The 60,948-nt window shown below is 39.0% G+C and overlaps 1 protein-coding gene across 3 annotated transcripts; it reads right to left on the bottom strand.

Moving 5' to 3' along the window:
- Positions 1–8,510: 8,510 nt before the first annotated feature.
- VPS26A (VPS26 retromer complex component A) lies at positions 8,511–41,618 on the bottom strand. 3 transcript variants are annotated; one of them, XM_019444373.2, is made up of 9 exons: positions 41,488–41,618; positions 34,305–34,454; positions 23,810–23,885; positions 22,490–22,646; positions 21,735–21,899; positions 18,693–18,799; positions 16,320–16,388; positions 13,409–13,551; positions 8,511–10,529 (listed from the first exon to the last, which is right to left on the bottom strand). In XM_019444373.2, exons 1-9 carry the CDS (start codon positions 41,488–41,490, stop codon positions 10,416–10,418), a joined length of 984 nt encoding a protein of 327 aa, XP_019299918.1. In that variant the 5' UTR covers positions 41,491–41,618; the 3' UTR covers positions 8,511–10,415. The 3 variants fall into 3 exon arrangements, with proteins under 3 accessions (XP_019299918.1, XP_019299920.1, XP_019299919.1); XM_019444375.2 differs by lacking the exon at positions 41,488–41,618 and adding an exon at positions 41,138–41,282; XM_019444374.2 differs by lacking the exons at positions 23,810–23,885; positions 41,488–41,618 and having other exon boundaries at positions 34,305–34,407.
- Positions 41,619–60,948: the final 19,330 nt, after the last annotated feature.

The following is a 60,948-nucleotide window of genomic DNA, read 5'->3' as shown; positions in this document are numbered from 1 at the left end:
TGCTGACAGCTTGGAGCCTGGAGCCGGTTTCAGATTCTGTGTCTCCCTCTCTCTGACCCTCCCCTGTTCATGCTCTGTCTCTCTCTGTCTCAAAAATAAATAAACATTAAAAAAAATTTTTTTTTAAATCCTTCAGTGTATTCTGAATAAGTGTTCAGATAAAGCCCATACTCCATTAATTTGTATGGCATCCAAGGCCCATCCTAAATTAACTCTCCTTATACTGTCTCTCTACTTCCTGTATCTATCATTCCATTCATGCCAGAACTACATACCAGCTATGATGTCATCATTTCACATTGGGTGCCTCTCTTGTATGCCGTAGGACCCAGTACAACTACCGTCCAGCACTAAAATTGTGTCATAATTGTGTCTCTAGAGTAGTACAGTTGAACAAGACAGGTTTGAACTTGGTGGGTCTACCAATATGTGGATCCTCTTTTGATAAGTACAGTATTTTTTTTTTTAGTTTTTTTTTAATATTTTATTTTTAAGAGAGCGAGAACGTGAGCGGGGAAGGAGCAGAGAGAGAGGGAGAATCAGAATCCGAAGCAGGCTCCAGGCTCTGAGCTGTCAGCACAGAGGCCAACGTGGAGCTCAAACCCGTGAACTGTGAGATCATGACCTGAGCCAAAGTCAGACGCTTAACCAACTGAGCCACCCAGGCACTTCTGAGAAGTACAGTATTATACAAATATTTTTTCTTATGATTGTTTTTAACATTTTCTGTAGCTTACTTTATGAATAGGGTAATACATATAACATTCAAAATATGTGTTTATGTTATTAGGCTTTTAGTCATCAGTTAAGTTTTGAGGAAGTCAGAAGTGACGCACAGGGGTGCCTGGGTGACTCGGTTGGGCGTCCAACTTCGGCTCAGGTCATAACATTGCTGTTCATGAGTTCGAGCCCCGCATCGGGCTCTGTGCTGACCGCTCGGAGCCTGGAGCCTGCTTCGGATTTTGTGTCTCCCTCTCTCTTTCTGCCCCTACCCCACTCACACTCTGTCTCAAAAATAAATAAAACACTAAAAAAAATTTTTTTAATATAAAAAAAAGTTTTAACTTGAAGTAATCAAAGACCTGATACAGACAAAACATAGAAGCTTTGGTTTTCTGAGCAGATAAAGAAAAAAACTTTCACGTTTTATCAAAAGCAGACCTGCAATCCAAGAAAACTTTGTCTTCTTAGCGTACAGAAAAGCAGAATTTCAGTCTTATACCAGCGTACTTTTTTTTTTTTTTTTTTGGAGTTTATTTTGAGAGAGAGCACAGGCAGGGAGGGGCAGAGAGAAAGAGGGAGAGAGAGAACCCCAAGCAGGCTCCTCACTGTCAGTGCAAAGCCCAACGCAGGGCGCAAACTCCTGTACCTTGAAATCATGGCCTGAGCCAAAATCAAGTCAGATGCTCAACTGACTGAGCCACCCAGGTGTCCCATCAGTCTTGTACCAATGTACTTTTAAAATCCATCCATTTCAACCTTAGTCCTGATCACACATAAAATTCTTTTCCTCAGGGCACCTGGGTGGCTCAGTCAGTTGAGCGTTTGACTTTGGCTCAGGTCATGATCTCTCATGATCTCATGAGTTCAAGCCTCATGTGGGGCTCTGTGCTGACAGCTCAGAGCCTGCAGCCTGCTTCGGACTCTGTGTCTCCCTCTCTCTCTCTGCCGCTCCTCACTTGCGCTCTGTCTCTCTCAAAAATAAACATTTAAAAAAATTTTTTTAAATTCTTTTCCAAAGATTTACCTTCACAAGCATACAATTTTTTTTTTCATTCTGATTGTGTCCTAAGCCTTTTTTCTCTAAACAACCCATCTCAAAATTACCTTTTTTTCTCTCAACAAAAGGTATTCCCATTCCTTATATTTTTCTCATGCATATCCTACTTCCCTACCTACAGAATTATTTCCTTATTTCCATCAGTCTTATTTACATTTAGCAGAATTTTAACTTTTAGAAACCTTCCTCTCCAATGAAAATTAAGTAGTAGCCAATTGTGAACTGTTACACCAGAATTCTTTTAGAGCTGAAATTCATGAATACATTTCATAATTTCTAAAAACATAGATTTTTCCATAGCACAATCTTTCAGTAAAGCACAAAGCACATTTGCCAACAGAAGGTACCCACAGTTTCTCTGCAATAAGAAGCCAAAAGCAGAGAAACCTACATTCAATAATCAATGTTGTATGATTTTATTTGGAAAAGACTCAGATATCCAATGAATTCAATTTATCATTAACTTAGCAAAACTTCAAAGTTGCAGGTTACCAAAGATTTTGAAAGCTACTTAAAAGTTTTACCTATAAACCTTTTTTATTTAGTCTACTTGTTTTTGTCTTTTTAATGTTTGTTTATTTTTGAGAGAGAGAGGGAGACAGAAGATCTGAAGCAGGCTCTGCAATGAGAACACACAGCCCAATGCAGGGCTTGAACTCATGAACTGTGAGATCATGACCTGAGCCAAAGTTGGACACCAAACCAACTTAGCCACTCAGGTGTCACTGTGCATCTGACTCGATATCAGTTCAGGTCATGATCTCATGGTCGTGGGATCAAGCCCCACATCGGGCTACCCACTGAGCATGAAGCCTGCTTGGGAGTCTTCTCTCTCTCTCTCTCTCTCTCTCTCTCTCTCTCTCTCTCTCTCCCTGCCTCTCCCCTGCACGCACCTCTCTCTCTCTCTCAAAATAAACTTTTTTAAAAATACTTATTTAAAAAAACATTTAAATTCACTTAAATACTGAATAAGTTGCAGCTGGGTCCACTAGAAGTCAATCAGTTTGTTCTCCAGTGCCGATTTTTACCTGGGGCACCGGTGGGGAAATCTGAAGTGGGTGTTTTAAGTCCAGGGAGGGGTGATCTTTGCTCCTTTGATAGTGAGGGTAGGAGGAGCAGGAGCCAATGGTGCTGGAGGCATGGAGGATGGTATAGGAGCCGGTTACGTAAGTCGGCCTGGCCCAGCCCACCAGTGATGGTGTGAAAACAGGAGGAGGGGAGGAGGAGAAGGGTGGAGGCAGAGTAGGTGGCATTCGGCCAGCAAGACTGGAGGCTGGTAAAAGCCCAGAGGGCAGTAGAGAGGACTCCTGGTCCCAAAACTCCTCCGCTCTGACAAATGAGCAGATGCACGCTTTCTTTTTTCCACCAACAAAAAGGGAAAATAGGCATTCCATGTTGGGCCGGAGAAGACAGGGAACTTCCCCCAAACAAAAGGAGTTTTGGCAGCTGCTTTGGGAATATTCCTTAAAGTCCCTGTCCTGAGGTAAACTAACCAGACAATTGGCTCAAATTAACCCAGGAAATGAATGATGGAGAACACCCCACATACAGTAAGAGTCAGGCAACGTTCATCCAGTCTTTTTAAGATACATCCCAGATCTGGGGCACCTGGGTGGCTCAGTCAGTTAAGCGTCTAACTTCAGCTCAAGTCATGATCTTGGCATGAGTTCGAGCCCCACATGGGGGTCTGTGCTGGCAGCTCAGAGCCTGGAACCTGCTTTGGATTCTCTATCTTTCTCTCTCTCTCTCTCTCTCTCTCTCTCTCTCTCTCTCTCTGACCCTCCCCTGCTCATATCCTCTCTGTCTCTCTCACTCACTCTCAAATATGAATAAACAAACAAAAAAGATACATTCCAGACCTGACACACAAAAAGCAAAGAGTGACTTCAGAAAAAGAGGGAGGTATGTATAGCATCTGGACAGCCACCTGTTTTGTTTGATTTATTTTTGAGACCGAAACAAAGCATGAGCGGGGGAGGGGCAGAGAGCGAGGGAGACAGAATCTGAAGCAGGATCCAGGCTCTGAGCTGTCAGCATTAGAGCCCCACGTGGGGCTCGAACCCACCAACCATGAGGTCGTGACCTGAGCCGAAGTCAGACGTCCAACCGACTGAGCCACCCAGGCGCCCCTGGACAGCCACCTGTTTACAAGAGAGCTGTGCACCTTGGGGACTGGGTTTCTATCTCTTATAGTCCAACAGCTTGGGGTGCTTTTTATTTGACTCCAATTTAGTGGGAGATAGCCTAAGAGGGAATCCTTTGGGATTGAGGAAGCTGATCCCATAGTCAATTCCCACAGAACGAGGAGAGTACATTAATTACCTAGGAGTCCATTACCAAAATTCCCTTTTGCTTCTGAATGGCATCCCATCAGGAATACTGGCTCTAAGATTCCTGGGATTCAGAGTGGAGGTAGGCATCCCTCTTTCTCAACTGCTCTGATTCCTTTGTACTCCCTGAGAAGGGATGTCAACCTCCCTCTGCTTCCCCGTTGCATTCTGGACTACAGCGGGTGCTGGTGCCGGTGAATGGACTGAAATGCCACAAAGATTGGGGCTGCCTCTTTCCATTTTGAAGGAACTGATGTATTCAGTGACCAATAATAATACCCTTTGTAAGTCTCTAGATCTAGTATTAATGGGTGGAGTAGAGGTCCTGGCCTTTAAGAAGGGGCAGCTATTCTCTATCAAGCATAACAAAACTAAGCTAGAACTACTTTTCAATCTGAGAGCAGGACTGGGAATGCCAAACAACCCCTGGGTAAGGGCAAATGAGAGACATGAGAAAATGAAAGTATAGAATTCCTATCTAATCCAGGCAATTTTCTTGTGAGTTTTACCCATGATCCAGTCCCAAGGGAGTGGTCCCCTGTTGGGTGAGTGCCCCAAGTAATAGTTCTGACCAGTCCCTTTCAGGAAGCACACAGACAGACATATCTTGGATTTTATGCTCATGGAGGGATCACGCTGCGTTATTTAGGAAGAAACCTGATACAGGAGTCTTAAGGTAAGCACCTTCCTAATGACATGTATGGCCTTCCTGTGCCTGAGGAGAATACAAGTTTTAACAGGTAAAACAGGGAGAGCCTGATGTTTCTGAGCCCAACACCATTACGGCCAAGGTACTGGGATCCAGCCAGGTGGCAGGAGTTTGTCCCTCCCCGTAGTGTCGCCATGGGCAAAAGGTTCTGTCCTGAGCATTCGGGAAAGACACGTTCCGAAAGGTTATACTATTCAGTACATCCCCAAAAAGGAACAAGTAAGAAACAAAGATTGGGGATAAAGATGACTTATCAAGCCACATCAAGGCACTTGGATTCATTCCATAATCCCCATATGGGCTCCCAAAACTGTGGGATCACTGAGCTCAGTCAGGAAGGAATTCTTGAGATGTTTTACAAAGCAACTTAGTAAGTTTAAGCAGCACAGGGACAGGCCCCTGGGCAGGAGCTGCACTTTTGTTGTATGAAGCTGGTGGTTATATGCTTAGTGTTCAACGAGGAGGGAATGTACATAGGTTATAAATGTTTTCTTCAAGTTTCTACTCCTAAAATACTTTCACAAGATGTCTCTGGTGCTTATCATTCAGCTCGATATTAACTGGGTGAGATGTACAGACAGTCATGAGACCAGAATGTAGCAACCAGCATGTATTTGATCCTTATCAAAACTATGCAGGCGAGAGGTCAGTCATCTGGGGTAACGGTGAACATTTTTCCATTCCCGTCCCTCATCAGACTCACTTTTTCCTAAAGGAGGACGCCTAATTTTATAATCACTAGGAAAATAAGGTTCACTCATTTACTCAGATACTGAGTGTATTATATAATACGCACAAAGTACACCAAAACAGGACTGAGCCAAGAGGCTTAAAATCCATAAAATTAAAAAGTCTTTTATAAAAGTGTGGCAAGCACAGTCCTGGAGGTGTGCACAGCATGTCTTGGCAACATAGCAAGGAAACATCTAGCGCTTTGACTTGAAGATGGAAATCGTGTTTGGCAAGACTGGACAGGAGAGCCTTACTATAAAGCTAGGGGAGTGCTGGCAGGGGAGCAGGCATTCTCCAGAGTCTCGAATAACTGGAACTGTTTTACAGTATTTAAGCTTTCTCCTGCAACTGAGTCACTAAAAGATTTTTGACAGGGGAGTGACATAAGAATTACGCTCATCGAAGGCCCCAAGCCTAAAAAAGGATGTACTTAAGGGGGCACATTTTCCTCATTATGCCTTTATTTGAAACTTAAAATATGTTACATTCCAATCCAGGCTAGTATAAGCCCCTGGAGAATGCCTTTATGCAAGTTTGACAGATTCAGTTAAATATAAAAGGAATGAAATTAAAGACTTGACTGACTCACCTGGTACTTAAGACTTGAGTATTCCAACTACTTGATCCATATTGATGAAGGGGTCTGGAATATGCCACTGTGGCATAAACATTCTGAGTAGAAGACATTTGAGTTCCTGAAATCCTCTGCCTAAAAAGCAAAGCCTCCCAAAAGAACTCAATTGTCATAAATCCCCTCTCAGGGAGCAACCAGGGAAGATTATCTCCTCACTAGTGAAGACATGGTTGGCATGACACCTAGAGACTTTTCTCACAAAATGATTATAGTTACCATCCTTTTTAAGTCACGTGCTTCCACATAACTGCCCTTTCTACCCCCAACTTCTGCTATTAAGAAGTCATTTGTAAGTGTCTTTTACCCCTTTCCCCTCTCAAGATGATCTATAAGGCCCCGAATTCTAACTATCGCTTTAAGTCGCATTTTTGTGAACTCCCTCATACTAAGTCCATCTTTTTTTTGCCTGTCTTTTGTCAATCAGCAGGCTCCCAAACACAGAATCCAAGAGGGTAGATGAAGTTTTTCCTCCCCAGCAATTCAAAACACTGCCAGCCACTTGTTCTTTTTCTAATTATGTACTTTCCCCCTTTTATGATTTCAAAATAATAATAAAACTCCTTTGGGAGCTACTTCTCAAATTCAATAGAGCCTAAGTTAGAATTGGTTAAGTGTTCTAATTAAAAAAATAACTTTTTTTAATGCTTATTTTTGAGAGAGAGTGTGAGCGGGGGAGGAGGAGAGAGAGAGAGGGAGACAGAATCCGAAGCAGGCTCCAGGCTCCAAGCTGTCAGCACAGAGCCCGACACGGGCTTAAACCCTCGGACCACACAGATCATGACCTGAACCAAAGTCGGATACCCAACCGACTGGCCACCCAGGCACCCCAAGTGTTCTAGTTTTTAATCTAATGATTGCATTTAAAAAGAACTGTAATGCTTGATTTCCAGAATTTCTCACTGTGGTCTCTTTAAAAGCCCAGGGTGCTGGTTTTACAAATTCTGAAAACCTTAGTTTGGGTGCTTTTTGTTTAGAATTAACATCTTTTAGATGTTAACATCCATGTTTATGTGTAACTGAAAAACCGTGAATGTGACAAATTAATGCTTTTCGATCTTTATAATTGAGAATTGCATGGTAGATAGGAAATGTGTGAGTAGGGGAAGTAGATAATTTACCAATAATTCTTTAAAGAAAACTTTGTTAGTGTGTGTAAACTGAACATGACTGCCTAATCAGAGGGCTGTTTAAGAATTGTTAAAATTCTAGTTTTTCTTTTTTAAAAAAATTTTTTTTAATGTTTATTTTTTTAGACAGAGAGAGACAGAGCATGAACAGGGGAGGGTCAGAGAGAGAGGGAGACACAGAATCCGAAGCAGGTTCCAGGATCTGAGCTGTCAGCACAGAGCCCGACGCGGGGCTCGAACTCACAGACCGTGAGATCATGACCTGAGCCGAAGTTGGACTCTCAACTGACTGAGCCACCCAGGCGCCCCAAAATTCTAGTTTTTCTAAAAACTGATGTGACTTTTAATTCATGATGTTCTTGCTATCAGAAATTCAAAATGATTAAGCTTTGACCCTCTTGTATTTTTTTTTTTAGTTCTGCTGAAAAAAAAAAGTTCAAAACTACAAAAAAAATTCTTCACTAGTGATGGAAACAACTATTAACATGGTTTAGACAGTGGTTCTCAACCCTGGATAGGTTTTTCAATGCTGATATCCTGGCCCCTGAAATTCTGATTTTATTAGTTTGGGTAGGACCTGGCATGGTTATTTTAAAAATATAAAGTGATTTGAACATGCAGCCAAGGTCGAGAACCACTATAGTAGATATTGTACTTTCAGCATGGAGCCTGACACAGGACTCGATCTCACCACCCTGAGATCATGGAGCTGAAATCAGGAGTCGGTCACTTAACTGACTGAGCCACCCAGTCACCCCTGTACTTTTTAAAAATTACTTAAGTAATCTCTACACCCAACACAGCGCTCCAACTCACAGCTCTGACAAGAGGCACATGCTGTACTCACTGAGCCTGCCAGGTGCCCCTGTACTTTTTACTAAAGACACAAATTTCCTTTTCAGTTTATTTCTAATTGGCCAAGTTTTTACTCAGTTCACTAAATACTGATTTCAAATGTTTATTCTCCAAATTGGTTGTGCAACAAAGTCTCAAGCAAAGTGAATAAGCATCTTATTTATGACAGTGTTTTCAGCCACCTAATTAAAAGTATTATATAACTATTTGAAATTGAAACCGACAATATTTATAAAAACTTATCACAATTATAGCTTCCTAAACCATGAGCAATTGTGGCTTCAACAATAAACCTGACAATGAGATTTGAGAATAGAACTCTTTCAATGATTCAATTAGCAAGTTCTGTATCATTTCAAATTCTTTATTATACATCATGGTTGCACAATTTGAGGCTGGTTAAATACAATTGGTTTTCAAAATTTCTTCAAATATTCCCTAATTACTACATGCAAGTGACCATGAAAATATTTGGCATTTTTAAATTTTGAAACTCTGAACAGGCACTTACATGAAGGAAAACATTACCATTCACAGAGAGCCACATTTAAAATAGATGCTCCAGCACATGGTACGTGGAACCTTTTGCCAGTAAAGAAGTTGGTTACTGACCATTTTATCAACAAAGTGCCACAGTAGTAAACAGGTTTAAAGAAATGTAATTTAGGTTACTTAGCTTACTCATAAGGTAAGGTTAACTGACAAGACTTGCGCTGAAGTGTATAAAAAAATATTGGTACAAAAACCAGTGAACCCTATGTGAAAGTAGTTTCACACAGCAGGCTTCATTTTAGTTCCTACGCCCCACATTTAGTGTATCTGAGCTCAGACCCCATGCATATGAACAGATGACTGAAACCTTCTTTTTGGAGACTTCGAACTAATGACTTGAATTTAGTGTTAACAAAATTTAAACAGAGTGGGTGAAGTTTAAATCTGAGATTGAACTAGCCAAAGTCCCAGCTTACCGAATATGAAATTGTCCAGATCTAGATAACTACATGCTTCACAGGTCCTCCTGAGTTCCCTATCCTCAAATTTTCCCCTAGCAAGGGAAGAGAATATTTGTGAAGGCAAGAATATTCTATTTGTATATATGTGGTAAAAAGATGCCTTAAAAAAAAAATTCAGAGTATTTACGGAAAAATTATATAGTTCTAACAAACTTTAAAATGCCAACACAGAGTCAACTCAACATTGCAGAAAACATACAGTGGTAGCTGCTGGATGGCAGAGGCAAAAATAGTTACTTAATATGGCGAAAGAGAAAGAGAAAGAGAATGAGAAAGGGAAAGAGAAAGAGAAAGAGAAAAAGAGAAAGAGAAAGAGAAAGAAAGAGAAAAGAAAAAGAAAAGAAAAAGAGGAAAAAAAGAAAGCGAAAGGAAGAAGGAAGGGAGGAAGGCGGGGGAGGGGGATAAGGTGGGGAGAGAAATAGGAAGAAAGGGAGGAAGGGCGGACGGTGAAGGAAGGAAGGAAGGAAGGAAGGAAGGAAGGAAGGAAGGAAGGAAGGAAGGAAGGAAGGAGGGGAAGGAAGGAAGGAGGCAGGCAAGCAGGCTTCGGGGAGATGCCACATAATCTCTTGGGAAATAAGTTTAACATTCACACCACAGAAGGCTTCAAAGAGGATACAATTCAGGAAGCCATGGAATAGTAGACTAAGAAGCACCTATGGTGAAACACTCCATATGCCTTTCCCAAACACACATGTAGAAACATAAATGTAGTTCTCAAAAATACTGAGACGCCATGTTTTAAATCTTTGCAGGATGTAAGGTCCACTCAATTTTTCTATTTTTATTTGAACACAAAATATTTAATTTTTTGCATGTAGAGAGTAAGAGGTAATTATTAGCATGAAAAAGGAGAAAGAATTTATAATCAACATTACGAAGAAAGCAAATTACAAATACCAGCCTACTCACGTGAAAATATTTAATGTTTATGTTGATGCATATCTGAGTGCTTATAATCAAATCAAAGTGTGCAGTAAAAAAAAAAAGAAAAAGAAAAAAAATGGCAGCTTAAGAAAGTTCCAGTGTTTCAAAGAAAGCGCTTCTTTTTAATGTATATACATGAAGAAAATTTAGTTGTATCATAAAATAAATGCAGCACTGTAAGATAAAGGAAGACTATTATAAATGGAGTTTTGGCCTTTCCCCCCCTACAAGCTGCAACCATCTTTAACCTGCTGAACGTAACCTCAATGGATATAGGAGTTTTTTGTTTTTCTTTTTTTCTCCTATTCAGTTCACATTTCAGGCTGTTCAGCAGATGCCTGGGAGTCTGGTGATTCAAATCGCTGGTGAAAGTTTGTTCTCTGTTTCCTCAATTTTTCAGGAGCTTTTCTCCATAAAATGATCTCCTAGTAAAACAAATGCAAGACATCGACAAATTAATATTCTCATATTATGCCTTAAGTTTTCACAATGGAAATAATGCCATTTCAATATTTACTGTAACAAAATTAATTTTTCTCCCAACAAAAGCTGTTCTCTTTGCTGAGTGACCTACTTTCTTCCAATTCTAATCTCAGACCACTCCTTCTGCCAATCCTCCCCCCCCCCCCACCATCAGCACCTATGCACACCACCACCCCCAATCCAGAGCACCACAGCACAAAGTTCTAGCTATTACTGCTTTAAATAATTCCTAAAATCTACCCTTTGGTTTGCTATCACTTGCCTTTATCCAAGTTCAAACCCTGTCACTTCAACCTTAGACACTTAAAAGAGCTTCTGGGTAGATGGCTCTGCCTCCAGTGCCTGAGGCCCCTTTCTAGCCCATCCTTCCAATCACGACTAGATTCGTCTAAAACACTGCTTGGATTGCACTTCAGGAGTTCTCAGCACCTCTAGGATAAATCTCCAACCAGCATTCAAGGTCCTTCTTAACCTTTATCCAACCTTTGCCAACATCACTCCCCCCACCAGCCAAAATGAGTTAGCTCTCTGCTCCCAATGCACTCCAAATAAACCTGCCCTACAACTTCTATATGTTTTTCAAATACTCATTCCTCTGCCTATTTAATCTTACCCTAACCAATACATCCTGAGTCTCTTTTAAATTCCTAAAATTCAAAAAAATCCTATAATTATTTGCTTCATAAAGTCATGACAGGCTGTTTATGTTGGTTACCAAACATCCAAGTGAATGCCCAAGGGAAGCAAGGTACTTATTCCATAGGGCTACACATGCAACATTTTGGAAACTGTAAAGTTTATATAATCCATCTTGACTTACAAATTACCTATGTTTAATTATACAGCATTACGGCAGTATCAATGCAAAAGGTTTTCTCTCTTCTAAATTATTGTCAAACTATTATTTAAGTTTTTTGTTAGTTAATTTAGGGGTATATCTAGGTGGCTCAGTCGGTTAAAAGCTGACTCTTGGTTTCATTTCAGGTCATAATCTCACAGTTTCTTGAGTTCAAGCCCCACATCGGGCTCTGCACTGACAGTGTGGAGCCTGCTTGGGATTCTCTCTCTGTCCCTCCCCTGCTCATGCTGTCTCTGCCTCTCAAAATAAATAAGTAAATAAACTGTAAAAAAATTTTTAATTATATAATTTTTCTTTTTCTGCACATATGCAATGTGAGGACCTTGAAGACAAAGTATAAAAAGTAGTTTTTGTATTCTTCACCATACTCAGCCAGAATGATTTCCTTTTTAACTTTATTTATTTTGAGAGAGAACGCGCATGCACACACATGTTCAAGGTAGGGAAGGGCAGAGAGAGAGGGAGACAGAATCCCAAGCAGGCTCCATGCTGTCAGTACAGAGCCCAACTCAGAGCTTGATCCCAAAAACTGTGAAACTACGACCTCAGCTGAAATCAAGAGTCAGAGGCTTAACCGACTGAGCCACCCAGGCGCCCCAGCACAGAATAATTTCTAATTTAGTTTTGAATGCTCAACTGACACTCAAGTATTTATTAATCTCATTCAGAATACAAAAGACCATTCCAATCACAATCTTCACTGAAAATTCACCAAAGGCTTGCAATTGATCTTCAAATGAGAACAAGTTTTATGGTAAACATTATATATAAAAAAAATTATTAGATTTGGGCCATCTCAAGTACATTTACAACAAAATGGAAACCCAGAATCCATCAAGTTAATGCAATCATTCAAAGTGATAATGGAAATCTACATTTTTTGATAAAGGAAAGATATTCAAGACACTATTCAGTGAAAAAGCAAATTAAAGAACAACACACATAATATGGTCTAAATACACATATACAAATTTATCTGGAAAACTTTGTTGACCTTTACTTCATTCTGTTCTTTACTGCCTGACTTTTTTTGTTTAACAAACAATAGGTCTTTTATAAGAAAGTTATAAGAAAATACAAAACCTTGGGAATGCAAGCTTGTGCAGCCACTCTGGAAAACAGTATGGAGGTTCCTCAAAAAACTAAAAATAGAACTACCCTACGACCCAGCAATTGCACTACTAGGCATTTATCCATGGAACACAGGTGTGCTGTTTCGAAGGGACACATGCACTCTCATGTTTATAGACGCGCTATCAACAATAGCCAAAGTATGGAAAGAGCCCAAATGTCCATCGATGGATGAATGGATAAAGAAGATGTGGTATATATATATACAATGGAGTAGTACTCGGCAATCAAAAAGAATGAAATCTTGCCATTTGCAACTATGTGGATGGAACTGGAGGGTATTATGCTAAGTGAAATTAGTCAGAGAAAGACAAAAATCCTATGACTTCACTCATATGAGGACTTTAAGAGACAAAACAGATGAACATAAGGGAAGGGAAACAAAAATATAAAAACAGGGAGGGGGACAAAACAGAAGAGACTCAAAAATATGGAGAACAAACTGAGGGTTACAGGAGGGATTGTGGGAGGGGGGAAGGGCTAAATGGGCAAGAGGCACTAAGGAATCTACTCCTGAAATCAGTGTTGCACTATATGCTAACTAATTTGGATATAAATTTAAAAAAATAAAAAATAAAACAAGTTAAAACAAAAAAAATACAAAACTTCCAAGAGAAAAATAAAAACGCTGCCAAATGATAGCCCATTCTGGTGTTCTGCAGAATGACAGGGAACAAATCTATCCCAACACTATTCCACTCACACTTGCTTTCCTAGCATATTCACAGAAACCCCCACTTGCTCAGTACTATAAAGCATAGAAAAGTGAGTACTTTCCAGGTGTTTCTAGAACTGCCATAGAACAAAACATCAGCCTGGGTTGTGCCATACCTGCTGCTTGAAATACCTTCTGTCTTCCTCATCAACAAGGACTAGATTCAAGAAGTACCTTACTGAAAATTTTTTGTTCACATCTCTCATTGTTGGAGTTGGGTCATATCCCGCTAAAAATAATCTTATTGGAATTGATTCACCTGAAAGAAAAGCAATTTCCATTTAATTCTAAAGAAGCATTATAAAGAAGACACTAACACTTTAGCTCTTCATGAGACGGCAGCATAACAGAAAACTTTAAACCAGGGTTTCTCAGACTTAGCACTACTGACATTTTGGGCCCAATTATTCCCTGTTGTGGGTGAGGTCCTGTGCACCATAGGAGTTTAAGCATCATCCCTGGCCTCCACTCACTAGATGTCAGCAGCACTCCCCAAGTGTGGCAACCAAAAATAACTCCGGACAACAGCAAATGTCCTAAGAGTGGGGGGCGGGGGGCGGGGGGAGCAAAACTATGCAAGATGAGAACCACTGCTCTGCAGTTGGAATACTGGATTCAGATCCCAGTTCTACAACCTACTGGCTGTGGGACGTTGGCCAGTCACTTAACCATTCTGTTTCAAGTTCCTCATCTGTGAAATGTAGAATACCAGTAATACCCATCTTGTAGAGACTTTGTAAGGACCATATGAGTTAATATATGTAAAAAGCTTAGAATGGTACCAACAGATATGTCCTATTTTAGTAGTTTTGTTATTCTTTCATGAAGTTTACCATAATTTCTAACCACGTGTATAATTTCTTTAATACGTATTAACTAATTCATCCAAAACAACAAATGCGTTCAGAATGAGGATTGGTCATTCATTACCAAAAAGACTACTATTCGGATTCTCAAAGTTTCTCCTTTCCTAAGGGTAACTATTTGCATATTCTGTTAAGTCCTTTTTATGTAATACTTTTCTTGTGCACATCTATTTCCTGAAAGATATATGACCTATTACTTTACATAAAAATTTGTGGCTGCTGAAATTTTACAAAATAATGTTGCATCACAGAAGTGCACACACACAGGTCTTGAAGCTAGAAAGGCCTGGGCTCTAACTCCAACTCTGCAATAATTAGCTATTGAAGGAAACCAAATTATTGCACCACAAAATCTACCTCTTGGACATAAAATTATTTTGAACTGCAGGCAATTAGGAAGCAGCAAAAAGCAGAAAAGGCTCCCCATTTTCTGCCTAAAGGCAGGATATAAATTCTCCTTTTAATGAAGACAGAGTCTTACCAGCCCAGGGATGGCTGATAAAGAATCCACAAACAAACCTTACTCCATTAGTTTCCTCCCATATATTTACCTTCCCACAGTCTGCCCTACCTTTGGAAGCCTAAAATTGCTCTGCTTTCCTTTGTCTGGTCATCTCTCCAAATTTATTGTTCTTTTGAAGATGTTATATAAGCTGAAATTTTAAGCCACTGTTTGTTTGTTTTTTTAATTTTTTTTTAGTGTTTATTTTATTTTTGAAAGAGAGAGAGAAAGAATGCAAGCAGGGGAGGGGCAGAGAGAGAGACACACACAGAATCCGAAGCAGGCTCCAGGCTCTGAGCTGTCAGCACAGAGCCCCATGCAGGGATCACGAACTCACGAACCATGAGATCATGACCTGAGCCAAAGTTGGACGCTTAACCAACTGAGCCACCCAGGCGCCCTGCCACTGTTTTGAGCTATTTGTGTTGAGGTTTCTCCTTTATGATGTCCACTGCATCCATTAGTAAACTTTTTTTTTTTCCGTTATTTATCTGTCTCTCTGCTAAAGGGTCCCAGCTGAAAATCTAAGATGGGTAAAGTTCTGCTTCCCCTACACTATATCACCTTTAACAAGTTTTTTAAAGCTCTTTGCATCTCAGCTTCATCTGTGGAATAAGGAATACCATCACCTAACTTAAAGGAAACATTATACCATCACCTAACTTAAAGGAAACATTAGAGCACCTCAGAGTATAATGCCTCATTTACAGTTGGCACTCAGTAAATGAAAGCTACTTTTTTTTAAGTAATTACTAGCAGAGTGAGAAAAAAACAAAGACATAAATTTAAAATGATAAATCCTAGGGCGCCTGGCTGGCTCGGTTGGTGGAGCATGCTACTCTTGATCCTGGGGCTGGTAAGTAAGTTCAAGCCCCATGTTGGGTGTAGAGATTACTTTAAAAAATAAAAATCTTGGGGCGCCTGGGTGGCTCAGTCGGTTAAGCGGCCGACTTCGGCTCAGGTCATGATCTCGTGGTCCATGAGTTCAAGCCCCGCTTCAGGCTCTGTGCTGACAGCTCAGAGCCTGGAGCCTGTTTCAGATTCTGTGTCTCCCTCTCTCTGACCCTCCCCAGTTCATGCTCTGTCTCTCTCTGTCTCAAAAATAAAATAAACGTTAAAAAAATTTAAAAAAAAAATTAAAAAAAAAATAAATAAATAAAAAAAAAATAAAAATCTTAAAAAAATAAAATGATAAATACTGGCTTCATTATCTTGGATACTGAAGATAATAATGGAACTGCTAGTTTTCTTGGATACTATAAGGACTACAAAATCCCACAGAAAACCCCACAGAAATTAATGCTCAGCTATACTGTAACTTGTATTTAATGAGTAAAAAAAAGACAAACTACTCTAATAGAAGACAATCAAAATATTACAAATTCAGAACTAGAGAATATATAAATGTCTCTTCTAAATACTAAATTTAAACTTAGTAAAAAAAATCAAACCTTATTTCGGACCAGGAAATATCATTACAGTCATTCAGTATCTATACAAAGATGACCTTAAAAACAGTATTTTAAGAATCGTTTTAAAAATTCATAAATACTTCTATACTAAAAATTTTCAAACTAAATACTTTCAAACTAAACTTCCATGAACACTATCTGCACTACCTATCACAAAAAGTAGTACATGGAAAGTATGTTATCTTACCTTTTACTGGTGCACCATCCATTATTTCGTATTTAGCAATTGTTTCTGTTTCTGTGGTGGTACTGGGTCCTAGCACAATAATGTAAATGACATTACGTTAACTATTTCCAGAATATAATTTCCAGCCTTATAACTTCTTATTTTCCAGCTACATTGAGTATTAATTTATCTTCCCATTTTGTGAAAATGTAATTCATTCTTTTCTATTTCTCCACGTACATTTATTTAATCTACTTATCACTCAACTGAATGATTCACTCCCTTCTTCCCAAACACATAGTTCAGAAAGAATATTCTTCATAGAGTTCCTTCAATCACTTCTAGTATCTACCAAAATAGAAACTAACAATGCACATCAGAAATAACCACTGACATGCTAGTTTTCTCTGCAACATCCAAATTGTTTTCTTTCATAACACAGAGAAAACATCAAACTGAGTACCTGATTGACATAGTTCTTTTAAATTTGGGTATTTATCTTCTAAGAGATTATTTGATCCCAGAGATTTTTAAAAAGTCAACGATACGGTAAGTGAAAAAAGTATACGAAAGCATATATTAATGATCCCATTGTTCTAAAATACCCACAATATGCAGGCTACATCTTCTGAATAATGAGTACAGATTATTTTTTATTTAAACTTTTATAGAATCAGACAATTTTTATAACCAGAAAAAGTATTTAAATAATTTCTTTTTAAACAAAAAGGAACCCAACACTTTATTTTAATATCTTTAAATCACTTAAACTTTTATTAGTAGGTGAAAATGGAGATTAAGATATCACAGATGTTTCTAATTATGACTACAATTATAAATTCTTAAAAAGTGTCGCCTAGGGGCACCTGGGTGGCTCAGGTGATTAAGCATCCGACTCTGGATTTCAGCTCAGGTCATGATCTCACAGTTCTGGGAATCGAGCCACATGTCAGGCTCTGCGCTGACAGCACAGAGCCTGCTTGGGGTTTTCTCTCTCTCCCTCTCTCTGCCCCTCCTCTTCCCACATGCTCTCTCTCTCAAAATAAATAAATAAACTTACAAAACAAAGTGCTGCCTAAAATTATTTTCAGCAAAAATCCAACAAAGGAGACAAATCTATACACTAATTAAAATTAAAGAGCAGTTATAAATAATTCTGGGGCAACTGGTCAGCCATCTGGAAAAAACTAAAGTTGGATCCATACCTCGTATCTTAATCAAGACAAATTCCAAAGAAATTAAAAATTTAAACAAAATGCCCAAACTACATTATTTTAAGAGAATCAAACACAATTATTTTCAGAACCTCAGTGTGAAAAAGGCCTTTCTGTGGCATAAAACCTAGAGTCTATAAAAGGAAAAACTGGTAAATCTGACTACACAAACATCAAAAATCTCTACATGGCAAAAACCATCATAACCAAGACAAACTGGGAAAAGTTTTGCTGCTTTTAATACAGAAAAAAAAAAAAGCTGATTTCCCTAATATATACAGAGTTTCTACAAATCAGTAAGAGACTAATAATAATAGAGGTGGAGCAAAGGATATGGATAGGCAGTGTATATAGAAAAGAAATAGCTTTTACACACAGGAAAAGATGCTCACCTTCATTCAGAATGACAAAACTAAAACTACAATGGGGAACCTTCTTCCCCTACCCATTATATCAGCTAAAAATTTTACAATGTTGTGTTGGTAAGAACAGGAGGAAAGAGGCACTTTTCTACATTCCTTGCTGGAATGTAGAACCCCTAAGGAAGACAAACTGGTAATATGTATCAAAATCACAAATGAATACACCCTCTGAAATAACAATTCGACTTTTAAGATTTTTATCTTGCACACACACTTGCACACATGTAAAATGACATTATTAAGTAAAGGAAATGACTGGAAACAACCTGTAGCAGACCAATTAAGTTCTATATATCCATAGAAAGAATACTATAAAAAAGATGAGGAAATATTCTATCCAGTGATATGGAGAGATCTCTAAAATATACTGTCAGGTGAAAAAGCAAAGCATGTATTGTACATAAACATTTAACTAAAAGCAGGGGGAGGGTATAATATAGAGGCACTTATTGTATATGTATAAATATCTAGAAGCATTTTAAAACTTATATGACCTATGAGCTGAAGTACACAGACACTTTTTACTGTATAGTAAAACTTTTTACACTTTATTTTTGAAATGTGTGAATTTATAACCTAATTTTGATGCTTTTTAAAATATTTATAAAAATTAATTTCTAAAAGGCATGATTATTAAACAATACTAAGAATCAAAATTTGTATCCAATGTGTATATTTACTGTGTTTAAACAATATTTTAAGATTTTTAAATTTCAACTAAAACAGGAATTTTAATTCAAATATTTTTTTTGACTTACCAATTCCTGTGATCTCTTTTTTGATCAGTTGCAACTCCATATGTTGGATTTTTATTCTTACTAATAAAAAGTAAATTTTCCCAACAATCACATCCTTTAAATGATACCTTTGGGGAAAGAATATACCTCATTTACTAAATATCAGTTTAAAAAACAAACAAAAAGAATGAAACATGTCCTGAAAGGCTTTAGCAGACATCTTTAGGATAGTAACTATTTAAGAATACCATTTTGGGGGCGCCTGGGTGGCTCAGTCGGTTGAGTGTCCGATTTCAGCTCCATGAGTTCAAGCCCGGCATCGGGCTCTGTGCTGACATCTCAGAGCCTGGAGCCTGCTTCAGATTCTGTGTCTCCCCCTTTCTCTGCCCCTCCCCTGCTCATGCTCTCTCTCTCAAAAGCAAAAAAAAAAAAATAAAATAATTTTTAAAAAAATAAAAAAAGAATACCATTTTGACTCTTCATATTATTTAATGTTCCTTTTTTACAAAAAAGTATTCATTATTTTACTATAAAATTAGGAATCGGGGTGCCTGGGTGGCTCAGTCGGTTAAGTGTCTGATTTCGGCTCAGGTCACGATCTCACAGTTCATGAGTTCAAGCCCCGCGTCAGGCTCTGTGCTGACAGCTCAGAGCCTGGAGCCTGCTTCAGATTCTGTGATTCCTTCTCTCTCTGCCCTTCCCTGACTGACGCTCTGTCTCTCAAAAAATAAATGTTAAAACAAAAAACAAAAAACAAAACAAAACAAAAAAACAGGAATCAAGCTTTTACTTGACTATCAATATACCTCAAAGGAAGAATTAGCCTGATTAACTGCAGTTCCTTTACTTAAGAGCTTAGTTTCCAAAGAACTTAAGCGCAAAAAATTAAAATTTTCATGCTTGCAATATTTATTTGGTGTATAATGATGTTTCTGAACATCAAAACTCTGCACAAGAGTTTAGTGTCCTTACTCTAAGTGCTAGAATAGCACAGTTAACAAAGCACTTGGCCATAAAGAGACTCCACAGGTTGAGTCTGCTGCTGTGATATCTAGTCATCAAAGACCTTTCCCAAGTATTCTGAAATAATGTGGTAATAAACCTAGAAATTACTACAATACCCAGAGGGCTTTTTAACCTTCCCCCAGGTATGGATCTCAAAATAATTTCCCAGGAATTGATCAACGTAATTATGTCAGGCTGAAGGGAGGCTTCCAGTGACAAGCTTTTAGGTCCTAAACAATTTGATAATTTTATTAATAATATGATTTGAGACCCTGAAGGCATGTCTATATCACATTTTTAGTGATATACACTGGCGAGGGACAAGTAATAAAAGTCATTTAACAGAAGAGTACACAGGAAGGGGATAAAAGTATACATCCATTTCTTCAACAAATAAATTTTAGTGGAAAAAAAACCAAAAGAAATTTAAGAGTCAAACTACCAAATGAAATGTGTTTGGATACACTGGATTTGAACAAATCTTGTGTGGATACTGATTTGAACAAACCATGTGGGGGGAAAAGATATTTTATGAGACAATCAGGGAAATGTGAACACTGACTGGATATGGTATGGGTATTAGGAAACTATTAATATTTTTAGATATAACAGAATTACCGTTCTATTAAAAATGATACATTTTTATGGATGAAATTCCATGTCTGGAACTGGCTTTAATATAATCTATGAGGAGTGTGAGGGCTGGATACAGATAAAACAGACCTGACCATGTGTTCATAACTACTGGAGCTGGGCAATGGGTACCTGAGAATTCACTGCAGTGTCCATATACTCTGGTCTATGCTTAAATTATTCCATATTAGTTTAAAAAGGCATTCAACAAGAAACAAAACAGAAGCCCATTTCTGTAAAAATGCAACATTATATAAATGTGCTATATACCTTCCCCTCCCCCATGGAAAGGTACACAAGAGAATATTAAATGTGATTAAGTGGGAAAAATAATAGGAGCTCCTGGGTGGCACAGTTGATTAAGCTTCCAACTCTTGATGTCAGCTCAGGTCATGATCTCACAGTTCGTGAGTTCAAGCCCCACATCAAGCTCTGCGCTGATGGTGCAGAGCTTGCTTGGGATTCTGTCTCTCCTTCTCTTCTGCCCCTCCCCAACTTGTGGTCGTTCTCGCATGTGTTCTCTCTCTCTCTCTCTCAAAAATAAACTTAAAAAAATATTTTTAAATAATAAAATAATGAGAAAAACATGATTGTTTTTTTACTTTTCTAACATTGCCAAAATTTTCAGTAATGAAAATGTATTGCTTAGGTGGACAGAAAAAGCATTTTTGTTTAGTTTTAAAAAGATAACTAGGGGGGCGCCTGGGTGGCTCAGTCGGTTAAGCGTCCAACTTCGGCTCGGGTCATGATCTCACGGTCCATGGGTTTGAGCCCCGCGTCGGGCTCTGGGCTGATGGCTCAGAGCCTGGAGCCTGCTTCCGATTCTGTGTCTCCCTCTCTCTCTGCCCCTCCCCCATTCATGCTCTGTCTCTCTGTGTCTCAAAAATAAATAAAAACATTAAAAAAAAAAAAAAAGATAACTAGGCTAAAGTTATATCAGCCCAGTCAGGTAAATTTTTACAGACATAAGGTATTAGTTGCCCTCTGAGATGGTAAGATCCTCTACAAAAATTGACGGGGGCACCTGGGTGGCTCAGTCAGTTGAGGATCCGACTGTTGATTTCAGCTCACATCAAGATCCCAGGGTCATGGGACTGAGCCCTGCATCAGGCTCCGCACTGAGTGTGGGATCTGCTTGAGATTCTCTCTCTCTCCCTCTGCCCGCCTCCCCAACTTGTGCGCTCTCTCTCTCTCTCTCTCTCTCACAAAACAAAAAACAAGCAGAGACCTATTAGGAATAGAATACAAAAGACACCTGCACTGAGTTAGAAGACGCCAAAAGTTTCTTTCTGTTCAGAGATTCTACTGGGCTGTTAACATCCGATTAATGTCAATTCTATCCTTACCCTGACCAATTTACAAAGACCTGAAAGGCTTGTTAATTTTCCCTGAACATTTAAGTTATCTGTTGTCAAAGGTACTTACTTTGATTTATTATACTCAAATTCTATGTGTAGACAATCTTCAATGCCCACTTCCATCTTAATAGAGTTGTTAACATCAGGATATGTGGCAAGCTGGTGAACAATAAGATCATATTCTTTTACCAAGTCCGTGAGTCTTCTTACTATTGTCACTTTAAGAAAATACCTATGAAGTTAAAGGAGAGGGTAAGTTAAATCTCCTACCATAAATTTCAGTGTCTTCAATAAGCAAACATTAACTGCAACTCAGCTTTCCTCCTTGCTGATCCTTTGGGATCAACTTCATTTACGAATTCAAATTTTTAAATGCCCCCATCAAAAAAATACAAACAACAATTTTAAGAATAGTGTACATACTTTTTTACACGCATTTGAAGTGCTATGGTCACACCTACTTGGGGAAATCTCTCTTCAGCACTTCTTAACCATATACTAAATGGGATTTGTTGGGAAACTAATGGATTTTGAGGTAATTCTGTTTACCAGACAAAGAAAGTACCTAGGGGATGATTCATACAAAAAAAGTATATGACTAAACCAAACTTCTCGTGACGGGGTTCTCTAAATCTATGATAGAAGACTATCGTTACCTCAGATGAGCATTAGCTAGACAAAACAAAATATTTGGCAGAATTCCTAAAAATCTAAAGCCTTTCAGTCCAGAATTGTAATGAGAAGTTCTAAGGAGTCATTCAACAGTAGCCATTACTTTCTGTTTTTGACACTATCTATACCGTTGCTAATACACATTCATACCTCAAGCGGACATTGGCACCGATGTAAGATTCATATGGCTTTTCAACTTGCATAAATTCAAAATCATAACTTCTGCTCTGAGTCAATTCTCCAGGCAAGGCTAGTTCTTTCACTAGGTTTACAAATTCGTGAGTATTACTCTTGTCATTGAAAAGTTCTAAGAAATTTGAAAAAGCAAAAACGACCAATTACATTTAATATGTTTCATTAAAACTCAAACTTCTACCTCCAAAGCAAATCATTTTTACCAAAATAATTAGTTGGATCTGTCTCTAATACAGTAGAGCTATGATATAAATTCCATTATTCCCTTCATTATGCTCCACCTAGGCATAAAAAAATTCAAGCAGCACGGCACAATGAAAATTTCTATTATTAATAACGTATTCATCCCTTTAATGTAGTTAGAGTTTGCCCAATATGAAGCTGTTTTAATAGACACATTTCCGGCAATTATTTGAACCTCCTCCCCTCAAGGCAGAAAGCATTTATTGTTTTGCTTTAGTTAGGCAAATATATTACCTTGATAAAACTACAATATACAAATACAAAAAACGTTTCAACTATCAGTGAATTACTAAAATTTGCCCCCTCAAATATAATCTCATCTGGAATAGATACAGAAACAAGTATCTACCCATTCCAATTTTGACACTTTAAAAATGTATAGTAAAAGTTAGAAAGCTAGATTTAAAACCCAGCTATGTATACTGTATTAGAAAGACCCATTTTCTTTTCTCTTTTCTGAATCTGTAGTAGCAAAAGATTTATAGAGTTTAACTCCTACTAAATCAAGAATGCCTCTGAAATACATATATGGAAATATTTATGGAAGCTGATCTAAGTCAAGAAGAAATTACATCCCTCCTTTTCACATGGAATCTTCTGACAGGTGAGTCTGGCTACAGGCACACACTAGGTTAGGAAGACAAATGGCATGGGTAATTAGAAAGTGAAGGATGAAAGTGACACTGGAAATTGTAAAGCTGGTGAAAGATGCAGGCAGATGGAAATTCCAGTGAGTCAACTAATTTTACTTGAATTATTTCTCAAGGCTGGTAGCTCACATAACTCCTTTCATTTTTAGTAACTAAGTTTAATAACAAATAAAGGCAGGTTGAGTCAAGTATCATTTAATACAATACAAAGAAACCTGTTTTAATGTTTACAAAATAAATCCTCTTTTATTATGCAAAATCAATTCCTTCCTTCCACAAAGCTAAGCTCTAATTCACGCATGTAAGTGCCAAATCCAACCCTCTTCAAACTCAGTTATCATTTAAAAAAAAAAAAAAAAAGTAATACTATTTTAAAACTCACCAATTTGACCTACAAATTCAATTCTAATTCCTTGGTGCTCTAGCCTCTTTCCAGGTTGCTTAAAGGCTAGGTTTACCTGCCAAAACATGAAATTATAAAAGATGTTAACAATCCTTTGAGTGGGCCTACCAATAGATTCCTTCCAGATGAATGCAATATATAAGCCCTTCAGGTATTCATTTCTGAAGTTTGAGACACCACCACATACCTAGATCATGATGACTTTATAGCAGTAGAGAAGGTATAACTTATACAATCACTTAGACATAAATTTAAAAGCACCTGCTTTGTTAGGAAGGAATCCTTTATAAGCTGGAGAACTATACTCAAATCAAAAAAAGGGAAAACTTTCAACTATTCAAATGCGTTTTCCAGTCAAATAGTTAAACAATTCTACACAATAGCATTTTAATGTAAGGTAATCACTAATTCCAAGAATTTACTTAAAAAGATCATTTTCAGCTCTTAGTAACCAAAAATATAGTTATAATTCCTAACCTTAAAAGCCATGTTTATTGCCCCTGAATCTGCTACTCACCCTAAAAACAGAATTTCTAAAGATTTAAATTTTGAGTATGATTTATCTCACATATTTTTTAAGTAAAATATATAATCTTTAAATTCCTAAATTCACATCTGCCAAATGGAAAACTTAATTTTATAAATTTTTAATTTGAATTGACAAAATATCTGTAAAGTACATACATATTAAGAAAATTTTTTCCAAACATTAAAGGATTAGCTAACATATAAAAAAGCCTACTTCCAGATGTATTCTTTACTATAAAAAATATTAATATGACTCAAAAAAGCATTTTTAATAATGCTTCTCAAAAGATAACAGTAATCAAGGGTCAATAAAAGCAGAGGTCCAATTACTTCTGTTTGAAAACTATATTAACTAAAATATTCATTTTTCTGTATCTTCCATATCTGTAACCAGAATGAGTTAGTTACTTGCCTTCCAAATTAATATCTCAGAGAAAGAATAAACAAATTGTGGTACATCATATGATGGAATATTATTAAAGTTTAAAAATAATAAGATCAAAGAATTTTTAATGATGTGGGAAGATGTGCATGGTTATGTTACATGAAGGAAGCATGGTCAAATTGTATACAAGCATAATGCCAATTGTATTTCTTAAACTACACAAAAGAAATACTCTTAACAACAGTTACTTCTGGAATGTATGAGTAATTTTGTTTTCTTCTTTGTAGTTTTCAAGATTTCTTTTGTTGCTCTTTTACAATAGGCAAATAACACCTTCAAAGTCAGAAAAATACTTCTTGAAGGAAAAAAAATTAGTACTTAGAGGCTCCACATACACTAACAAGTTGAATTTTAGGCTTGAACCACAAATAAAACAAGCATAAAACTAGCATAAAACAAGCATACTCCCAGCTGTTTCTCAAGCCAAGCAGGAATTAGAGCTCTTCTCTAATTTATACTAATAAAACACGTAAGAAGAACATACTTTTTAAAATGTCTATTTGGCAACAGGTTTTGGGAATGCCTTCATTTGAACGTGGCTGTGTCTGGTATTTTTTAAATGTACAGACCTTCAAAAAACATTCTGAAACCCTATTATTAAGGTAGAAATGCAAAGTTATTTCATTTTCCTACCAAATTACCTAAACTCTGAAATTGTCCTTGGTCTCCTACTGATGTCAAAAACAGTTGCTTTGTAAGCCTGATGCAAGATATTCTGGAATCTAAAGGATCCCAGAGTTAGAAAACATAATTGAGCATATTTAAAAGCTGTTCTAAAAGGGAGCATAGAAACATAAATTAAACTAGGATAGTGAACTGGGTTAAAAAGTTTTAATACTAACTGTTACAATTTTGTAACTTTTATTACAATTTCAAATTTACAAAACAGTTTTAATAACAGCACAAGGAAATTCCATATAATCTGTATTCAAATTCATCATGTTTATATTCTGTCCCATATGCTTTACCACCTTTTCTCTCTCTATATATGTGCATGCATAGATACACAACTTTTTTTTCACAGTTGAGAATAATCTGGAAGCATCATGCTCCTCTATAATCTCTTACATAATCACAGTGCAATTATCAAAATCAGGAAAGTTAAAACTCCACAGTTTATATTCGAATTCCAACAACTGTCCCAATAATGTACTTTATACCTTTTTCCTTCTGTCCAGGCTCTAATCTAGAATCGTATGTTACATACAGTTATGTCTTTTTAGTCTCCTTTAATCTCAAACATTCCTCAGTCATTGCCTTTCTTGACCTGGATGTTTTTAAGAATATAGGTCACTTACTTTGTAGAATATCCCTCAATTTGGGTTTTGTTTGACGTTTTACCACAGTTAGACTCAGTTTATGCATTTTTGCCAAGAATATCGCAGAAAATGAAGTTGTATCCTTCTCAGTGTATCTTATTAGGAAGTACATGATGCCAATTGGTGATGTTAACTTTGATCATCTGGTCAAGGTGATCTGCCAGGTTTCTCCAATTTGAAGTTACTATTTTTCCCCTTTACTATTAATAAGTAATTTGGATATGTGAGACTATGTGTATATGTATAAAAGGCCATGAAAACAAAACATAAGGAAACAATCCATATATAAAACATACACAGGGGCAACTGGGTGGCTGAGTCAGTTAAGCATCTCTTGATTTCGGCTCAGGTCATGATCTCACAGTTAGTGAGTTCAAGCCCCGTGTTGAGCTCTGCACTGACAGTGCAGGGCCTGCTTGGGATTCTCTCTCCTCTCTCTCTCTCTCTCTGCCCCTCTCCCCGCTCATGCATTCTCTCTCTCTCCTCTTTCTCTCTCAAAATAAATAAACGTAAAAAAAAGACATATTCATCGCTCTAACAGGCCAATCTCAAAGCTCATTCTTCAGCATATAATATCCTGTAGATGTCTCAAATAATGCTGTCTTCAGGAGCTATGTAAGTGAAATTCATCTACACTGTGTTTAAGACAAACATGTATTAATTTCCACACCATTTATAGTATAATTTACAGTTAATTACCAAGATATCTGTACTCTGTTGTTGCTGGATATTGTGGTTTCCCAAAATTAGTTTCAACTGCTGCCAGAAGAATAAAGTCCATATTCTTGAAAGATACTTCAGTAATATTCTTTGTTTAAAAAATTAAACTATAAAGCCCTTAACCTCAGAATAAACCTCTGTTCACTTTTGTAACAAGGAATTCAGAATTCACTATGGGTGGCTTGGTAGACAAGCTTGAATTGCTTCAAGACAATTTACTTATCACTGATCAATCTAAAAGAATGTTAAGGAATTATACCTTATGAACCCACCAAAAATATTCCCAGAAAAATCACTATCAAATCTTTCACAATTCACAATTTTCTACAATTACTGTACCTAGTAATTTCAATTAATAATAAACAATAATTAAACAATCAATAAGACTCTCAGAATTACTCAGAAGGCCTAGTGATACAAGTTGAAATTAATTTTATTTATTTTTCACTTAATTTTTTCAATGTTTATTTTTAAGAGCACATGTGCGTGCAAGTAGGGAAGGGGCAGAGAGAGGGGGCAGAGGATCCAAAGTGGGCTCTGGGCTGACAGCAGATAACCTGATGCAGGGCTCAAACTCACGAACTGTGAGATCATGACCTGAGCCAAAGCTGGACACTTAACCAACTGAGCACTCTTCCTCTCTCTCTCACAGTAAATAAACTTAAAAAAAAATGAATACAATTCAGAGAACAGGAGAAAATATTTGTGAAACATAACTGATGATGGACTTGTATCCAGCATATAAAGGAACTCTTGTAACTCAATAAAAAGCAACACAATAAAAAGAAAAAAAATGGGTATGAATAGACTTTTCCCCAAAGATATACAAATGGCAATCAGCACATGAAAAGATGTTCAGTACTAGTCATTAGGGAAATGCAGACCAAAACCATGAGATGTGATAGCACTTTATACCCACTAAGATGGCCATAATAAAAAATACAATATTAAGTAGTGCCAAAAAAGTGAAGAAACTGGAACCCTCATACATTGCTGGAAAGAATGCAAAATGGTGCAGCTGCTTGGAAAAGACTGGCAGTTTTTCCAAAACTTAACACAGAATTAACATGATTGAGCAATTCTACTCTAATGTATATACATCTAAGAGAAATGAAAACATATATTCACACAGAAACTTGTACACAAATGTACAGCATTATTATTCAGAACAGCCAAAAAGTAGAAACCCAAATGTCCTCAACTGATGAACCGGATAAAGGAAATGTGGTATATCCCTCCATATTCCACACGGATATATATTGGAATATTAACCATAAAAAATGATGTTTTGATACATGCTACATGAACAAACCTTGAAAACATTATGCTAAAGGAAATAAGGCAGACGTGAAAGGGCAAATTTTGTATGACCACCTTTAAGAAATAACTAGAGGGATGCCTGGGTGGCTCAGTCAGTTGAGCGTCTGACCTCAGCTCAGGTCATGATCTTGCAGTTCGTGAGTTTGAGTCCTGCATTGGCCTTGCTGCCCTCAGCACATAGGCCACTTTGAATCTTCTGTCCCCCACCACGCCATCCCTTCCCTGCTCACACTCTCTCTCTCTCAAAAATAAATAAAACATTTTAAAAAAATAACTAGAACAGGTAAATTTACAGACAACAAAGTGGACCAGAGGTATCCAGGGACTGGGAGAAAAAGGAAATGGCTAGTTATTGTTTGATGGGTACAAAGTTTCTCTTTGGGGTGATGAACAAATTTTGTAATGGTTGTACAACTCTGGGAATGTAATTAATGCCACTGAATTGTACTTAAAAAAATGGATAAAATGGCAAATTTAGTATATATATATATTTTTTACTAACTTCTTAAGAAGGAATGAACCCTGAAAACATCACATTAAGGAGCTAGACACCAGAGGCTATATATTGTACGAGTCCATATATATAAAATATCCAGTAAAGGCCAATCCATAGAGAAAGAAAGATTTGTAGATTAGCGACTGCTAGGTGTCTCAGTCCATTCGGGCTGCTATTACAAAATACTGTCGACAGGATGGCTTGTAAACAACAGAAATTCATTGCTCACAGTTCTGGAGGCTAGGAAGTTCAAGATCAGATCAAGTGCCACCAGACTTGGTTGAGAGCACTCTTTCTGGTTCACAGATGGCCATCTATTTTACTGTGTTCTCACATGGCAGAAGGTATAAGGGATTTCTCTGGGGTTTCTTTTATAAGAGCACTAATCCCATTCATAAGGGTTCTGCCCTCATAACCTAATCATGTCCCAAAGGCCCCATCTCCAAATACCATCACGTTGACAATTAGGTTTCAACACGTGAATTTTAAGAAGGCACAAATATTCAGTGTATAGCACTAAGGAAGCGATTGCTAATGGTATGGTGTTTCTTTTGGGGTGATGAAAATGTTAGGGAATTAGTGGCGGTGGCAGTACAATTCTGCAAATATAGTAAAAACACTGACTTGTACACTTTAAAAGGGTGAATTTCATGGTATGTGAATTATACTCAATAGGTTATTTTTTAAAAAAGAAAAGAAAGCAAATGTCACAAATAGACCAACGGAACACAACAGAAGTTGGAATAAAATCATACAACCTCTAAACTATGACAAAGGTGATATTGCAGTGCAATGAAGGAAACGATAAGTGTTCTGGGTTCACCAGATATCCATGTGGGGGGTGGGGGGAAACTAGCCTTGACTCCTATGTCACACAGACAAAATCAACTCCAAGCAAACTGAGGCTCTAAATGTGAAGTGTAGGGGCACCTGGGTGGCTCAGTCCATTAAGCATCCGACTTCGGCTTAGGTCATGATCTCATGGTTCGTGAGTTCGAGCCCCAAGTCAGGCTCTGTGCTGACAGCTCAGAGCCTGGAGTCTGCTTCAGATTCTGTCTCCATCTCTCTCTGCCTCTCCCCTACTCATGCACTCTCTCTCTTTCAAATATAAGTAAATATTAAAAAATTTTTTTAATGTGAAGTGTGTAAAATAAACAAATTTACAGGAGAAAGGTAACAGGAGAATATCTTCATGCCCATAACGTAGGCAAAGATTCCTTAAATAGGATACAAAACATACTAACAAAAAGGAAACTGGGGCACCTGGATTGGCTCAGTCATTAAGACTCTTGATTTTGACACAGGTCATTATCTCACGGTTTGAGAGATCAAGCCCCATGTCGGGCTCTGCACTGATAGTGCAGAGCCTGCTTGGGATTCTCTCTTTCTCTCTCTCTCTCTCTCTCTCTCTGCCTCTCCCCGGCTCGTGCTCTCTCAAAATAAATAAACTTAAAAAAATAATAATAAGGAAACGGAACATTTGTAATGTATTAAAATTAAGAGCTATTCATCAAAAGACAGCCACAAGGGGGCGCCTGGGTAGCTCAGTCAATTGAGCGGCCAACTTTGGCCACGTTATGATCTCAATAGTTTTGGTTGGCTGCTGTCAGCACGGAGCCCGCTTCAGATCCTCTGTCCACCTCCGCCCCGCCACCCCCCCCCCCCCGCTCCTCCCCCACTCTCATGCACTGTCTCTCCAATATTATACATCAATAAGAAAAAAGTCAACTGAGTAGAGAAATGAGCTCTCCCCACTCCCCAAAAAACGTGAATAGACACTTCATAAAAGATATCAAATGGCCAATACATCTATAAAAAGTAGTTCAACTTCACTGAACATCAGGGAAATCAAAATTAATACCATGTAACAATCAAGGGAATGAGACTATGAGAAGACAAGCCATAGAATGAGAAAAAATATCTGCAGGAGACACATCTGGTAAAGGACTGTTATCCAGAACATAAAAAGATCTCTTAAAACTCAACAAGAAGAAAACAAACAATTTAAAAATCTGCCAATTAAAAATTAGGCAGATCATGTGAACAGGAGCCTCACCAAAGAAGATACACACTTGGCAAATAAACATAAAAAAGATATTCAACATCCCATTACCACTACACACCTATTAAAATGGACCAAATCCAGGGGCGCCTGGGTGGCTCAGTCGGTTGAGCATCCGACTTCGGCTCAGGTCATGATCTCACAGTTTGTGAGTTCGAGCCCCGCATCAAGCTCTGTGCTGACCGCTTGCTCAGAGCCTGCTTCAGATTCTGTCTCTCCTTCTCTCTCTGCCCCTCCCCCACTCACGCTTTGTCTCACTCTGTTTCTCAAAAATAAATGTTAAAAAAAAATTTTTTTTTAAAATAATAATAAAATAAATAAAATGGACCAAATCCAGAACGCTGACAACACCAAATGCTGACAAAGATGTGGAGCAACAGGCGCTCTCACATGTTGCTGAAGGAATGCAAAATGGTAGCACTACAATGAAAGACAATTTAGCAGCTTCTTACAGAGCTAAAGATAGGCTTACCACACAATCCAACAAGCACACTTCTAGGTATTCATCCAAATGGGCTTAAAACTTATACCTATACAAAACTTGCACAAAGATGTTTGTAGCAGCCTCACTCATAAATTGCCAAAACTTGGAAGCGACCAAGATGTGCTTCAGTAGGTGAGTGGATAAATAAACTGTGGCACATCTGGGGCGTCTGGGTGGCACAATCAGGCATCTGACTCTTGATTTCAGCTCAGGTCACGATCTCACAGTTTGTGAATTTGGGCCCCACACAGCACAGAGCCTGCTTGGGATTCTCTCTCCCCCTCTTTCTCTGCCCCCCTCCTGCTTGCCCACCCACTCTTTCTCTCTGTCTCTCTCCTCCTCTCAAAATAAATAAGTTAAAAAAAAAAACTTTAGAAATTTTTTTTTTTTTTAAATGAGAGAAAGAGAGCGAGCAAGCAGGGGAGGGTCAGAGAGAGACGGAGACACAGAATCTGAAGCAGGCTCGACTCTGAGCCGTCAGCACAGAGCCCAACACAGGGCTCAAATTCATAGGCTTCGAGATCATGACCTACACGTATAAGGGCAGGAGGTATACAGGAAATAACTGTACTTCCCTCTCAATTTTTCTGTAAACCTAAAACTGCTTAAAAAATAATTCTTAAAAAAAAGTTCTGGAAAAAAAAAAAGTATGCAGACAGAAATTCACATGTCAGGAATACCATAAAAAGAATTTATTCTTGCTTTGGATGGGATATCAGACCTCTTAGAACTTCAAAACTAGATCTAATATATGCAGGATTTTTATGCAGAGTCCCTACAATGCAAAGCCAAGTTTGGAAACCAATTATTCAGTCCAACCTCCCTAATTTTAAGGTGAAATCCATAAGGTTAAATGACTGCCCCGAATTATCTACCAAGATTGGTAAAGTCATGGCTAGATCTCCCACCTCTAATCCAACAATCTTTTTTATTATATTCAGATATTTCAGAAAACCTAGACTTGTTCTTAGTGAACATGCTGGGTCACAGATAATCAATGCTTGTTTTCTTCTCTTTTAAGCTATCTTTTCAAAATACTCATAAATCATCTATTTAATAACGTGTTCTAAAGGTATGTCAGGAATCAATATTAACAGCAGTTACAACATTTGCAAAATAGATACAAAAAGCAAATATCATGTACCCCTCTGATAAAAACAACAACAAAAACACTACCCACATATACTCTTGCCAATGGAATTTAACTTGTGTCTCATCAAGTCTCTAAATTCAGCTACCAATTTACAAGGCAAAAACTCTGTCATGAGTATCCAATCACAAAGAACTCTGCAGTTCAAGTGTCCCAAGTTCTTCAGAGTTTAAAGAAAAGATAGTCATAAAGAGGGAACCAGAGATTGAAAGAGATTTAAAAGCGATATCAATCTTTTTAAAGGAACAAGAAACGATTAAGAAACACAAGGGATTTTATTATTATAGAAAGCATAGTGGCTGGCTTCTTTTGAGAAGAGACTATAAGTGACTGAGATGAGACACAGGGACTACTGGCAAAGTTCTCCTTCTTGACATCAATGGTAATCACAAGAAAACATGCCTTATATTTATTTTGTGGTTTTTCTCTACGTGTTTTATTTTACAATAAAAATAGATTTTACAATAAAAATTTATTTTACAATAAAAATACAAAAAAATATTTTAAATAAAAATTTAACCTTTTATTTTACAATAAAAAGGTTAAAAATGAAAAAAAAAATCTCAGGTCAATAAATAATCAGATTCCAGATACGGTATCTTTTGAGCAACAGAAAACATTTATCTACAAAAGGTTTTATCATTTTTAAAAATGTAGTCTATAGTTATTGATTAGGTCTACATATGATCTCTAGCAATTCCAAAAATATAATCTGAAGGCCTACTGTTTTTTAAAAACCACACTGAAGTAGCTTTATTTCCTTAAATTTGTCCTCTTCCTTTATTTGTCCTATAACATCAGCCATGAACTCCTAATTGGCCCAGATGACATAAGATTATGTTAAACCAGACAATAAATGTTCCCTTCTAGACTTAAAAACAAACGGGGCACCTGGGTGGCTCAGTCGGTTCAGCGTCCTATTTTGGCTCAGGCCATGATCTCACGGTTCCTGAGTTCGGGTCCCGCATCGGGCTCTGTGCTGACTGCTGACAACTCAGAGCCTGGAGCCTGCTTCCGATTCTGTGTCTCCCTCTCTCTCTGCCCCTCCCCCACAAGCACTCTGTCTCTCTCTGCCTCTCAAAAATAAAGAAAACTAATAAAAAAAATCAAAAAACAAACAAACAAAAGTTATGATTAATGGGTATCAATCATATTTGCTAAGGTGTAAGATTATTCTTCTACAAAAAAAGATTATTCTTCTACATTGCTTGATAAGGAAAAGGGGCAAAAGTGAAACCTTACGTAAGGTATCATAAACGTATCTGACTATGCATAGATACATTCCAAATGTACATTAAATCCTCTACAGGGTACCAAGAAATGAGATCAACAGACACCACAGTAGTAGTGTAGAGAGATAAGCTACAAAGAATGAGAAAGAAATTTTTAGAAAGGTATACTAAAGAATTATCCCCAATCTCTACAACTCAACTTAATGTAAAAGGAGAAACAAACTTTTGAGTGGATCACAGCCCCAGTGAAGAAGCTAAAGCGAAACATGCATAGTCACAAACACAAAATTCTGCATACAATTTTAGACTCTGTCCCTGTAATCCCTCCAGTAAGAATCTCTCTTGTAGGGGAACCTGGGTGGCTCAGTCAGTCAAGTGACTCTTGACTTCAGCTCAGGTCATGATCTCCCAGTTCGTGAGTTTGAGCCCCAAGTCAGGCTCTGCGCTAATAGTGTGGAACCTGCTTGGGATTCTTTCCCCCTCTTCATGTACCCCTCCCCTGCCCCATTCTCTCTCTCTCTCTCAAAATAAATAAGTAAACTTTAAAAAAAAAAATCTTTCCTATAAATGCTCTAATGGAATCAAGGATTTTAGCTGACCTTCCAAAAAAACCTTCCATCTCCAACAAAATCATTCAAATTTAGAAACAGCGCAGACAACTTTGATGACTAATTCTAATATCCTACAACTAGATAGTTCTCCCAAACACAAGATTTACCTTTCCTGAAACAGATTCTCCATCATAGAAAAGATAGTGTTTTTCTACTTTGCCATCTTCAGTTTTCATCTCGGCCATTTTCCTGGTTTCCCCATCATTAAGGACAACATCGATCTCACAAATGGGTCCAAAAAAGCCTCCAAGAAAACTCTGAAATAAAAGGAAAATGCCCATAATTATGTGTTGTCAGACAGTACATTTTGTAATTCAAGTAAAATTACCTATGACCTACAGTTAAACAGACTGCAAATCTGTTGAGTACAACAAGGAAATAAGAACTTAAATTCCACATCAAAACTAAACAAATTTAGGAGCACCCGAGCTGGGTCAGACCTTGCAACTCTTGACCTCGGGGTTGTGAGCTTGGGCGCTACATTGGGTATAGAGATTACTTAAAAATAAAATCCTAAAAAAAACAAAAAACCTAAACAAATTTAGTATAACAATGCACATACAACTAATATTGTACTGTACATTAAAATGTTAAGAGGACAAATTTATATGTTTTTTACCACAATTTCTTAAAAGACAAAAAGAAAACTAAAATTTAAACATGCTATAATTTCAATCATTGCCATAGGTAAATGCTATAAATAATTACTAACATATACCAGAAATCTAAAAAAATTTTTTTTTATTTATTGATTTGAGAGAGAGTGCACAGGGGAGGGGCAGAGAGAATCCCAAGAAGGTTCCATGTTGTTAGTGTGGAGCCCAATGTGGGGTTCAAACCCACAAACTGTGAGATCATTACCTGGGCAAAAATCAAGGGACAGACACTCAACAAACAGACTGTACCACCTAGGCACCCCTAAAAATTAATTCTTAATATATGGTTTGAAAAGTCCCCTTTATTCGTGGATCTTTCATATAGCAGAACTCATAAAATCCAAATTATGCGTATAGATCCAAATGAATTATTACTATGTAATACTTACTATAAAATGCACTGCGATATGGGTCTGAACAGGATGCGTTACATTGTGTAAGCCCTTGGAATAAATAAAACTGGCTCTAGTAGAGGAGACTGACTAAATTTCTGTGAATTTTTCCAAAGAAAATGTATAAGCTGGGGTGTCTCGATTGCTCAGTCGGTTAAGCATCCAACTTCGGCTCAGGTTATGATCTCAGGGTTGTGGGATGAGCCCCGCATCAGGCTCTGTGTTGGGGACACAGCCTGCTTAAGATTCACTCTCTCCCCCTCTCCCTCTGCCCCTCTGACTCTAAAATATAAATAAATAATAAAATTTACATGAAGAACCATCTCCTATCCTGTCATCCTACATCCTTTCTTAGTCTGCCCTACACAACCATAGTAATCTCTCAAAAACATAAACCTGATCATATGCTGTTTAAAATCCTTCAACAGGCTGGTGAGAGTACAAATGGGAACAACTACTTTAGAAAACAGGTGGCATTATCTGGTAAAGCTAAAGATATACATACCCCATGACCCAGCAATTACACCCCTAGTTATCTACCCTGAAGAGAACTCTTACACATGAACCAGGAAATGTAAATGTAATGTAAATGTAAGAATGTTAATAACATCATTGTTCACAATAGCTCCAAATAGGAAACAATTCAAATATCCATCAACAAGAGAATGGGTACATAAATTTTAGTCTATTCATAAATAGGCAAAGGAATGAGACACAACTATACACACAGATGACTCACACACACACACATACCCACTAATACTGAAAGAGGTCAGACACAAAAAGAATACACATGCAATATTATTCCGTTTATTAAAAAGTCAAAAACATGTAACATACACTCTAGTATTAGAAATCAGGAAGTGGCTAGAAGAGAGCACAGAGGGAGCTTCTAGAGGGCTAGTTATGCTGTTGTGTTTTTAAATTTTTTTTTAATGTTTATTTATTCTTTGAGAGAGACAGCGCATGAGTGGGGAAGGGGCAGAGAGAGAGAGGGAGACACAGAATCTGAAGCAGGCTCCAGGCTCTGAGCTGTCAACAGAGCTTGATGCGGGGCCCAAACACACGGACCATGAGATCATGACCCGAGCTGAAGTGGGTCACTCAACCAACTGAACCACCCAGGCGCCCCCCTATGCTGTTTGTTTTTATCAGAGCACTTCCTACACAGGTTCATTCACTTTGTGAAGATACATCAAGCTGTATATTTGTGCACTCTTCTGTACTTCACTGTTACACACACACACACACACACACACACACACACACACACACATATTCCCTAACGTGGCCTACATGTAACTGGCTCTACCCATTACCTCCAACCACACCAGCCTCAAATTATCCAAGTTAATCAAATTTGCCAGTTTCTTTCTCATCCTAGACCAAGTATCCTTAACCTAACTAATTCATCCTCTGAGTCTCAGTCTGACTCATTTCCATAAAGAGGCCTTCCTTTCCTTCCTAATTGAAACTAGAGTCTCCAAATTTAGGCCTCACAACACCATGTAGTTTTTACTTCATCATTTATTATACTGTGTGCTTATTCAATACCTGAATCCCTAACTGAACCGTAAATTCCCTGACGACAAATACTTTATCCTTTGCTCATCACTAAAGACACAGTAGCTATGGGTAGTATGTGGAATTTAGTAGAAAGCATTAAAATATATATTGAATGTTAAATTAATATTGAATAAAACACATACTGTTCTGGGGACCCTGGGTGGCTCAGTCGGTTGAGTGCCCGACTTCGGCTCAGGTCATGGTCTCACAGTTTGAGTTCAAGCCCCACACTGGGCTCTGGGCTGACAGCGTGAAGCCTGCTTCAGACCCTCTATCTCCTTCTCTCTCTGTCCCTCCCTCTCTCTCTCTCTCTCTTCTCTCTCTCTCTCTCTGTCAAAAAAAACATTAAAGAAAACTTAAAAAAATTAAATATAAAAAAGTTAAAAACACATGCTGTCCTCATAATAAAAAATAGATACAAAAGAAAGGAGTTAAATCTGGAATATTTGATGAAACTAGCCCTCCCCCCAAAAGTTAGCATCGGTGCAGTAGATAAGTCTAGAGCAAGGAACTTGCATCAAATCTCAATTCTGTCCTTAGGTAGCAGAGTAACAGCAAGCAAGCTAATGATCCTCTTAAAACTCAGTAGGTCACAGGATGATACCATGATCAAAGAAGACAGTGTTTTCCTAAATTCTGAGCCTGCTGGGTTTTATTAATCCTATATTAACAAAAAGATTGTGATTTCAGGGATGCCTGGGTGGCTCAGTCGGTTAAACGTCTGACTCTTGGTTTCCACTCAGGTCCTGATCTCACGGTCTGTGGGTTTGAGCCCCGCATCCAGCTCAACACTGATTGTGCAGAGCCTGCTTGGAATTCTCCTTCTCCCCTCTCTCTCTGCCTTCATCCGAGTTGTGCTCTCTCTCTCTCAAAATAAATAAACTTAAAAAAAAATGGGCAAGTTTAAAAATAAATATATCGTAATTTCAAGAAATCAACTCAAAAAATTGCCAGATTTGTATTTTTGACATACTACAAAAACACAAGCAGCATGTTTTCCTTTCAGCAATGTTTTAATCTTTCCTGGCAACATTACAAATAACAAAGTCAATTTTAACCAGAAAACTAATTTTAATCAGAAAATGATTCTGAACTTAGAATGAAAAACATCAGTGATAGGTCATGTGCACTGTCCCTTCCTAGTTAGCTTTCACACTCCCAAGTTTTAAATTCAAAACTTGCTCAAGATGGTTTATGTTCTCCTAAGGGCTACAGATATGACAATGTACAGCAGCTCAAAATCAGGCTGCTGATATTTACTAATTATCAACTATGTGCAAACTACTGAGCAGCCAAGGTGGCAGGGAAGGGTGGGAAGGTGGGAACTGCTATGGGAGGAGCAATTATGAAAGGGTAGAAGACAACAACCTCATTTAAGATATAAAATAGAAGCAGGAAAATAAAATTCAATTTTTTCATTCCCCTTTAATACTTCCCAGAGCTGCTTCCAGGAAAAATGAGATTCGAAAACTACAAAAATTCTTTTACAAATAAAAGCAAATATTATGGTAACTTTTCCCACATATGGATACTTAACGCACAGAGAACTTAGGATTTGAAAGCTGACACTAAAAGATCAAAATCAAAATTGCCACTAATTAAAGTGGTGTAAAAGAGGGGCACCTTGGTGGCTCAGTCAGGCTAGGCGACCAACTCTTCATTTCAGCTCAGGTCATGATCTTGCAGTTCAGGAGATCGAGCCCACATGGGGGTTCTACACTGACAGCACAGAGCCTGCTTGGGATTCTCTCTCTCCCTCTCTCTTGCCTCTCTCCCGCTCACACTTGCTAGTCTTATAAAACTTCACAATTAACTAATAACATAATTATATAGTTAAATAGTCTTATTTTGACATGATAGGTAAAAATCAAAAATTCCTACGCATTAAAAATATGTGAAAGCTATGTTATCCTTTATTACTTTCTGTATGCCTGTAGTATTTCACAACTAAAACTTTAAAAAGTAGGCTTACTTTTCAACATAAATTGTCAAAACACTAAGATGGGGACAGATTAGATTTTTTTTAAAAGCCCAGTTATAATACATACAGAAGCATAATAGATTAATAAACTGTAACATTTTAACAAGATTAAGTTAACAAACACCATGAGAATTCAGCACCAGGTTAACATCCAGTTTTTCACATTAGGACACATCAAAAACAAACTAGTCTTATCAAAGGCCTCCAGAAAACTGTCAAGGTCTTACAATTAACAAGTAGACAACGGAGAGAAAAAGACATCTGAGGTAAAAGTTTGGCTTTTCTCTTTTCCTTCTTTTTGTTTTTTGTTGCTTATGTATTTTTGAGAGAGAGAGCAAGCAAGTGGAAAGGAGGGCAGAGAGAAAGAGAGGGAGAGACACAATCCGATGCAGGCCCTAGGCTGTCAATACAGAGCCCAACAAGGGGGGCTTAAACCCATGAACCTTGAGATCATGACCCCAGCCAAAGTCAGATGCTTAAGCGACCAGACCGACAGAGCCACCCAGGCGCCCCTTTGTTTTCCTTCTAAAAGGAGTTGAAAGAAAAAAGATTTGTCTACCCAAAGTCTTGCTTTTGAAGTTTTTACTACAAGATATGCATCTTCCGTCATTTCAAACAAAAGTCATAAAATTAAAATCTTTTTTAATTATTCACTTCAAATTTTAATAATTTTCCTGTTATGTAAAGAAATCAAAATACATAATTGACAGGATGGTGAAGACTAGGAGGTAGAAAGTGAGTGAAAATTGTAAAGAAGGTTAGAATACATTAACATAGGCTTTTGCTGAAATTACAGAAGACATGTATTAAACTGAAAGATTACTCATATCTTCAAGTGAGCATTTAAAATATGAGATTTTCAGGAGCAATATTAGACAATAATATACAAGTCAAAACTCTTAGGTAGCCTTTAAATAGCTAACCTGCAATATATATGACTATTAAAAGATTACAGCATTGTTTTTACAGTTTTCTAATTGTGGCCTAACCCTCCTATCACCTTTAGGTTAACTTAAGATTTTCCATATAATTCATAAACCCATACTGGGCATTACCACCCAGCAAAATTACATGTGAATATGTTAAAAGCCAACAAACTCTTTAGCCCTCACTGAAGAAATTTCACTACCTCCAGTGGATGTAAAGAAATGCAACTCAAGGTGAGTGGATAGGGAGGCTCTCAAAATTTACACAAGCAATGAAACAGCAAATTTTCTTGCATAGGTTACATTTATGTCCATTTGTGTTATAAAGCTTTACAATTCAGTTTATGTTTGATGAGTAACTTGAAAATAAATTGCTCTTAAACTATTCAAAAGCTTATTAAAAGTAATAATTTTAAAAATAAGCAATAAATAGGAGGGCCTTTTAGGTCTTCTTGGCAAATTATATTCAATTAAAAAAGACTTCCCTAACTCCCTCACTAGGCAAGGTCTCCTTTTTAGATTTATCACAACTGTAATTTCCACGTTAAATAAATAATTTGTACAAACAGATCAAACAGATGTTTACCTCCCTCTAGACTGTAAGCTACAAGAGAGCAAGGCCTGTTTCAGTCTTGCTCGTGGCCCCTGGCCAACCTAAGTAATTATTTGTTGCATGAAAAAAAGGGCCCCCAGTTTAAGAATGAATAGGTCTGTCTTTTACTTTTCTGATTTTAATTAAATCAACACGATTTCTGAGTTTAAGATGTATTTATTCAAAACAATTTATTTTTAATTTTTTTTAAATAAACCTAGCTTCTGCTTCAGCCAAAACTCTCAGTTTACTCAACCAGGGAGCTTTGGTAAAGCTAACAGTATCAAGAGAGCACACAGTAGGCACTCAACGTACACTTGTTAAAATCAAACGAATACCACAAAGTGAGCCAAATGAGATCCAATCTAGAGACGGCCAACGCACACAAAGTTAAACGCCTTGTGCTTCCCACGAACCGGTTGGAGTACTCCGATTTCCCTCCCTTCTCTGTTCCCTAGGCCATTTCAACATCCCGAAGCGTTAAGTTTCTAGAAAATGGCTTGGGGAAGGAAATGAGAGCCAAAGCTTAAACTAGCGGGCACAAAACCAGTGTCTGAATTAAAATCATCCCACTTCAACGTCCTTTCCTTTTTTTCTCCCATTCTACAAGTGTCAAAATCAAGGCTGAACTGGGGTCAGGATACGGCAGAATGTCACCACAAAGAGATTAAAACAACAACAACAACCCGGAGTTTATCAAGCTCGTGACACTGAAAGAGAGTGACCCAGTACCCCCCCCCCCCCACCAGCCCGGAACTGGGGGACTCCCGGGTCACTCCACCTGAAGGGAAGCTAGGCTGTCCGGAAGGAGCGGAGGGACTAGCTACCTTGGAAGGGGAGGCGGCGCTGAGCCCCCGCAGAGGCGGGGTCCGAGTACCCAGCCAGGGCCCCCACAGCCGGTCGAGGAAGGCGGGCAGAGGCTCCGACATGGCCAGGAGAGCGCGCAGCCGCCCGCAGGTGCTCGGGCCTCTGCGAGACCGGGAAAAGGCGGCCCCGCCCGCCCTTCCCCGCTCCCGGGGTGGCTAGACAGGCCTAACCCGGTTCCCCGCCCTGCTCGCCGCCCCCCTCCTGCCGCTCCCCTCCGCCCCACCCGGGATACCCGGCCCGCCGTTGGCGGGCCCGCCGCGCGCTGTAGGGCCAGGACTGGAGGCGAGCGCGCGGGCCGCCGCGCACTCACCATTGTCAGCGCCGCCGCCGCGTCCCCCCCACTTCACTCCGCTTCCCTCAGGAGAACTCCCAGCCCAGATTCCCTCCGCCCCAGCGCCCGTCACGTGACCTGGAGCCGCTGGCCGCACGTGACCCCTCCCTTCCTTTCCTCCTCTCCCCCTGCTCAGGTCCCCTCCCGGCCTCTTGCCCCGCCCCACTGGCCAGCCAGGCCCTCGAGGACTGGCAGTTTGGAGGCGGGGCCTCGTGCTCCACCCTACGGCTGAGGAGGCGGGGCCACTGAGATGACGTAAAGTGGGAGGGGCCTGGGCGGACGCAGGCACCACAGGCCCTCCTCTCCCTCCCTTCCGTCACGTGAGGGGCGGTCGGCTGACGGGCTTTGCCACGCCCAGTTCCTCTTCCCTGTGGAAGTTTGAGTAACTGGAAAAGGACGGGGGGGTGGTTTATCTCCCTGGGTGGGTTACTAGGGCCCCTCCGAGGTGAAGGGGCGCTGTTACCCGAGGCCCTGCTTCCCTAGGCCTCGCAGGGTACGTGCTCTCTTCATCCAGGGATTATGCATTTTTCCATCTTTCTGGAACTCTGCCCAGCTCCCGCTCCTTCTGAGAGGTTCTGGGTTTTGAGAAACTTGTTAGCTTTGTAGCCTCTGAAGAGCCGACCAATAGAAAAAACGTGAGGGTGCTACATCCGTTGCTTTGTAAAGTACGCGGATAGCTTGCGATCTAGCCCCGCCTCCCCCAGGCCCTGCAGCCCAGCCAGTGCGTGAGGTGGGGGAAGCCTTCCTAAAACAGGTGATGCTACTAGCCACTACTCTGGCTTTAACCGCATCCTGACGCTGTGGTGTAGCCTAGAGGCCCTCCAGTTGAATGGGAGGCTGTTATAGTTTTTAAAAGCAGTGTTGAACCACCACGGTGTATTCTGTACCTGACCAAAGCAGGAAAAGAATGATAATCTGAACGCGCCATCGTTATCCCATCGTAAAACAAAATCCAGTTGGTGCCGCAGGGCCATAAAGCAAGCACAAAATTAGAGTATGGTCTCTAGCCACAAAAAAATTCAACTAGAAATATCAAAAAGATAGTCAGAAAATCCACAAACATATGGAAACTAAGCAACATAATTCTAAGCCTCTATGTCAAAGAAGACGTTAGTGGAAACTTAAAAATAGTTTGAACTAAAAGAAAATGAACATACAACATAGAATTTATGGTACGAAGTATATACAGGGAGGTCTGTAGCTTTAAATGTATATATTTGAAAAGAAGAGTTTAAAAATCAGCAATGTAAGTTCACATCTGGAAGTAAAAGCATATGAACATGTGGAGGGGAGCAGGGGGTATATGAGAGCTATACTTTGCACTCTACTTTTCTGTGAACTTAAAGCTTATCTAAAATTAAATATATATATAGTAAGTCCTCACAGGGATGGTTAAATTATCTTCAATAAGGATGCCACGACAACTCAATGAGGAAAGGACAGTCTCTTCAACAAATGGTGTTGGGAAAACTGGATTTCCACTTACAAGAGTAAAGTTGGACCCTTATTTTACACCGTATAGAGAAATTCACTCAAAATGGACTTAAGACTTAAAACTATAAAGCTGGTAGGAGAAAACATAGGGGAAGATCTTTGGACTTGGCAATGATTTCTTGAATATGACACCAAAAGCAACAGAAATGACAGGCATAGGACTGGCAACAAAAGCAAAGATAGACAAATGACTGTATCAAACTTAAAAGCTTTTATGCATCAAAGGACACAACAGAGTGGAAGGGAAACCTATGGAATGGGAGAAAATAGTTGCAAATCATATATCTGATAAGATATTAAGACTATATAAATTACTCCTACAGCTAAACATATTCTTAGTATTAGACTATAGGAAGAATACTATAACTCAATAACAAAAAATCAAATAACGCGATTAAACAATGGGCAAAAGACTTGAGCAAATATTTCTCCAAAGACGATATACAAATGCCCAATAAGCATATGAAAAGTTGCTCAACAGCACTAATCAGAGAAATGCAAATTAAAACTACAAGATAGCATCTCACAGCCATGAGGGCAGCTACTTTTTTTTTTAAGTTTATTTATTTTGAGAGAGAAAGAGAGAGAGAGGGAGAGTGTGTGTGCACTGGAGGGGCAGAGAGAGAGAGAATCCCAAGCAGGCTTCACACTGTCAGTATGGAACCCACCTCAGGGCTTGAGCTCACAGTGAGATCATGACCTGAGCTGAAACCAAGAGTCAGCCCTTAACCGACTGAGCCACCAAGGCACCCCAGGGTGGCTACTATTTTTTTTTTTTAATGTTTTTATTTATTTTTGAGACAGAGCATTAGCAGGGGAGGGGCAGAGAGAGAGGGAGACACAGAATCCAAAGCAGGCTCCCGGTCTGAGCTGTCAGCATAGAGCCCGACGAGGGGCTCAAACTCACGGACTGTAAGATCATGGCCTGAGCTGAAGTCAGACGCTTAACCAACTGAGCCACCCAGGCGCCCCAAGGGTGGCTACCATTAAAAATAATAATAACAAGTATGGGTGAGGATGTGGAGAAATTGGAACTTTGTGCACTGCTGGTGGAATTACAAAATGTCAAGGCCCCTTATGGAAAACAGCATGGGGGTTCTTTAAAAAATTGAGAATAGAACTGTCATGATCTGGCCATCCCACTCCTGGCTATGTATCCAAAAGAATTGAAAGTAGGGTCTCAAAGAGGTATTTGCACATACATGTTCATAGCACATATGAGCACTCATATTCATTCATAATAGCCAAGAGGTAGAAGCAACCCAGATGCTCACAGACAGATAAATGGAATATTAATCAGTCTTGAAAAGGAAGGAAATCCTATCACACCCCACAACATAGAGGAAACTTGAGGACACTATGCTAAGTGAAATAGGCCGTACACAAAAAGATAAATACAGGATGATTCCACTTATATGAAGTATCTAGTCAAATCCATAGACACAAAAGGTTCCCAGAAGCTGAGGGAAGGGGGAAAGAGGAGTTACTATTTAATGAGTATAGAGTTTCAGATTTGCCAGATGAGAATGTTCTGGAGATCTCTTTCACAATGTGAATATACTTAACATTACCACACTGTACACTTAAAAATGGTTAAGTTGGTAAATTTTGTGTGTTTTTTTACCACAACAAAAAAATTAAACTCTGAGAGTAGAAGGAAGGAAAACAAAGATAAGAACGGATCAATGGAATAGATATAGGCAAGCAGTAGAGAAGATCAAGAAACCCAATAGTTGGTTCTTTGAAAAGACTAATGAAGTTGATAAGCAATACTGATCAAGAAAATAAGAGAAAACACAAATTAACAATATTTGGAATGGAAAAGAAGGCATCGCTTCAGATCCTACAGACATCAAAAGGATAACAGGGAAATATGTGAACAACTTTTATGCCAATAAGTTTGACAACTTAGGGGAATGGACATGTTCCATTAAAACAACTTTCTGAAACGAACATAAGAGGAAATACAAAATCTGAACAGTCTTACATCACTGAAATTGAACACAAAATTTAATATCTTCCCACCCTAAAATTCATCTAGGCTGCAGACTTCACTGGTGAGTTCTACAAAACTGTAACAAAGAAACAATACCAAGCTTTCTACACAAACTTTTTAAGAGAATACAGGAGGAGAGAATGCCTCCCAACTCCTTTTCTGAGGCCAGCGTAACCCTGATATCAAAATCCAACAAGGACATTACAGGAAAGAAAACTGCACATCAACATCCTTCATAACCTTAGCTGCAGAAAATCCTAAACCAAGTTTATAAAGTAGAAATTTCTGTAAAAACCATGATCTGTGGGTTAGCCCTACACTGTGGTTAAATGTGTTCCTTTGTGTGCCTCTAAAATTCCTATTTAGTGGAGTGGGACAACATCTTTGTACATGTTTTAAAGTTTGTCTCTGTTATTGTTGATGCTCAAATCAGCATTAAAATATAGGTAAAGGGGTGCCTGGGTGGCTCACTCGGTTAAGCATCTGACCCTTGGTTTCAGCTCAGGTCAAGATCTCACGGATGTGAGGGCGATCTGGCTGCGACATCTGTCACCCCATTGATCGCCAGGGTTGATTCGGCTGATCTGGCTGGCTAGGCGGGTGTCCCCTTCCTCCCTCACCGCTCCATGTGCGTCCCTCCCGAAGCTGCGCGCTCGGTCGAAGAGGACGACCTTCCCCGATAGAGGAGGACCGTTCTTCGGTCAAGGGTATACGAGTAGCTGTGCTCCCCTGCTAGAACCTCCAAACAAGCTCTCAAGGTCCATTTGTAGGAGAACGTAGGGTAGTCAAGCTTCCAAGACTCCAGACACATCCAAATGAGGCGCTGCACGTGGCAGTCTGCCTTTCTAAAAAAAAAAAAAAAAAAAAAAAAAAAGATCTCACAGTTTGTGGGATTAAGGCCCCTGTGGAGCTCTGCCCTGACAGCAAGGAGCCTGCTTGGGATTCTTCCCTTCTCTCTCGGCCTCGCCCCTCTGCCACACTCTTTTCCAAAATAAATAAGTAAACTTTAATAAAATATAGATAATAATGAAACAAAAACAAATGAAACTTTAAGGCTGCAAAGAAAGTAAAGCTAAATCTAAGAAGAGGGAATGTGTTCTATGTTTTCCCCTTCTAGATAGTTTTGTTGTTGTTGTTGTTGTTGTTGTTGTTGTTGTTGTTGTTTTTTAAATAGGAATCTCCATCAAATAACTATTTCCTGAAGCCAGATATTTGGATTCTGGGATGCAGACATTTGTTCATTAAACATATAGTTATTGAGTGCTTACTAAATGACAGGTGTTGTTTTAGGCTGTGGAGATAGAACCAATTAGAAAGTAATAATAATAATAATGAATGATAATAATAAGCTTCTTGTCCCCAAGCACTTATGTTCTAGTGTAGAAAGTGGTCAATAAACAAGTAATTAAATATAATATTTTTAATTAGAAGAAAGCACTAAAAAGAAATAAACATGGTGACATGAGTGGAAAAGAGCTATTTTTAAATTTTTCTTTTATTAACGTTTATTATTTTTTGAGAGACAGAGACACAGCATGAGCTGGGGAGGGGACAGAGAGAGAGGTGGAGTCACAGATTCCACAGCAGGCTCCAGGCTCCAAGCTGTCAGCACAGAGCCCAACGAGGGGCTCGAACTCACTAACCACGAGATCATGACCTGAGCTGAAGTCAGCTGTTTAACCGACTGAGCCACCCAGGCGCCTCAGAAAAGAGCTATTTTTAGATAGGGTGGTAGGAAAGTGACATTTAAACTGAAATATGAAAGGAGGAGTCACCTCCCTTTAAATAGTTTCTCTTCCTTACCAGTTTAGGGAAGGAACCAAAAGTTACAACTTCATCCCATACCTCTGACCGACTGCAGTACCTAAAACCCAGTAAACCCACAGTAAATATTTTGACTTAATTTTTAATTAGATCTCTAAGTGGAGATCAACTAGTCCCGACTCTTATTAGGATCAAGACTATACAAATGGTGAGGGTAGAAGAGCTGATGACCTGACTTACAGTACAGTTCTTTTTAACCCTACCAGACTACCCACTTGACATTAATAAATACTAGGGGTGCCTGGGTGGCTCAGTTGGTTAAGCGTCCGACTTTGGCTCGGGTCATGATCTCACAGTCCGTGGGTTCGAGCCACATGTCAGGCTCTGCTGACAAGCTCAGAGCCTGGAGCCTGCTTTGGATTCTGTGTCTCCCCCTTCCTCTCCCCCTCCCTCATTTGTGCACTGTCTCTCTCTCTCTCTCTCTCTCAAAAAAAGTAAACATTAAAAAATTATTTTAAATAATAATAATAAAGAGCATAGTCAAAGCCCGTTTAATAAGTCAGATAGAACCTGGATGGAGTCCAATGATTTCTAAATTTCCAAAAGTTATTTTAAAGCTGTATTAGGTATTAGTATATTACTCATAACTGTATTGATGCTGATACTGTCATTTGAACTGTGAGAAGAAAATCATAACAACAATGCCAAATCTTCATGAAATGACATTACTAATGAAAAAAGAAGATGATTTTTTTTTTATATATATACTTAGAAGATATGCCTGTTATCTTGACTGCTATTCTGGTTCCCACCCACTCTTGTCTGGGAGCCTAAATATCAACACATTAAGGAGAATAAATGAAAGAAAAGTAGCAGCAGTGAAGAAACACTGAAGCCAAGTATGAATAAGAGCTGGCAAAGAAGGTCATGCCAAAGGCCAATTTGTGCTAATGACTTGTTCTGCTGATCAAAACCCAATAGCTATGTTATTGTAATAAATACAAGGAGCAGTGGAGCTGTTGAGCAAGTTATCTATCTACCTACCTACCTACCTACCTATCTACTTATTTGGCAAGCCAGAATGTTAAAGCTGCATTGTAAGAAGTACAGTGTTTTTCCAGGCAAGGACTGTGACATCTGTAAATTTGCCCTTTGCAAATAAAAGAGGTGGGGAAAATAGGACTAACTTATGAGCATTTACTTTCATAAACAGAAGGACCAGGTTTAGGAAAAAAGTATTAGGTGAGGGGCGCCTGGGTGGCTCAGTCGGTTAAGCGGCCGACTTCGGCTCAGGTCATGATCTCGCGGTCCGTGGGTTCCAGCCCCGCATCGGGCTCTGTGCTGACAGCTCAGAGCCTGGAGCCTGTTTCAGATTCTGTGTCTCCCTCTCTCTGACCCTCCCCCGTTCATGCTCTGTCTCTCTCTGTCTCAAAACTAAATAAACGTTAAAAAAAAAAAAAAAGTATTAGGTGAGAAGATAGTTTGAGTCTTTATCTACCTACCAGCAACCTCTTAAGAGAAAAATAGCCATTTGTTGAAATTCATGAAAACTAAAAAGTCATATTAATACCTGTGACAAGTGTAAAGGAGCAGCTATTTGCAGAGTTGAGAGCCAAAGCTAAATAAAGGGAATCGAGAACAAATACATGAGGGGCACCTGAGTGGCTCAGTCAGTTGAGCATCCAAGTCTTGATTTCAGCTCAGGTTATGATCCCAGGGTCATGGGATCAAGCCCCGTGTCAGGCTCTGTGTTGAGCGTGGAACCTGCTCAAGATTCTCTCTTTGTCACTCTCTCCTCCAGTCCCTCTCCCTTGCTCTCTCTCTCTCTCTCTCTGTCAAATAAGTAAAAAGAAAAAGGAAAAAAAAGAATAAATATACCAAAAGAATGAAAACCTTAAAATCGAATTTACAGTATGCTGAGTATAAAAACACTTTTTTTCTCAACTTAGAATATAGATATGTATTCTAAATAGATAAAGAATATATATAAATATATATAAATATATTTTAAAATATACAAATATATAATATATAAAATATGTAATATATGATATATATGAAAAAATATATATAAATATATATAATCTATAGATGATATCTATCTATCTAGATAGATATCTAGTAGATAGATATCATCTATAGATAATATATCTATCTATATATAATATAGATATATTATATATAGATAGATATATATAGATAAATATATAAATATATTTATAGGATATATATGTAGTAGAAAATATAGAGAGAATATATAAATAGAATATATTTATTCTCTTTAACTTTAGCTGGTACAGTTGTAATCACAGTAAATACTCTTTTTTTCCCCCTTTTCAAGTCACCATTGTAAATAGCAATTGTTTCTTTCAAAAATACATAGTTCTTTTCTTAAATGTACTCAATGTTTTATCTCAGTGTCCCCCTTTTTTAAATTGAGATATAATTTACATACAATGAAATATGCAAGTCTTAAGTATACCATTTGATCAGTTTTGACAAATGCAAGCATTTGTTTAGCCTACACCTCTATCAAGATATGAATGCTGCCATCAACCCCAGAAAACCTTATATTGTCTCAACCAACCCCGTCTCCAAGAAGCAAATGCTATTTTGATTTTTTTCAATATTGGTTAGCTTTGAGTGTTCTGTAATGTCACAGTAATGGAACCATACAATAAGTACTCTTTTGTGTCTCATTTCATTTGCTGAGCATAATCATTTTGAAATTCATCCATGTTATTCTATGTTATCAGCAGTTCGTCCGTTTTTATTGCTTAGTAAGTATTCCATTGTATGAATAGATTACGGAATATTTTTCCTTTCTTCCCGTTAATGAACATCTGTTTTTTGAAAGCGCAATTAGCATTCATATACAAGCCCTTTTGTGAACATACCTAAAATGGAATTTCCGGGTAGCACAGGTATATATTTATTAAGAAACTACCGCACCCTTTCCCAAAACCGTTGTGCCATTTTACTCTCCCATCAGCAGTATTTAAAAGTTTAACATCTTTACATCTTTGCCAACATTTTGTGCTGTCAATGTTTTCAATATTAGCCATTATGGATGTGTAGTTATCTCACTGTAGTTTTTTTTAATCATTTAGTTTTGAAAGAGAGAGAACACGAGTGGGGGAGGCACACAGAGAGAGAGAGAGAGAGAGAGAGAGAGAGAGAGGGACACACAGAATCAGAAGCAGGTTCTAGGCTGTGAACTGTCAGCACAGAGCCCAACACGGGGCTTGAACTCATGAGCTGTGAGATCACGGCCTGAACCGAAGTTGGATGCTTAACCGACTGAGCCACCCAAGCGACCCTCACTGTAGTTTTAATTTGCATTTTCCTGAAGATTAATGTCAAGCACATTTTCATGTGCTTGTGGGCCATATGTATACCTCCTTTTGTGAAGTGTTTGTTAAGACTTTGCCAATCTTTGGGGCACCTGGGTGACTCGGTTGGTTAAGCAGTGGATTTTGGCTCAGGTCATGATCTCACACTTCATGATTTCGAGCCCCACTTCGGGCTTTGTGCTGACAGCTCAGAGACTGGAGCCTGCTTTGGATTCTGTGTCTCGCCTCCATGTCGCCCCTCCCCCGCTTATGGTCTGTCTGTCTTTCTCTCTTTCTCTCTCAAAAATAAATAAACATTAAAAAATAAAATAAAAGGTAAAAAATCCTCTTTCCAAAAAAAAAAAAAAGACTTTGCCAATATTTTATTAGGATGTTTATCTTATTATTGAGTTCTAGTTTATTAAATATTTTGGATACATTTCCTGTATCAGATATATTAATTGAAAATATTTTCTCTAAGTCTATAGCTTGCCTATTTACTTTCTAAATGTTTTTGGATGACCTGAGAATTTTGGCTTTTAAATTGAGGTATGTGATCCATCTCAAATTAAAGTTTGCAAATAACATGAGGTGGGATTTGAGGGCTTACTTATGTCCACATGGTTCCAGCACCATTTATTGAACATAATTTTCTTTACCTCATCAAATTGCTTTGGTGCCTTGTCAAAAATTTATTGACTATATAATTATAGATCTATTTCTTAAGTTTTTATTCTATTTCATTGATCTGTTTGTCCACCTTTATGCAATACCACATTGTCTGGATTACTATAGCTTTATAGTAAGTTTTGATGTAAGGAAGTGTAATTACTTGGAACTTAGTTCTTTTTCTAGAATGTTTTGGTTAAATTTTTTGTATTTCCACACAAATTTTTGAATTGTTCATCTACTTCCACCAAAACAACAACAACAACAACAGCAAAAACAACAGCAAAAACCTGCTGTGATTTTTATTGAGATTGGTAGCTCAGTTTGGGGGAAATTGACATCTTAACAATATCAAGCTTTCCAATCCGTGAACATGGTATATTTCTCTATTTATTTAGATCTTCTCTCAGCCATGTTTTGTAGTTTCCAGTGTAGAGGTCTTATACATCTACTGCTAAATTTAGCTCTAAGCATTTATATTTTTGATGGAAATTTAAAATTTCATTTTCTAATTCTTTAATGCTTGTGTGTATGGTTTTCTATTTTGACTTTGTATCTTGCAACCTTGATACATTTCTTTGATTTCCTCTCACCTCTTTTCTCTCCTCTCTCTTCCTGGATCTTCTATTAGTCATATATTGGGCTTACTGGATTGGTTGTGTCATTTTCATATTTTTTCTTTCCTATTTTCCACCTATCTGGTTGGCTGTTTTGTTTTTATTTCTCTCTTTTCCCCAACTTTTTGTCCCAACACTTACAATTTTTTTTTATTGCCATGTTATGGTAGCCAGCTTCTAAGATTACTCCCAACGATCCATACGTCAGTGTAGTCCCTTGTCAAATTCTATCAAGGTTGTTCTGTATGCCCAACACAAAAAAGATGGAAGTGATAGTGTGTGACTTCCAAGGCTGCTTCTGACTTGCTCTCTCAGATCATTCACTTTGAGAGAAGTCAGCAGCCATGTCATGTAGCACGATGGAGAGGTCCACAAAGTGAGGGTCAAGGCCTCCTGTAAACAGCTACACTAACTTGCCAGCCATGTGAATGAACCATTTTGGAAAGCTGGTCCTCCCATCCCAGTCAAGCCTTCAGATGACTGCCACCCAGCTAACATCCTAACTGCAACCTCCTGAGAAGACCTCCTAACCAGAAATACCTAGGTAATCCACTCCCAGATTTCTGACCCACAGAAACTATGAAATAATTAAAGTTTATTGTTATTTGAAGCCAATAAGTTTTGAGGTAATTTATTAAAAGCAATAATTAACTAATAGATACTATTATATTTTTTTAATTCTTAAGAACAGTTTATTATTCTCTGAAAGTCTCATTTTATTAGCATTTTGTCCTTGTGAAGATAAAGAAATAAAATATCCAGTAATCAACATATAAACATTTTAAAGTGTAGATTTGTGCATAATTTCCTCTGTAACAAATCACATATCAACTAGCTGCATGATTGTGATAGTAAAGTTCCAAGTTCCTGTGAACCAATTATAAGTGATAAATCATACTATACCGTTATAAGCTAGAAACATAACTGATAAGACTTAAGTCCCAAAATAATCATTGGTTTAGTGCAGTGGTTCTCAAGAAGACAGGATATTTCTCTCCAATGGACTTTTGCCAATGCCTGAAGACATTTTTGATCGTCAAGTCTGTAGGAGTGCTACTGAGATCGGAAATCCTGCTAAACATCTTACAATGCACGGGACCGCCCCTTACAACAAAGAAGTATCCTGTCCAGAATGTCAATAATGTTAAAGCTGAGAAACCTTGCGTTAGTGTAAACCTAAGAAGACAAATAGAGTTCTGAAAGATCAATTGTATTAATATTTTAAGCAGTGACTCAGATGGTAAAACAGACCGCATGCTGAGGGAATGGAGACAAAACGCTTTCGCAAAATCAATCATTGCCTCTTCTTTGCTACCTTAGATTTTTGTGTATAATTATTACAGATTTGAAAAAATACAACATAAATGTATTATAGCTATGCATGTGTTTCCCCCGTTACGCTGGGAATATTCTTTTTTTTTTTTTTTAAACGTTTTTATTTATTTTTGAGACAGAGAGAGACAGAGCATGAACGGGGGAGGGTCAGAGAGAGGGAGACACAGAATCTGAAACAGGCTCCAGGCTCTGAGCTGTCAGCACAGAGCCCGACGCGGGGCTTGAACTCACGGACCGTGAGATCGTGACCTGAGCCGAAGTCGGACACCCAACCGACCAAGCCACCCAGGCGCCCCAACACTGGGAATATTCTTAACTGTTTATTCCTGGTAACTTGATCCTTTGTAGATTTTTGTTGATTGTATCATATGAGAAAAAAGATGATGGATTACTTACTCAAAAGTACAAATTAGAAGAAACCCTAAGTCTTCCCCCTCTAAAAAGCCCTAGAATTATGGCAATGATTGACAAATAGAACCCAAAAGTAAAAGAATCAGAATTTTAAAAAATCTACTTGGCTTCTACTTCCTTTATGTGTCTGAGAATATTCACTTCCATCTGTCTACCTGCTTTTGTGCCAGGCAAGACTGACACGTTGATTCTCATTCAATCTCTGTTAGACTCTAAGCTCAAGGACAAAGGCTATGTTGTAGGTCTTTGCTTCTCTCTGTATCCCCATCACTTAGCGCAGTACCTGGCACATAGATGGAACCTTTAAAATAATCTTATGAGGGGCGCCTGCGTGGCTCAGTCGGTTAAGCGGCCGACTTCGGCTCAGGTCACGATCTCGCGGTCCGTGAGTCCGAGCCCCGCGTTGGGCTCTGTGCTGACAGCTCGGAGCCTGGAACCTGCTTTGGAGTCTGTGTCTCCCTCTCTCTGCCCCTCCCCCGTTCATGCTCTGTCTCTCTCTGTCTCAAAAATAAATAAACGTTAAAAAAAATTTAAAAAAAATAATAATCTTATGAAGTAGCTATAACACACATTTCCATGATTAGAATTTTTTTAGGGACTATGTGCCAAACACTGAGCTTAACCATATCTCATATATTGCCTTATTTGATCTTCACCACCACCCTTTGGCAAATATTGTTAACCTGTAATACTGATAATGATAATAGCCTGTGTTTTTGATCACTCACTCAATGACATTGTCCTGAGCACTTTGCATACATTAATTTATTCAATCTTCTCAATAAGCCTGTAGGGTAGGCACTATCATTATCTTCATTTTAAAGAGGAGGAACCTGAGGTACAGAGAGGTTAAGTAACTGATCTAGGGTTGCCTAGTGGGTGAGTGACAGAGTTTTGAATCCAGGTAACCTGCCCTCAGAGTTCACACAATTAACCCCTTCACTATTTCCTTCCCTGGACAAGCTTAGCAAAATTAAGTGACTTGCCTTGAGTTACAAAGCTAATAAAGAGAGAAATTAGTATTAAGCCAGGACTTTGCAGTTCTAAAACTTACACTTTTTCATTCAGTCTAATTACCTCTCCAAAGATCGAAATATTCTACAGTTCCTTTGTGGCTAGTTTAAAATCTTTCTCCGTAAAAGTATTGTATTATAAATAAAAACCAACCTAGGGATGGTTAAATGGGGATGGGTATTAAGGAGCACGCTTGTTATAATGAGCACTGAGTGTTGTATGTAAATGCTGAATCAGTAAATTCTACTCCTGAAACCAATATTACACTGTATGTTAACTAACTGGAATTTAAATAAAAACTTGAAACTACAAAAAAAAATCAACCTAGGCTATCTATTCTTTCTTCCTTTTTTTACATTAAAGAGAGAGAGCATGAGCAGGGGAAGCGGCAGAGAGAGAAAGAGAGAGAGAGAGAGAGAGAGAGAGAGAATCTCAAGCATGCTCCACGCTCAGAGCAGAATGCAGGGCTCGATCCCACAACCCTGGGACCATGACAAAATCAAGAGTAGGACACTCAACCAACTGAGCCACCCAGGCGCTCCTCTATTCTTCAAATATGTAAGATGTAACACTTAACTAGAAAACACAAAGCAGTATATTTTCTAAAACACGCCTTTTTTCCCCTCTGTTGGAATAGTTATGGGAGCCAAAAAAATTGGTCTCATGACGGTAACACCCTATTGAGCATAAAAACTCACAAACTTCCTCCTGAAAAATCACAGATTTATTAATGGGAAGATGAGGGTATAACTTAACAACTCTCACCAAAAGTAAAATGCTATAAAGATTGGGACGGATGCTTTCTGATGGGCATTACATTTGATACAAAGATTTTCACACTCTGGGGGCACCTGGCTGGCTCAGTTGTAAAAGCAACTCTTGATCTTGGGGTTGTGAGTTCAAGCCCCACATTGGGTGTGGAGATTACTAAAATAAATAGACTTTATTTTAAAAACATATTTTCACACTCTACGTCTTACTTTAAGCCATTCACATACCTTTACCTCAGACTTCTTAGTCCCCAATCTACAATCTTTCTATTTTAGGCCCCTGACCAAAACATTCACCACTACCCATGAAAGTGTATATATTCTAACCTTAGGCTACTTCTCTTTCCACACAGAGGAAATGACCAGTTACACCACCTGAAGCTCTGCCCACAGGAAGAATTTCCTCTCACAGCTATTTTCTTTTTTTTCTTTTATTATATCGGAACTACTTTCAACAATACATATACATATACATATATATATTTTTTTTTTTTTTTAAGATTTTAAGTTATCTCTATGCCTAACGTCAGCCTCAAACTTATAACCTCAAGAATAAGAGTCTCATGCTCCACCAACTGAGGCACGCAGGTGCCCCCCCCCCAACAATAGATGTATTTTTTAATTGAAGCCCGGTTGGCATACAGTATCATGTTAGTTTCACATAAACAACATCCCAATTCAACATTTGTATATATTATTAAATGCTCACTGCCATAAGTATAGTTGTCATCTGTCACAGAGTTATTACAATATACTTGATTATATTCCCTACACTGCATTTTATACCCCTATGAATTATTTGTTTCATAACTGGAGGTTTGTACTTATTGCTTTTTTTTTTTTTTTTGTAATCAACATTTTATTGAGCTCTCCTACCCCGAAGAAATCTATTCCAGCAGATTTTCTCTTTGCCACGGGCATCACAGACACGGGGGTGCAGCTGGCACTCCCCTCGCTGCTCGTCATATGAGGACCCACGAGAGGAAGGCTCCCTCTTGGGACAGGCCAGGCACCGCGTGGGGCCAGGAGAGCAGGCCCAGCTAGGCCTTAGCGCGGGCAGTTAACCAGGAACGACCCCAGAGGTAGAATGAATCTTTTACAAAAAGAAGAAACTAGTATGAAACCCTAGTCATGTGCCAGCGCTCAGAGTTCAAATATAAAAAGGGGATCATCAGGTGCTGAGGCTGTCCAGATCGAAAATGGGGGGCGGTGGCTGTGTCCCGGTTTCCGGGGCTGTCAGGTCGGTCCGGGGCACAGCTGGGACTGGTCCACGTCCAGCGGCACCCATGGCGAGGAGGGCTTAGCTCGCACGTGAAAGGCCCTCACCTACTTCGTAGCTCTTCCTGGCGTGGAAGTGAGCATGCGGAACGTCTTCCTGAATTCGCATCGCGCAGAGCGCGAGAGACCCTAGTTGGTCGCCTCCCCCCATCTCCGCATCAGGGCCAAGCCTTTTCCTTGGGGAGATGGTAATCCCACTCTATTCCATGACTCCCACGTGAATCCACTTCCCACCGGCTACGGAGATGAATAAAGAGAACCTGGACCACGGCCCTGGGGGGCGGGGACCACAGCACTGGTTTGGACCATGACTCCGCACACGGACCAGAAAAGTATGTGGGACCTGAAGCTCACCTTTCCTTACGTGTATCAAATGACGACCAGTATGCTGACCTTCCATCCCTTTGCTTGTGGCAGCAGATGGCTTACATAAATAACTCAGATTGGTCCAGGAATAAATAAAAAATAATAATAATAAATAAAAATAAAATATAAAATAAATAAAAAAGGGATCGTCAGAAAACAGCTAAACAGACAACACCTATTTCACCCATCCCTTTACCACCTTCCCTTTGGCAACCACCAGTTCTCTATATTTATGAGTCCACTTCTGTTTTGTTTTTAGAGTCCACATAGAAGTGAAATCATATAGTATTTGTCTTTTTCTGTCTAACTTATTTCACTTAGCGTAATACCCTCTAGGTCCATCCGTGTTGCCGCAAATGGCAATATTTCATTCTTTTTTGTACCTAATATTCGTGTGTGTGTGTGTGTGTGTTTGACTTGCTAGCTGGTGTTGGCCCACACACAACCCCTCAGGCACACACTGGAACAGGATGCAGAACGCTTACCAGCTCTCTTACCTCTAGAGAGGACATTTCCATGACTGCCCAGCAGGCTCCCCTGGATTCCACCTGCCCCCACCGCTTATTATGGTAACCGCACCGCCTGGCTTCTAACGGTTGCACTACCACCTGGCCTCTATCTTTTCGCGAACCTCTCATTCCCATTGCTATTAGTGAGCCCAGTTCTGCAGCAACATCTGTACCATTAACCTTGCCCCTCAGAGGAAAGTTATTACTGATAGCTCAGAGATGTCGTCTTTCTCACCAGCGTATTCTTTATCACTTGGGGCTTCCCGTAGAACAAAGTCTTCTTGGGGGTTTTCAAGACTGACAGTCTGTTCGTGTAACGTGCTCACTTCCTTAAACCCTTTCACCCCTTCTTCCACGGCCTGCTGTGGTGGTTGTAAGCATTCCTACTCCACTCAAGAAGGGCTGTTGCTTTCTTCTAGCTTCTAAGAGCCATTCTAGCATGGCGTCAACACCTTCTCCCGGAGTTCTTGCCAGGGTGTTAAAACAGAATACTACTTCTATGTTTTACCTCTGTCCCTTAATCCAGCACTCTTCGAATTAAGTCATATAGAATTAAGTCAAACTCACTGCTGAGGTACATGACAGCTGGGTTCTGCAGAACCCGCAGACTATATTACCTTTCTTTCTTAGCGGGCCCCAAATTTCCCCGTTCATTTTTATCGTAGCTGTAGTTACTCATCTCATGGGTAAGGAGAGAAGTTAGGGATAGACCTTGAGGGAGCCTGCGTGTGGTATTGAAGGGCACAAGCCTCTTAACCACCTTTAAGCCAGAGGGAAGACCTACTTCTTAAGGAGTGGGCCGCTGAAGTTCAGAGGGCTTGAGGGAATCAGGGGCATCGAGATCTGAATGTATCAACCTGGATGTCATCTCTCAGGGTCCCATTTTTTTTCCAGTCAGGGCCCTGACTTTACATGACAGACTTGGCTAGGTTGACAGTTTAACGTTCGACAGCGTTTGCTCACTTTGTGTCTCTGCGTCACATTTTGGTCATGCTCGCAATATTTCTTTCTCGTTGCCATACTTGTTACGGTGATCTGTGAGCGGTGATCTTGGATGTTAGTATTGTAATTGTCCTGGAGTGTCATAAATTGCACCCAAATAAGACGACAAACTTAATAAATACGTGTATTCTGACTGCTCCGCCAATCAGCTGTTCCCCTGTCTCTCCTCTCTCTCTCTGTCTCTCTCTCTCTCTCCTCAGGCCTCCCTATTCCCTGAAACACAACAGTATTGAAATTAGGCCAATTGATAACCCTACAAGGGCCTCTAAGTGTTCGAGTGAAAGGAAGAGTCGGTCACACATCTCTCACTTTAAATCAAAAGCTAGAAATGACTAAGTTTAGTGACGAAGGCCTGGAGGCGTGCCGAAAGCCAGGATCGGCGGAAAGCTAGGCCTCTTGCGCCAACAGCCGAGTAGTGAATATAAGGGGCAAGTTCTTGAAGGAAGTGAAAAGTGGTACTCGAGCCAACACATGAACGATAAGAAAGCAAAATAGCTTTATACTGATATGGACAAAGTTGGAGTGGTCGGGATAGAAGATCAAACCGGCCACAACATTCCCTCAAGCCAAAACCCGATCCAGAGCGAGGCCCTAACTCTCTTCAGCTCTCTGAAGGCTGAAAGAGGTGAGAAAGCGGCAGAAGAAAAGTTTGGAGCTACCGGAGGTTGATTCGTGAGGTTGAAGGGAAGAAGCCTTCTCCATAATGTGAAAGTGCAAGGTAAGGCGGCAAGTGCTGGTGTAGAAGCTGCAGCAAGTTTTCCAGAAGATCCAGCTAAGATCATTCGTGAAGGTGGCTACACTCAATAACAGATTTTCAATATAGACAAGACGCCTGTTGGAAGAAGATGCCACGTAAGACTTTCACAGCTAGAGAGAAGTCAATGCCTGGCTTCAAGGCTTCAAAGCACCGACTGACTCTCTTTTTAGGGGCCGGTAAAGCTGGTGACTTTTAAGTTGAAGCCCGGGCTCATTTCCCATTCCAAAACTCCTAAGGACCCTTAAGAATCATGTTAAATCTACTCTGCCTGTGCTCTATAAATGGAACAAAGCCTGGATGACAGCATTTCTGTTGACAACACGATATACTGAATATTTTAAGCTCACTGATGAGAACTATTGCTTAGAAGAAAGATTTCTTTCAAAATGTTACTGTTCGTTGGCAATGCACCCGAGAGCTCTGAGGGAGAGGTACAAGGAGATTAATGTCATTTTCGTGCCTGCGAACGCAACATCCATTCCGCAGCCCCGGGTCAAGGAGACACTGAGACTTGCAAGTCTTATCATTTAAAGAAATATATTTCTCAATATCTATATTTCTGTCATACAGAGTGATTCCTCTGATGAATCTGGACAAAGTAAACACCTTCGGGAAAGGATTCACCATTCTAGATGCCATTAAGAACATTCGTGATTCACGGGAAGCAGTCAAAATAGCATGAACAGGGGCGCCTGGGTGGCTCGGTCGGTTAAGCGTCCGACTTCGGCTCAGGTCATGATCTCACGGTCCGTGAGTTCGAGCCCCACGTCGGGCTCTGTGCCGACAGCTCAGAGCCTGGAGCCTGTTTCAGATTCTGTGTCTCCCTCTCTCTCTGCCCCTCCCCTGTTCATGCTCTGTCTCTCTCTGTCTCAAAAATAAATAAACGTTAAAAAAAAAATTTCAAAATAGCATGAACAGGAGTGTGGCAGAAGTTGATTCCAACCTTCATGGATGACTTCATGGGGTTCAGGGCTTCAGTGGAGGAAGTAACTGGCTGATTTGGTGGTCATGAACTTGCGGTTTGTGAGTTCATGTATCATGAGCACTGTATCTTTGTCTCTCTCTCTCTCTCCCTTTCAAAAGTAAAGATTAAAAATAAAATTTTAAAGAAGTGGAGACTGAAAAAAAAATAAGTCGAGCCTGAAGATGTGGCTGCAGTGTCATGATAAAACTGAACAGATGAGGGGCGCCTGGGTGGCTCAGTCGGTTAAGCGGCCGACTTCAGCTCAGGTCACGATCTCGCAGTCCGTGAGTTCGAGCCCCACGTCAGGCTCTGGGCTGGTGGCTCGGAGCCTGGAGCCTGCTTCCGATTCTGTGTCTCCCTCTCTCTCTGCCCCTCCCCCGTTCATGCTCTGTCTCTCTCTGTCTCAAAAATAAATAAAAAACGTTAAAAAAATTAAAAAAAAAAACTGAACAGATGAGGAGTTGCTTCTTATGGACGAGCAAAGAAAATAGTTTCTGGAACAGAATCTACTCCCGGCGAAGATGCTGTGAAAATGGTTGAAGCGACAGCAAACGATTTGGAATATCGTATAAACTTAGCTGACAAAGCAGGGACAGGGTTCAAGACGATTGAGTCCAATTTTGAAATAAGTTCTACTGTGGATAAAATGCTATCAAACAGCATCGCCTGCTACAGAGAAATCATCCGTGAAAAGAAGAGTCAATGAATGCGGCAAACTTCATTGCTGGAGCCACCCCAGCCTTCAGCAACCACCACCCTGATGAGTCAGCGACCATCAACATCAAGACAAGTTGCTCCACTAACAAAAAGATTATGACTCACTGAGAGATGATGGTTAGCATTTTTTAGCAATAAAGTATTTTTAAATTGAGGTATGTACATTGTTTTTGGCTTTTTTTAGACATAACGCTAGAGCATACTTAATAGACTACAGTATAGTATAAATATAACTTTTATATGGAATGGGAAACCAGAACATTCGTTTGACTCACTTTATTGCAAAACTCACTTTGTTGTGGTGGTCTGGAACTGAAACTGCGATGTGTCTGAGGCGTGCCCCAATGCTGCGAAGGAAGCCCATCTGTTTTCACATTTAGCCTTTAATTAACCATCCTTGGTCTTTCATTGTCTCTTTTAAAAGCATTACTTGCTTCTAGCAATA

This window comes from Panthera pardus, unplaced genomic scaffold (genome assembly GCF_024362965.1).
Source record: "Panthera pardus isolate Hobbes unplaced genomic scaffold, ASM2436296v1 HiC_scaffold_22, whole genome shotgun sequence".
Classification (NCBI taxonomy): Eukaryota; Metazoa; Chordata; class Mammalia; order Carnivora; family Felidae; genus Panthera; species Panthera pardus.
Note: the sequence above shows the minus strand (reverse complement) of the source record. Positions and strands in the feature narration are given on the sequence as shown.

Bases quoted from the DNA above. Each gene is read 5' to 3' on its own strand.
- VPS26A (XM_019444375.2), bottom strand. From the start codon at position 41,239: ATGTCGGAGCCTCTGCCCGCCTTCCTCGACCGGCTGTGGGGGCCCTGG. The intron at 13,552-16,319 runs GTAAGATAACAT...CTTTTCTTTCAG, and splicing joins GGATGGTGCACCAGTAAAAG to GTGAATCAATTCCAATAAGA. The intron at 10,530-13,408 runs GTATGGCACAAC...TTGTTTTACTAG, and splicing joins GAAGGTATTTCAAGCAGCAG to GAGATCATTTTATGGAGAAA.